Source organism: Papaver somniferum, chromosome 7 (assembly GCF_003573695.1).
Source record: "Papaver somniferum cultivar HN1 chromosome 7, ASM357369v1, whole genome shotgun sequence".
Lineage (NCBI taxonomy): Eukaryota > Viridiplantae > Streptophyta > Magnoliopsida > Ranunculales > Papaveraceae > Papaver > Papaver somniferum.
This window is the reverse complement of record NC_039364.1, coordinates 135739232-135811320: the sequence shown is the minus strand read 5'-3', so window position 1 is coordinate 135811320 and position 72089 is coordinate 135739232. Positions and strand designations below refer to the sequence as shown.

At 37.6% G+C, this 72089-nt stretch overlaps 2 protein-coding genes, 1 long non-coding RNA gene, 7 other non-coding genes and 2 pseudogenes across 10 annotated transcripts; 9 read left to right on the top strand and 3 right to left on the bottom strand.

Moving 5' to 3' along the window:
- The first annotated feature begins 19478 nt into the window (after positions 1-19478).
- Positions 19479-21421, top strand: LOC113295277. The gene is made up of 2 exons (XM_026543626.1): positions 19479-20339; positions 21305-21421. The coding sequence occupies exons 1-2, from the start codon at positions 19479-19481 to the stop codon at positions 21419-21421; spliced, it is 978 nt and encodes a 325-aa protein (XP_026399411.1).
- A 380-nt stretch (positions 21422-21801) lies between these two features.
- On the top strand, positions 21802-22708 carry LOC113292996. Its single transcript, XR_003331991.1, has 2 exons — positions 21802-22140; positions 22242-22708. It is a non-coding gene; the product is annotated as an uncharacterized LOC113292996 (long non-coding RNA).
- Positions 22709-34491: 11783 nt separating this feature from the next.
- On the top strand, positions 34492-34565 carry TRNAF-GAA. Its single transcript has one exon. It is a non-coding gene; the product is annotated as a tRNA-Phe (tRNA).
- A 6908-nt stretch (positions 34566-41473) lies between these two features.
- Positions 41474-43206, bottom strand: LOC113295276 (annotated as a pseudogene).
- Positions 43207-46762: 3556 nt separating this feature from the next.
- TRNAW-CCA lies at positions 46763-46836 on the top strand. Its single transcript has one exon. It is a non-coding gene; the product is annotated as a tRNA-Trp (tRNA).
- Positions 46837-46888: 52 nt separating this feature from the next.
- On the top strand, positions 46889-46960 carry TRNAN-AUU. The gene has a single exon. It is a non-coding gene; the product is annotated as a tRNA-Asn (tRNA).
- Positions 46961-47270: 310 nt separating this feature from the next.
- On the top strand, positions 47271-47344 carry TRNAM-CAU. Its single transcript has one exon. It is a non-coding gene; the product is annotated as a tRNA-Met (tRNA).
- A 15-nt stretch (positions 47345-47359) lies between these two features.
- Positions 47360-47432, top strand: TRNAK-UUU. The gene has a single exon. It is a non-coding gene; the product is annotated as a tRNA-Lys (tRNA).
- A 28-nt stretch (positions 47433-47460) lies between these two features.
- TRNAE-UUC lies at positions 47461-47532 on the top strand. Its single transcript has one exon. It is a non-coding gene; the product is annotated as a tRNA-Glu (tRNA).
- A 1188-nt stretch (positions 47533-48720) lies between these two features.
- TRNAE-UUC lies at positions 48721-48792 on the bottom strand. The gene has a single exon. It is a non-coding gene; the product is annotated as a tRNA-Glu (tRNA).
- A 2306-nt stretch (positions 48793-51098) lies between these two features.
- Positions 51099-51638, top strand: LOC113295275 (annotated as a pseudogene).
- A 3905-nt stretch (positions 51639-55543) lies between these two features.
- LOC113295274 (uncharacterized mitochondrial protein AtMg00810-like) lies at positions 55544-56488 on the bottom strand. The gene is made up of 2 exons (XM_026543625.1): positions 56366-56488; positions 55544-56182 (listed from the first exon to the last, which is right to left on the bottom strand). The coding sequence occupies exons 1-2, from the start codon at positions 56486-56488 to the stop codon at positions 55544-55546; spliced, it is 762 nt and encodes a 253-aa protein (XP_026399410.1).
- Between the last annotated feature and the right edge of the window lie 15601 nt (positions 56489-72089).

Here is a 72089-nt window from a genome sequence, read left to right as displayed (position 1 = left end):
ATGTGTAATCACAATAATGGCTATTCCAAACTCTAGTAATCATTCTCAAAAACAAGAATAAATTCTCATAAGAAGTTTCCTAGGCACCAAGACAAACTCGTAATGCACATATAAGATGATTTATCCTTAGAGGGTAGAATCAATATTTTTCGCCCGGATTTACACCAAGAATAGCTACCAAAAGCGTATAAAAATATTTTCTTAACAAAGAAGATCATACAAAGTCATTAACGACCATGCACCATAGTTCACATAAAATGATTGTGAACATTCAAGAATCCCATAGTAATGCGTGTTACTGCTCATTCTTGAAATTCCTTCTTTGTGATTCACCAACAACGTTCTTGTAAAAGTTACAAATGAGCTTAGAAGAGTAGTACTCCAAGAATCCTAGTGCCCAAGTCCAGGAGAAGTGGAACAAGTGCGGCGAGACGGGGAAAAACACTCAAAAACAAGAGGCAGGACAAAGACCAATCTTAACTCATCCAAATTCAAGGTTTCTCATCTCCATTTTGAAGAGAATTCAAAAAGAATGAGGTCAATCTGAGTTCGGACGAAGAAGATACGGCCAAAACAAGTTTACCGAATATCGATGTCTACAGGCAAGTATGCATACGGGTTTGCAAACGAATTTTCATGACCTGGAGCAGTATGAAAATGGGTATGCGTACTTAAACCCCTGGATTTTGATTTTAAATGATGTTATGTATACGTGGTAGGTGTACCATGAAGTCCAAACATCCCAAACTACTATTTTCAACCCCTAAACGTTTAAGAACCTTAAACACAGATCAAGTTAGGTAGAAATGAACAATAATCAAGGTACATAGATCATTATAAAAACAAAAATATTGCTCAGGTTTATAGACATACCTTTTTATAAGAATCCAGTTGAATTCTACAGCCTTACCAAACATAATCTGAGTGCCCCAATTCTCGTGCTTCCTTCACCGTGTACATAGCAGGACATTCCTTGGTGGGGATGCACTTACAACACAATCAAGTTGTGTTGGGGTGAACAATGTCTTGCTCACCACAAGTGACCTTTGGATTATCATGAAAGAGATCGCTTTTAGAACCTTTCACATCCAATTTCATTTTTCCAAAAAACTTGTTAAGTTCCATCATCATGGATACTTCCTTCTCCATGATGATCATTCCTTTTCACACTCAAAGTATCATTGACTTTCTTTGGTACCCACTTCTGAGTGTGTTTAGGAACAACCGGAACCTTCTTCCCATTACTCTCTTTTAGAATTATCGGAAGAGAATTGGATTGACTATTCTTTTGCAAGTTAGTCTTTCTCCAATTGGGAGCATCAGATCTTGTCTTCGTCTTTACGAAGTTATCCTTTTGATAGCCATTACGATTGTGAAAAGGGTTCGTATGACGTCTATAGGAAAAACTAGGATTATCACAGAACTGATTCATTTGCCTAAAGGTTGGACAGTTACAACCTGTAACGTTAAGGGGATTAGTCTTAACATACGATCTTGGTTTCACAACTTCTTGTGATGCCCAAACAAGAACATCATGAAGTTTCTCATTCCTTATACGGAAACGACATCTCCTTTCCAGGTAATCTTTATTTCCGCAATAGTGGCAAACATAAGGAATTTTCTTACCTCGATCCGTGTGTGCTGACTTTGAAGGTTAATATAGTTTGCTATTTCGAACTTTAACTTCCAGTGAGGTATTTCACTTTTGCCATCAGTGGAAACCTTTTGTTGAGAAGAATCACTAGCCTTGACAAATTTTACCTATTTGCTAATACTTGGAGCATCTATTCCCTTATAGCCCAATCCTCATGTATCATGATGATTTTTACTTGCTCCTAGCATAGAGGTTAATTTGCTTGAACTAGTATTGAAATTTTTCAAGTCATCTTCCAACATCTTGATTTTATCAAGAGCAGCAGTTAAATCAGCCTCAATGCATTTTTCTCGAGCGAGAAGCGCTTTATCTGTCGTCAAAACTTGTTTGCTGGGAGTTAATCCTTGCTTCAGATTCTGCAAGTTTCTCTTCCAACAAATAATAGTTTTTATAAAGATTATCACATTCAAGTGACTTCATCCGTAGGTTTTCCTCAGAATCCTTGAGGATCGATTCGTTAGAACGATTCGAAACATAAATACCTGCGTAATATCTTCTCAATTTCTTGTTTTCTCGACAGAGAGGAGTCAGATGAGGAGTGACATGAGAAGTTGTCATCTTCTTCTTTTCTAACGAATTCAAAACCTTCACATACTCAGAGACTTCCTCATCGACATCTCTATAAATATATGAATCACCTTCATCAGAAAGTTCATCCAGTTGTTCTTCTAGGCGTGTTTCCCATACTTAAACAGGTTTTACATTAAGAGAATGTTTAGATACTGATCTATATGTGATAGTCCTCTCTGGTGAATCCAAGTCTTGAAAATCATCTGGTCATTTATGAACATGTACGTTATTAGAGATAGACTCGTCCATAATCAGATCGCTACAAACACAGACTGATAAAGTTTTTAAACGTGTTTGCCTGCTCTGATACCAATTGAAAAAGCCGGGGTCTAACAACCACACCCAATATTTCGCTTACCAATCTGTATGTACAAACTCCACTATACTTTCTAGAGAACCAACTAGACAGTCAGACTCAATCTAGATAAAAAGTATATCAAAGAGTTTATATCTTTATCTCTCGATTTAAATCTTACTCAAGCAAACTGCGAGTCTCAATTTAAATACAAGAGAGATAAACTTGAATGGTACCAAAGACCAATATCCAAGTGTCAATCAATTTAAATCAACAACCAAAAGGTCGGATATTCTAATTGATTGATCTTCAATGCACAACCTGTGATATTTTAATTATAAAGATAAACAATATAATGCAGAATAGAAATAACACAGACACCAGAATTTTGTTAACGAGGAAACCGCAAATGCAGAAAAACCCTGGGACCTAGTCCAGATTGAACACACACTGTATTAAGCCGCTACAGACACTAGCCTACTCCAAACTAACTTCGGCCTGTACTGCAGTTGAACCCCAACCAATATCACGTTGATCCAAGGTACAGTTATGCTCCAACGCCTCTGATCCCAGCAAGATGCTACGTACTTGATTCCCTTAGCTGATCTCACCCACAACTAAGAGTTGCTACGACCCAAAGTCGAAGACTTTAATAAATAAATCTGTATCACACAGAAAAGTCTACGGTAATAGATAAATCCGTCAACCAAGAATATACCTATGAGTTTTGTTCCGTATTTTGATAAATCAAGGTGAACAGGAACCAATTGATAATCCGGACTTATATCCCCGAAGAACAGCCCAGTATTATCAATCACCTCACACTAGTCTTAGTCGACGCAGCGAAAAAAGATATTGTGGAATCACAAACGATGAGACGAAGATGTTTGTGATTGCTTTTTATCTTTCCTATCGGAGATAGAAATCTCAAGCCAATTATTACAATTGTACTCGTACGATAGGAACAAAAAGATCAGATCACACAACTACAATAAAAGTAGTATCGGTCTGGCTTCACAATCCCAATGAAGTCTTTAAGTCGTTAACCCGGTTTGAGAAAAGAAAATCAGAGGTTAAAGGAGAATCGACTCTAGCTTAGCACAACTAGTATCACACAGAATGTGTGGGGATTAGTTTTCCCAGTTGCTAGAGTTCTCCCTTATATAGTCTTTCAAATCAGGGTTTGCAATCAATGTTAGCTTAGTAACAAAGCATTCAATATTCACCGTTAGATGAAAACCTGATTATATTCAAGCTAATATTTATCAACCGTTAGATCGAAAACATAGCTTGTCATACACAAATGAAATGCACGTTCCTGGGCTTGTGTAACTGCACCCAAACTTGTACATTAGTTGGTTCAACAATAGTTAACCAAATGGTTAACCATATGATCACTTTCATATCAACCATATTCTTCTTCACCATAACTAGTTCAAATGACTCAAATGAACTAGTTAGAGAGTTGTTCAATTGCTTAGATCTTATGTAACTTCACAAGACACAATCGAAGAAAAAACGATTTGATTCACTCGAATCGGTTCATGAACTTTATAGCCACGGTTTGCAAAAGCATTCCTTAATCAATAAAGATGAGTTCAAGAACAATCGTTTTTAGATATAACCTACTCAAGTTCGCGGACTGGGTTCGCGGACTTAAGTTCCCGGATGGAGTTCACAAACTCCAGCAGAAATTCTCGGGTTTGAGAACTTCGCCAGTTCACGGACTGAGCTTGCTGAATGAGTTTTCAAACTCCAGCATATATTCTCGGATGAGAAATTCCGCCAGTTCGCGGACTGAGTTCGAAAACTGTGCAAACAATTCTGGTTCTCTCGATCAACAAAGTTCACAAACTTTGGTTCAAGAAATAGTACTTATACATATATGTGTTTCCAAAATAATGCTTATATCCATCAATGGTTATACAATCTAAACTCTCATTTCAATCATTGAAGCATTCTCAGAGGACGTTATATAGTTGTTATTCACAAACCATTTTTCGTCAGAGCAATTTTCAAAGTGATTGAAACATAGCATGACTTTCGTCACTAGGTAAATATGAACTTGGCTAAAGTGAAAGCTTTACCAACATATTTCGAGAAATAGATAGGCGAGGTAAACTCGGCTCGAAATACCAAATGTGTATAATCTAAGTATATATAGCAAAACAACTTTTGTCTCAAGATAGGAGATAGAGTAGATAGACTTTTGAGTGATAGATAAGTTCAAATCTCCACATACCTTTTAGTCGATGAAGATCCACCGATTCCTTGAGTAGTCCTTCGTCTTGTATAATGATTGCCATGGAGTTTTTGAGATCAACTACACTTTCTATCCTAGTCCGAGACCTTAGATATAGTAGACTAGAAATCAAGACTTATAGTTTTGATCACTAACATTGACAAACATGCTTGAGATAGCAACGCATGCGAGTTCGACCGAGCAATGCTCTAACACTAACCTATTACTTTTCTTGTTTAAAAGTGAAAGGTCTAAGTTATGTGGATAATTAGAACCTGATGAGAAAAATAGAGTTATCTTTATTTTGGTCTTATCGAACAAGCGATTGTATTTGTACAATCGGTTTAGCAAAGGAACTAAGGTGCTTAGTAAATTTTTGGTTTTCTAAACTATTAGGGAAAATTGCTTTGGGAAATTGTTTCCTTGGTAACATATCAAAACAAAATTACCTTGTAGTTTCGATTTTGATAGTGGTTATCAAAAATGGTGTGTGGAACCTAATGCTTAACTCTATAGGTTGCAAGTCTTGTGAGATTTGTAAGATCCTTTAGGATTGTTCTTTATTTACTCGTACCTTTGTCATTTTATGAAAAAAAGGGGGAGAAATATATGGAGTAAACAAGTGATACTAGTATTGATTTATTTTTATTGGTATCACTAAGGGAAAGGACATTGGTGCTTAAACGTTTACCTAACAAAAGAGTAAATCATAAACTATGGAGAGTAGCATATCATATGATACTTGTAGTTATATGGATTACAAAGGAATAACAAAGACGTGCGGATTGGAAAAATCTATCTATCTTACCTTTAGGGGGAGTATTAGCTTTGTTATTATAATGTCAACAACGGCATTTATGCATTGAATGTATACAGGTTATTTTGCTGTTGAATTCGGGAATTAAACGTATGTGTAATGAATTCTTGTAATTTGTTTATCCATATGATGTAAGAGTTTTGTCACTAAAATTGACAAAGGATGAGATTGTTAGAGCATAGCTCAGTTGAACCCACCAAGCGTTGGTATGTCAAGTTTGGTTGTCATATTTTAGTGAACCCAAAACTCATTTAAAGAGTCGCTTGATTATATACTAGAGTAAACTTTGTATAGGTTAGCTTGAAAGTATTATGATATGAGACATTAAAAGTATTACGAAGACTTGAAGAAGTGAAGAAGTAAGGAGCTACAACGACGGCATCATCCTTCCACTTGAGGTTAGTAATACTTGACTTGAACTGTTTCATTTCCTAACGTATCTTTAAGTCGTGCATATTGAAAACATAACTATGAAGCATGAATGGTTACACTCTAGTTAGACGTAGTATTAAGGAATACAATATGAAGTATAACGCTTATCTTTTGAACTTCGTATATAAGACATCGACATAATCTTTTGAATTCTATTGTGATTATGTATGTGTATGAGGTGAAGATTTCATCATACGAAACAATGTTTTACATTCGTATAAAGGAAGTAAATTCATGAACTTGTTTTGTGAATCGAAAGGGAAATCGCTAGGATTATTGGTATTGTTATTCATTGTATATCTTTTTGAACTACCAATATGTGTGATTAGTATAACCGATCATGACTTGTTTATGTTCTTGGTAAAACTATTCACAAGGCCTGACTTTTGTATTAATATGACTTTTATTAGTGAAACCGATCTTAAGTAATCACCTGAGATGGTATGATCGATTTAGTGTTATTGGTATGACCAACTCTAGGCAAAGGGGAACCGATCCTAGTAATAAGTGCAACCGATCAAAATAGGTGAATCGATCCTTGTAAGAGGTGCAACACGTTTTTAGACATTGGGAACCGATCCTATGAACATGTTCAACACGTTTTTAGATATTGAGAACCGATCCTATGGACATGTGCAATAAATACAAGTTAGATACCATATATATGTGGGAACCGATCCTAGTACCTAAAAGCTAGTGTGACTAAATCCAGTACTCACATGGAGGTAGAACCGAAACTTGTTTTGGTAGAACCGTGAAACCCATGTTTGGTGATTGAGTGTTCTTAATCAATCACATAGTTCTTGAAAGTCAGATGAACCAATTCTAAACTTGTTTGGAAGTGTGGCAAATTGGTTTCAAGATTGTAAGTATGAAAGAGGACTTACAAAGTAAAGATGTCGACATACTTTGAACATGTGCAGTAACGCTTATCTTTTATTGTTCGAAGATATTCCTTAATAGCTAAAGGAAAAATCCCGGATCGAAAAATAAGTTGAGAATCTTTTAATTAGGATTTCTAATTTTATTTTTGGAAAATGAAAATTAGTAATGTGCATAGACTAGTTGGAGATTTTCTAAGATATTTTCGGTCAATGTTTGGACAAAGCATTTCCAGGAATTACGAAAACCGAATTTGGAATATATTGCATATCTTGAGAATATTTTCGGTTTTTGAAATTCCTTGGTGTCCAAACTTCCTTGGTCTATAAATATCAAAGTTTGCATTTCGAGCAAAATAATCCTCAGAGCCAGCAAAACTACCTACTTGTGTTGTTACTAGTGGAGCCGCCTATTCGGAGTGCAAAGTAACCTAATTAGGCGAAATCTCTTACGGCCGCTCAGTTTAAAGACTTTTTTGGGATTGAGAAGATTTATTAGTACCGTTGGTGGGAAACTAGAAAATTGAGGTTTATTATTAGTTTTCGATTGATTTGATTGATTAACGGTTGTTGAACTTTGATTGCACCAAGTTTGTTTATACTTGAGAATCTTCTCTTCTGATATAAGATTCACTCAAACTAGATCGAAGTTTTGATGGGGATCTTTAGACTGTTTGTAGATCTAAAGACGTCTTGTGATAATCCATTGTTAACAGACTCCATTCTGTGCATGATTGATCACAAGAGATTCAAGTTGATTGTGTGCAGGTATTTATTGAAGATCTAAGAAGATTTGAAGACAAATAAGACTTTGAAGATTTCTGATTTGGGTTCATAATCTTTGGTGTGCACACTACTTGTTTCGGTTAAAGAGGACCCAACTATAGTCGGTTTATCCTTGTGGATATTGGATTGATTAGTTGAGTAGATCGGCATCAATGAAATTCTTTGTGATTCAAAGTATTGATTGAAAAATATTCATAATTACTTTGGTAGTTGTTATTAGATAGATCTAAGGACATGATAAAGGAGTTTATTGGGATAAACAGAAAAGCCTTTTGTCGAACTCACATCACTTGGTTGATAAGAGTTGTTACTAAACAGATTTGTTGTTCCTTTACTGTTTGGGATACGAACCAAAGGAATTGTTCGAAGTACGTGACTTATTACAAGTTGGAGGCGTAGGAATACAGACGGAACTAGGTGAACTATAAGTTTAGTTGCTTGGTCTCAACTATACGAAGTTGGTTTAATTTTGTACAGCGGCTTAATCTGAGAGTATTCAATTCTGGACAAGGTCCCAAGGTTTTTCTGCATTTGCGTTTTCCTCGATAACAAAATCTTGTTGTGTCTTTTACTTTTCTATTTCCGCAATTATAATTGTTTTTATAATTAAAAGTAAAATACACAAACGTTAATTCCTATTTACTTGATAGTAATCCTATTGTGTTTGGTTAAGTCCGAACCATTTATCAAGTAAACATACTTCGTTATTGTATTGTCTCGATCTTGTATCCATAGTCAATCACACAAGTTATCTTGTTGTCGTATTATCTCGATCTTGTATCCATAGAAAATCACACGATGTGGGAACCGATTAGTTGTAATGTCTCGACTCAGTCCATAGACAATCACTTTCGGAGAAAGGACTTATAGGTGGAAAAGTTTTAGATTGAGGTATATTTGGGTACCCTCGTCTTTCAAATTTTCCCTTAGTCCGATAAATCAACTAAGATAACCTAGTTCTTAACCGAACCGATTGTGTATGCACAATCGCTTATTTATTTAAGACATAAATAGAGATCAGAATTAACTCAATTTATCTTATCAGGTTCTAATTATTCATAAAATAACTCAAGCCTTCCTTTAGACATGATAAACACTAGGTAAGTTAACTAGTTTTTCTTGTCAAGGACTTCGACTAGACTTGAACAAACGAATCCTACATTTGATAAGCCTAAACTAAGATCAGAATTAACTTAGTTTTTCTCATCCAAACTCAAAATGGACTAAACAGATGATCCCTTACTTTCGTTAAGCAAAAAAAATATATAGAAATTAAATCATTGAATTGTCGTAGTTTTTCTCAACCAGAAGCAATTAAAATAAAGATAATCCAATGGAAACACAACAATTGCACCGAATTTCGTTAAGCAAAAACAATTGATACCAAATCAATAAGTCAAATAAAATTGACACAGTTTTTCTTAACCAGAAACAATTGAATCACAATAATCAATCCATACAACATAATGAAAAATATCAATTGTACCGAAATTTTGTTAAGCAAAAGAAAAATATATACAATAAAATCAAGTTTTTCTTAAATAGGAAAAACGATTAACTAACAATAAATCGTTACCTTGGTTTGTAACCGCTTCTCCCCAGAAAGATATATATCATTTAAGCACCAGTTCAATAAAAACTCTCCCCATGTTTGTTGTCATCCTTTCGCAAAAACAAAAGAACAACAACAAATACAAAACAACCTTTATCGGAGAAAGGTTGAATCGGTTTTAACCATTGCGTGCCAATACCAAAAGTTTAAACCCAAGACTCATATGTTATGCTAAATACAACTTATGTAAACATAAATTGAAATCAACATTATTGAGACTTTCACACATGAGTTTTAATCGTATCTCCTTATGATCGATCCGTTGATAAAGCCTACCTAAAAAGGCTGGAACTTAATCTCGCTAAATCACAAAGTCACATAAACCATAAGGGATAACACAATATGAGATCGGAAATTGGGTTAACAAAAACCGAAACTAACATCTCATAAACCAAAAGCAATAACATATAGTATAACCATTCAAAACAAGCTTATGGAATCAGAACTATCAAATAATGAAACAAAAACTATAAATAAAATTTCTTCATTCATAATTGATAGTTAATTCGATGTAGGATCTTGAGTTTTCATGATAAAATATTAGAACACGTCGGATTATTACAACATGCACCTGTACTATTCTGATAATTTTACGCATGTGGGTACTGTATTACGCCGTGAATACTGTTATACATATACATATATTTTGAGTTCAGCCATGCGAAGCTCATAAACATAGTGAAAAGGCGAGGGTATCCAAATATACCTCAAGCTAAAACTTTTCCTACCTATAATACCTTACTCCGAAAGTGATTGTCTATGGACTGAGTCGAAACAATACAACTAATCGGTTCACACTTCGTGTGATCGTCTACGGATACGAGATCGAGACAATACAACAACGAAGTATGTTTACTTGATAAAAAGGTTCAGACTTAACCAAACACAATAAGATTGCTTATCAAGTAAATAGGAATTAATGTTTGTGTAATTTACTTTAATTATAATAAAAAAATTGTAATGCGGAAAATAAAAGTAAATGACACAGCAAGATTTTGTTAACGAGGAAACCGCAAATGCAGAAAAACCCCGGGACCTTGTCCAGAATTGAATACTCTTAGGATAAAGCCGATACACAAAATTAAACTAACTTCGTATAGATGAGACCAAGCAACTAAACCTATAGTTCACCTAGTTCCGTCTGCATTCCCACGCCTCCAACTTATGAATAAGTTACGTACTTGGAACAATTCCTTTGGTTCGTATTCCAAACAGTAAAGGAACAACAAATTTGTTTGGTATCAACTCTCTTCAACCAAGTGATGTGAGTTCGACAAAGGCTCTTCTGTTTATCTCAAATAAACTCCTTCGTCAGGTTCTTAGATCTATCTTATTCTCAACTACCAAAGGTAATTGTTAAGATTTTGCAATAAATACTTTTAATCACAAAGAATTGTATTGATGCCGATCTACACAACTAATCAATCCAATCTACCACAAGGATAAACCGATTATAGTTGGATCCTCTTATGCCGAAACAAGTATTGTGCACACCAAAGATTATGAACCCCAAATCAAAAATCTTCAATATCTTCTTTGTCTTCAAATCTTCTTAGATCTTCAATAAACACCTGCACACAACAACTTGAATCTCTTGTGATCAATCACGCAAAAAACGGAGTCTATTAACAATGGATTATCACAAGATCTTCTTTAGCACTAACAACAGTCTAAAGATCCCTGTCAAAACTTCGATCTAGTTTGAGTGAATCTTATATCAGAAGAGAAGATTCTCAAACATAAACAAACTAGGTGCAATCAAAGTTCAACCACTCTTGGTCAATCAAATCAATCGAAAACACAAGATAAACCACAATTATCTAGTTTCCCACCAACGGTACTAATAGAGCTTCTCAATCCCAAAGAAGACTTTAAACTGAGCGGCCGTAAGAGATTTCTCCTAATTAGGTTATTCTCCTCTCTGAATAGGCGGCTTCACCAGTAACAACACAACCGAGGAAGTTTGGTGTCACGAAGGATTAGTTTGCTAGAAATGCAAACTTCAAGTATTTATAGACAAGGAAGTTTGGACACCAAGGAATTTCCAAAACCGAAAATATTCTCAAGATATGCAATATAATTCCAAATTCGGTTTGCATAATTCCTGGAAATGCTCTATCCAAAATAATGACCGAAAATCTCTTTGGAAAACTTTAACTAGTAAATGCAAATTACTAATTCTCATTTTCCAAAAATAAAATTAATACCTTAATTAAAAGATTCTTAACTTATTTATGTTTCGATCCTGGGATTTTCTTCCTTTAGCTATTAAGGAATAACTTTGAACAATTAAAGATAAAAATTAATGCCTGTGTTCAAAGTGTGTCGACATCCTTACTTTGTAAGTCCTCTTTCATACTTACAACATTAAAACATATTTGCCACACTTCCAAACAAGTTTAGAATTGGTTCATCTGACTTTCAAGAACTATGTGATTGATCAAGAACACTCAATCACAAATCATGGGTTTAACGGTTCTACCAAAACAAGTTTCAGTTCTACTAAAACAAGTTTCGGTTTTACCTCCATGTGAGTACTGTGCATAGTCACACTAGCTTTCCAAAATTCGGTTGACTAGGTATTAGGATCAGTTCCCTACATATATATGGTATTTAACTTATATGTGTTGCAGATGTCCATAGGATCGGTTCCCCTTTGCCTAAATACGTGTTGCACATGTCCATAGGATCGTTTCCCCTTTCTGCTATAAACTTGTTGCACCTCATACAAGGATCGATTCCTCTTTGTGATGTGTTTCACCTCTTACTAGGATCGGTTCCCCTTTACCCAGATTCGGACATACACAAATCACAAACTCGATCATACCATCTCAGGTAATTACTTAAGATCGGTTTCACTAATAAAAGTCATACCAATACATAAGTCACGCCTTTGTGAATAGTTTTACCAAGAACACAAACAAGTCATGAGCGGTTATACTAAATCACACATATTGGTTGTTCACAAGATATGCAATGAATAACAATACCAATAACGCCTGGCGATTTACTTTTCGATTCATAAACAAGTTTATGAACTTACTTCCTTAAAACACATGTAAAACATTGTTTCTTAGGATGAAATCCTCACCTCATACCCATACATAATCACAATAGCATTTAAACTATTATGTCGATGTCTTATCTACAAAGTTTAATGGTTAAGCAATAAACCTCGTATTGTATTCCTTAATACTATGTCTATCTAGAGTGTTCATGCTTCGCAGTTATGTTTTCAATATGCACGACTTGAAAGACACGTTAGGGAATAAAACAGTTCAAGTCAAATATAACTAACCTCAAGTGGAAGGATGATTTTTTCGTTGTAGCTTCTTACTTCTTCAGTTCGTCAAGCCTTCGCAATACTTGTAATGTCTCATATCCTAATACTTTCAAGCTAACCTATATGAAGTTGACTCTAGTGCATAATCAAGAGACTCTTAAAATGAGTTTTGATTCACTAAAATATGACAACCAAACTTGACATACCAATGCTTGGTGGGTTCAACCGAGGTATGCTCTAACAATCCCCATATTTGTCAATTTTAGTAACAAAACTCTTACAATCATATGGATAAACAAATTACAAGAATTCATTACACATACGCTTGATTCCCGAATTCAACAGCACAATAACCTGTATAGATTCAATCCTTAAATGTTGTTGTTGACATTATAATAACAAAGTTAATACTCCCCCTAGAGGTGACATAGGTAGATCGTATCAATCCGCACGTCTTTGTTATACCAATTAATATGATATGCTACTCTCCCTTAGTCTATGCTTTCACTCTTTCATTAGATAAACGTTTAAGAACAATTGTCCTTTTCTTTAGTGATACCAATCAATATAAAATCAATGTCAGTATCACTTGTTTACTCCATATATTTCTCAACCTTTTTATCACAAAATGACAAAGAAACGAAAAAATAAAGGACAAACCGAAAAGAATCTTACAAATCTCAAAATAGACTTGCAAACCTATAGAGTTAAGCACGAGGGTTCCACACACCATTTTTGATAACCAACATCAAAACCGAAATTACAAAGTAATTTGTTTTGATATGTTATCAAGGAAATAATTGCCCGAAGCAATTTTCCCAATTTAGTTTAGCAAACCAAAAATCAACTAAGCACCTTAGTCCCTTTGCTAAACCGATTGTACAAATACAATCGCTTCATTCGATAAGACCAAAATAAAGATAACTCTATTTTTCTCATCAGGTTCTAATTATCCATTTAACTTAGACCTTTAAATTTTAAACAAGACAAGTACTAGGTTAGTTAACTAGCATTTCTTGTTAAGGCATTCGATTAGACTTGAATAACCTAAATCTCCACTTTGATAAGTCTAACTAAGATAAACTTAGCTTCTCTTATCCGGAATCGAATTGGACAAAAAAATCCATCTCGTAGACTTTTTCTTTCGTTAAGCCATAAATAATTCATACAAACCAAAATAAATAAACTTGCATAATTATTCACCTCAACCGGAAGCAATTGAAACAACATAGACATTATAGCACCGCAATTGCATCGAAATTTTGTAAGCCTGAACAATTGATACCACACAATAAAACAAGATAACAATAGTTTTTCTTAACCGAAACCAATTGAATCACACACACATCCATACACACATAATGGAATAAATCATCAATTGTACCGAAATTTTGTTAAGCAAAAGAAAAATATATATGAAATAAAATCAGGCTTTTCTTAAACAGGAAAAAAATTAACTAACAACATTGTTACTTCACAACCAACCTTTACCAGAGAAAGGTTGAAAACCGGTTTTTAACTATTCCAAGCAAAAGTTGAAAAACCACCGAAACACATGTGTTTTTATGCTAAACCAAAACCGATTCAACATATTGTGACTTTTTCACATATTGTTTCTACCAGAACCCCTCATGATCCTTTGATAAAGCCTACCAACATGGACTAGAACTAAATCTTGCTAAATCAAAAAGTCACCCAAACCATAAGGGTTCACAACATTATGAGATCGAATATCAAGGTAATAAAACCGAAATCAAACATCCCATAAACATCCATAGCAATAATAAAGCATTCAAACACAGGCTATGTAAATCAAAAACCATCACAAAATAAATTATAAATCAAATAATTTTATTCATAGTAATTTTATTCATAATAGTTTTATTCATAATAGACTTAATACAATCATTGAAAGAAATCAAAAATTGATGTCTATTATTCAACAGATCTTTCAAATATCATCTTCGATTTCCTCAAATTTTTCAAGATCTTCATCAATAGCATCTCGACTGATATCACGGATTCTGCACACAGTACCTTGATTATGTTCACAGGCTAAAGCATTAACTTTTCGATTAATATTTCGAGCATACTCCCTGTTACTAATTCCAAGTTTAATCAGCTTTCTTTGGTTACGGATAACAGTTCTTAGTAGTGTTGCCTGTCTATGATGAGTTTCAATAGTACTGAGGAGGACTTGACGTAGATTGGTAATATCAATTTTAGCATCCAAAATGTTTTTTACAAGGAGATTAGTGACATCTTCCTTTTCATTTTTTATATCTTCACAACCAGATTTCTTGAAGGTATCATCAAGATGAACTGTTTCCTTAGAAGTCATTCCACTCAAGGCTTTCAGAAGTTTCGCTTGAGATCTGGTTTGAGAATACATCCTTTATCATAAGTTTTCAGACACGCTGAGTACATATATTTGAAATACCTTTAACACATACCAAACATAGATATTAGCCTTAAATAAATAATTCTGACAAGATTTGAAAGGATTTTCGCATCTAATGTGTTACACATTCACAACTTTCTTCGAAAATAAATTATCTTTCTAGATCAGTATCAAGAGATACTTTTAGCTAGGAAACTTATCTTGTTTTACACAAGTTGTTTGCAATACAACTTTTCTTCACATAAAGCCAGAAAATTGTATTTATATGAAGATTGTGTAAACTCTCTATGTAGAATAAGAGATTATTGACAGGATACAGATGGCCCAAATATGTGTGCTTCCTTACATCAGATGATTGGGTATTTTAAGGATGCACATTCGAAGTATTTCGGTGGTTTTTCAACTTTTGCTTGCAATAGTTAACAACACAACCGAGGAAGTTTGCGGTCACGAAGGATTAGTTTGCTAGAAATGAAAACTTCAAGTATTTATAGACAAGGAAGTTTGGACGCCAAGGAATTTCCAAAACTGGAAATATTCTCAAGATATGCAATATAATTCCAAATTCGGTTTCCATAATTCCTGGAAATGCTCTGTCCAAAATAATGACCGAAAATCTCTTTGGAAAATCTTTAACTAGTAAATGCACATTACTAATTCTCATTTTCCTAAAATAAAATTAAGACCTTAATTAAAAGATTCTTAACTTATTTATGTTTCGATCCTGGGATTTTCTTCCTTTAGATATTAAGGAATAACTTTGAACAATTAAAGATAAAAATTAATGCATGTGTTCAAAGTGTGTCGACATCCTTACTTTGTAAGTCCTCTTTCATACTTACAACATTAAAACATATTTTCCACACTTCCAAACAAGTTTAGAATTGGTTCATCTGACTTTCAAGAACTATGTGATTGATCAAGAACACTCAATCACAAATCATGGGTTTAACGGTTCTACCAAAACAAGTTTCAGTTCTACTAAAACAAGTTTCGGTTTTACCTCCATGTGAGTACTGTGCATAGTCACACTAGCTTTCCAAAATTCGGTTGACTAGGTATTAGGATCAGTTCCCTACATATATATGGTATTTAACTTATATGTGTTGCAGATGTCCATAGGATCGGTTCCCCTTTGCCTAAATACGTGTTGCACATGTCCATAGGATCGGTTCCCCTTTATGCTATAAACTTGTTGCACCTCATACAAGGATCGATTCCTCTTTGTGATGTGTTTCACCTCTTACTAGGATCGGTTCCCCTTTACCCAGATTCAGACATACACAAATCACAAACTCGATCATACCATCTCAGGTAATTACTTAAGATCGGTTTCACTAATAAAAGTCATACCAATACATAAGTCACGCCTTTGTGAATAGTTTTACCAAGAACACAAACAAGTCATGAGCGGTTATACTAAATCACACATATTGGTTGTTCACAAGATATGCAATGAATAACAATACCAATAACGCCTGGCGATTTACTTTTCGATTCATAAACAAGTTTATGAACTTACTTCCTTAAAACACATGTAAAACATTGTTTCTTAGGATGAAATCCTCACCTCATACCCATACATAATCACAATAGCATTTAAACTATTATGTCGATGTCTTATCTACAAAGTTTAATGGTTAAGCAATAAACCTCGTATTGTATTCCTTAATACTATGTCTATCTAGAGTGTTCATGCTTCGCAGTTATGTTTTCAATATGCACGACTTGAAAGACACGTTAGGGAATGAAACAGTTCAAGTCAAATATAACTAACCTCAAGTGGAAGGATGATTTTTTCTTTGTAGCTTCTTACTTCTTCAGTTCGTCAAGCCTTCGCAATACTTGTAATGTCTCATATCCTAATACTTTCAAGCTAACCTATATGAAGTTGACTCTAGTGCATAATCAAGAGACTCTTAAAATGAGTTTTGATTCACTAAAATATGACAACCAAACTTGACATACCAATGCTTGGTGGGTTCAACCGAGGTATGCTCTAACAATCCCCATCTTTGTCAATTTTAGTAACAAAACTCTTACAATCATATGGATAAACAAATTACAAGAATCATTACACATACGCTTGATTCCCGAATTCAACAGCACAATAACCTGTATAGATTCAATCCTTAAATGTTGTTGTTGACATTATAATAACAAAGTTAATACTCCCCCTAGAGGTGACATAGGTAGATCTTATCAATCCGCACGTCTTTGTTATACCAATTAATATGATATGCTACTCTCCCTTAGTCTATGCTTTCACTCTTTCATTAGATAAACGTTTAAGAACAATTGTCCTTTTCTTTAGTGATACCAATCAATATAAAATCAATGTCAGTATCACTTGTTTACTCCATATATTTCTCAACCTTTTTATCACAAAATGACAAAGAAACGAAAAAATAAAGGACAAACCGAAAAGAATCTTACAAATCTCAAAATAGACTTGCAAACCTATAGAGTTAAGCACGAGGGTTCCACACACCATTTTTGATAACCAACATCAAAACCGAAATTACAAAGTAATTTGTTTTGATATGTTATCAAGGAAATAATTGCCCGAAGCAATTTTCCCAATTTAGTTTAGCAAACCAAAAATCAACTAAGCAATTTTCCCAATTGAGTGCAATGGAAGAATCATATGACATGTATCAGTGAAACACTCCTAATATAAATAGTTGGATGGATATAACTTGAGTTATAATGTGAACTCTTTGTGGCCTGTCACAAATCCAGTTTTGGTGAGATAACCGTGGTTTTAAGCTATGCTTTGCTGACATTAAAAATTGCTAAATATTAGATCTTGGTGCTGCTAGATCAAATATCATCTAGCAGTGGGAGAGCAAAATAAATTTTCCGTTCTTTTTTTGGAAAATAGAGGTAATAAATATATTAATAACTTGTTGGCAATCTAGCAACTAACTGGGCATCAACACCCCTATGAAAAAGAAAAATCATGAAGATGGGAGGTCTTACAAACCGTTCTTGAGACAATTGGAAGTGGTTGCAAATTTCAACGATAGGAAAAATTGGTACAATTGCGACTTATCGAAACCTCTCCCCGGCCCTGATCGCACGTTAGGAGGCCCCTCGTTATTTATGAATATCTCCATCCAGTCGACTCATTACATTTAGTCTAGGCCGAGTCAATTAGAAGATATTCATTCATTCATTCAACTCGGCCTGACAAAGTAAAACACTGTCCAAGAAAAGAGAAACTTTCTTCATCTCGTAATTGTATTCCCTCTGTTCCATTTAACTTGATATTTTAGGGTTTTTCTTTATGTTTCAAAATAGATGACTGTTTAGATATTTTTTCCAAATTCTCACTAATTTGTCGTTGCTTTGGAATCATACCATTAATTTTCATTGTAACCAGTAAATGGATAATTAATCTAATTTTTAAATCCATTACATGGAGGATAAATACACTATCCCAAATAAATTACAACTTAATTTACACTAAATATAGAAAATAAAAATTAGGTATTTTAAATGTTTAGGAAGCTATTAATATGGGTAGATTTAGAAAAAATTTACTCTCTATGTTATTTCTTAATCTGCGTGAAAAACTCTACAACGTATAATGGAACGGAGGGAGTAGGATACTAGTACAACGTACTCCGTGTCTATTTCCTTCCTAAAATCCCCCTATTCATTTTTCAAATTACTGTATTTAAACTGTTCTCAGATAGGGGTAAATCAGGACCTTACATAAGAAAACACGTGTGCATGGTTTTCTCCGAAAATTGTAAACGTAGGGAGGATTTGGACAATATTAAAACCGTGAAGACACATGGCGGGTCCCATAAACTTGACTCCTGCATATCTGCTGACGGCGGGGCTACCCTCATGAGTCCGTGCGGTTTTAAAATCGTTTAATTCGTCGGTTTGTTTAGAAGTACTGGGTTTTATCTCCCATCAACTTCTTACGTGTACTCCACGAACACAAAGATCACAACTTCATTCAACCTCTTTTGCCACCTACTATCCCGGACCCCACCACATCAACCAAGTCTTACTTACTTACCGTCAAAGTCTCATTAACAATATTTTTGACCCAATAATAACCATTGGATTAAACTAATCTTTCTTTTTCCTGAAGCAGGATTAAACTAATCATTCTGAAGAGACTGTAGTTAGTTCGGATCTCTTTAATACCGTTGGATTCTTGAAATCTATAAGCCCAAATCTACATTGCTTACGTTAAGAACAAAAATCTCGAAATGGTGTAAGAAAAAATAATAAAAAAATTAATTGAAGTCGACAATGAAACAGAAAAAATGAAAATCCAGAGTTGCTCCAATCCATCCGTCCGTGTGAAAAGAAAAACAAAATAATCTTCCAGAATCCAAAGTAAACTCCAAGTTCTCTCAGAAGTCAAAAGGAAGAACCAGACGAAACAAAGAAACTAGTGAGGGGTTGAAGAAGAAGAAGAGAGAAGTGTCCGGGTTCTGTTTGATTGATTGAGTGAGTGAGTGAGTGAGGGGGTTGGGAGAATGAAGTTATTTCCACAACCAATAACAAGTCCAAATAGAATAGAGAAATATTCGCCAACGCTGATTAGGTCAATAAGAAGCGGTAATGGAAGGAGCAAAAGTAGAAGAAGATCATCATCATCATCAAGATTGAGTCCAATGTTTTCAATCAGAACAACAAAGAGAAATAACAACGGAAGAAATGAAACAACACTAGAACCATCTTCACCTAAAGTTAATTGTTGTGGAGAAATTAGAGTCAAAAGAAGTTCTTCAAATCAAACAACTACAAAGAAGATTGTTAAAACAAATCATACTCATAATTGGATTCAAAAGATTTTGTTCTGTAAATGTTCTTCAATTGTAAAAACCAAGAAGAAATCTAGACCAGTTTTGGGAAAATGGCTTGTTTGTCTTCAGATTGGATGTTTGCAGAAAAGGGTTGAAGAAGTTGTGGAAGATGATAATCATAATATGAAATCAGGAAAAGAAGATAAAACAGAGGAATCTCAAGATGGTCATGATGATGATAAAGGAGAAGAAACTAGTGAACCAGCTGCTAAGGTTGTCTCTGTTCCACCAAAAAATGCTTTATTACTAATGAGAAGTAGATCAGAGAGTTACTACAGACCTACTTCTTTAGCTCATCTCTTCTGGGGTTCTCCTAATGAAGAAGAAGACGAGGTTACAGAACAAAATGTAAACCCTAGATGGAGTAAAGACACAAAAATCGAAGAAAAAGATTTGGGGGTTTCTGAAGAAATTAGAAGTCCAAGAGATAAAATTGGGGATGAATTAAAGAAGACGAGGAAGGTTTTTGATCAGTTTTCACCTATAGAGCTAAGAAGAAGTAAATCTGATCCAGCAAGAATATCAGAAGAAGTAATTAATGATTCTCAAAACAGTTTATGGAGAAGGAGAAGATTAGGTATTGAATTTGAATTTGAATTTGAAGAAGAAGAAGATTCATAGATTCCATACTCTTAATAGAAATGTCAAATACTATAAAGGGGGTGTTACGATCTGTGTATTAAAACCTAATTGTTATTGTTACCCCTTTGGGCGAAAATTTTCATTTTTTTTTTTAACTGATTCTGATAGAACGATTCATTTAAGAACAAAAGAAAGGACGTCATGTTCTTCTGATGTTCAAGGGGATTTGCGTTTAAGACTAGGGACATGATTAACCTAATGTAATGATTTTTGTAATACTACTCGATGATGATTTCTAATAAGAAGATGTACGATAAAGTTTGCAACGGGCCTTCATTGATTGATACGCGAAAAGTTTGTCTTTTTCGTTTGGTTGTACGTGTAAGCCAGAGACGCACATGTCCTGGAGCACTTACCGGACTTGCAACTAAACTAGTAGTAGGTTTCACTTAATGTTGTGGTTTGGAATCACCATAGGTCAGGATCATTTCTCACTAGTAGAGGTGCTACTGTGAAAAGTAAAAAGAAGAATCTCAAATTATTATACCGAGAAGCACCGGAAGGATGGAATGAATCCATGTGATGTGTCGAGCTGCGAGACACAAGGAATATTGGCTTCTCGGGTAAAATTCAGCACAATCTAGATGAGGAAGTGATTGAGATTAGTAGGTATAAGTTGCTGTTTTGGAATTGAAAGCATGAATTAAATGCAATGCTTACCGATCGAAATTGAATGAAGGAAATACAGGAGGAGCAAAAGACAAGTTGATTGAAAAGAAAGATATATCCAGCCAAAACATAGCTGTTTGTTTCATGTTCATGAATGAATATGCAAGTTGGGACACACAACACATATGCCTGCCGCCTTGAATATGTTGTGGTCCTGCAATTATTCTTTTTTACTATATTTTCAGGTTAAAATTAAAGATGCAGAGGAAATAACTATTCATTTAGATAACGATTTGATACCAGGCATTTCACATGACTGTCCTAATCCAATTTTGATTTCAAAATCTCATTGTTTGGCATGATTAAGAAGATGTTTGTTGTGCCTGAGATTTTCACTACCAGTTGTTAAATGAAACCGTAATTTTTAAGAGTATATACCACCGATATCTGACATCTCGCAAATATATGCATGCCTGGTGGCTGGTGCATTCTTCCTTGGTCTTCCCGTAAACGATCAACAAACTCCGGCACCAGCTAGTTGTGAGGTTTTGACACTAAAACAACAACAAAAAAGAAGAAGATTTTTACTAGAAAAAGAACGAGATTGGCCGATAAATAATAATAATACTATACACATGGTATGTCCATGACAGAAAACAAAATACTTGTGAGGTTTGGTATCACCATTAATGTGGGTTCTCTTCTATTATACCCAAACCATAAATGCCTCTAAATATTTTGAACACGTCGATCTTGCTGTGCGGATCACGACTGCCGCGTTCCAAATGCCCTAAAAAAGAAGCACTACTTCTTCCGTGAGTTAAAAAGAAGAAGATTGCTCCAGCAAAAACTGGTCTACAACTTCGTACGGAATCAATAGTCAGTTCTTAGAAAATAGTATATATTTAAGGACGACAGCTCTTAGAACTACAACTTCGGTTCAGAAATCATACAACCGTTTCCCTTTTGAGCAAATAAAAAACAACTGTCACAGTTTTCTTTTCTTGTATGGGTCTAAAATTTGGAGTCGCCTTTGGGTTCATTCTAGTCTTGTTTCTATCCCGGCCGATATTATCTCAAGGTAACCTACATAGTTGAGATTTATGATAATATAACCAATTCTTGGGGTCAAATTTAAGCTTAATGTAGTTTTAGTTGTTGATGTTTCTTTTTCTTTTACAGGAATAAGATCAAATGTAGTAGAGTTGATGAAAAGTGACGAGATATATGAGATCGATTATAGAGGTCCAGAGACGCATTCCAAACGTATTCCACCTCCAGATCGATCCGGGAATGGTCATTTTAATCGTCATAAAACTACTAGTAGTACCAGTATTGTAAAGAAATCATCGGTCAATGATCACAAATTCAAAGGTCCATGAGCTCCTCCTATGTACGTACGGCCTCTTCTACTTGAAACTTCGTTCAAAAAGGTTGTGCTAGTTTGTCGGGTAACCCTTCTATTTTCGGTGTTTACTGCGCGAAGGTCTGTTCCTGTGGGTAGACAAGTACATCATATTAAGGTCATTAAAGAAGCTTCATGTGGTCCATTTATATATGTATGTATTTAAGCTTCACGTGGTCAATCTTCTCATTCAAATCATCCGTAATTTATAACTTGGAAACTGTTGTTTATATTTTTGAGTGGACCTCCATCTCTGGTAAAATTGTTCTCGCGATTAAGGAACCGACCGAAAAGAGACTAATATGCTATTTCTGCACTGCTATCTCCAGTTTTACCAACACTGCCAGATAAACGGCAACGTACATTGAGTGCGGGTATATGGAGAAGAGAATGTCTATTTGTCCAAAAATATGAGTATATAGTGTCAGATCTTCTCGTTCGTTCAGGCCATCGAACAAGACGGCAAAGAAATAATATGGTGGATAATCCAATCATGGCTAATGGTATTACAGGGTGTATTGGTTCAGGATTGCGTATGGATAAAATACTCCAATTGTTGAGTAGTTTACTCGAATCCAATTGGTTTATGGCGTTTCTTTAAATAATCTAATGGATTTTTATAGATATATAAACTAGTACAATCGTTACCATTGTGGGAGTGCCGACCGAAGAAGAATCCAAAGATGGGGTTTTTTTGTGACTATTTTCGCTCTGTTTACGGAAAAGTGATACTTTCGTTCTGTTTCGGAAAAATTGATACTTTCACCCCGTTTCAGAAAAAGTAATACTTTCGCTCTGTTTCGGGAAAAGTGAGACTCTCGCTCCGTTCCAGAAAAAGTATGATACTTTCGCCTCGTTTCAGAAAAAGTGATACTCTGGTTCCGTTCCAGAAAAAGTTCAATGAATTAATTTGTGGATCAATTGAAAATTGCCCATGCAAATGATTATATGCTTGGGAATGTTTCAAACATCATTAAGAGAGAAATATGAACTTACTGAAATTTTTATTCTAGGTAGGTTGACGAACCAATTCGCAAACCATAGATATATGAGATATAGAAATTCTGGAAGGTTGATGAACCAGTTCACAAACCGAAAGTTCAATTGGGAACAGTTCACGAACCCGGTTGGCAAACCGTGCTGAACTGAATTTTATAAGTTGGATAAATCGGCTAACAGGTGGCGAACCCGTTTCACGAACCGTACTCAGGTAGTCTAGTAGGGTTGGAGAACTCGGTTCACGAACCGTAACACCCTGACTCATGAATAAGCCCTACGGTTAACAAACCGTTGTACCAACTGTCGCGACAATGTTTAGCAGATGTTTAAAGACTTATTATTTTAATATGTTTAGCATTGCTAGAAATCTCTTAAACACTTCTAAAATTTCATTTATCACTTAAACACTTATGTGTGTGAATCATGATTAATTTCTTAGGTGTTTAAATGAACATCAAATAGCTTTAGTTCCTTGGCTAATTTGCCAAACCAGATAGTCATTGTACACGGTTCTCCAACCGACTTGTGTATAGTCTTCTATTGTAGTTTGAAGACCTAATTTGTTTGCTTGTTTCTCAAGTTATCTTAGCTTGAATTCTAAGATAACCCTGGTCTTTGAAAATTATAAATAAAGCATCTCTATCAACTGGGAAATCCAGTCCTTGACACCTTGTGTCCTAGTTGATTCTAGAGTCGTCCTCTATTCACCTTTTAGGTCTACAATTAAAAGACTTCGCGTTGGGGATTCGTGAAGCAAGGTCCGGATATCTTTACCTTGATAGTTCGTGAATCCTGATCTTGTATTTCTGTTATCAAGGTTCTTGTAATATTTTTCAGGCAAGATAGACAGTAATCGCAAAGTTCTTTTCGTCTCAGACTTTGTGATTCCTCAAGATAGATATCTAAAGAATAATCTTAATTGATCTTTCGACGATTGTTTTGAGAGGTGGTTAAGAATCTAGGCTGCTCTTCGGGAGTCGTAAGTTCTGGATTTGTGAGGTTTGCTAGCTTGTCTGTTGCAAACAGATTTCTACCCTTGATATTTGATCTAAACAGAAATCAAATAGGCTTATCTGGTAGAGGCAGTTTGGTATCAAAATTCTCACTTCGGTGAAGCAACTCTTAGGCTGTAAAGGATGCCAGCTAACGGAATCAAGTACTTAGAACATTACAAGGTTCAAGAGACATAAGGAGTGTGAATGTAACTGAATTGCTTGGAGGATGGATTCGGTCTCAACTACATTCCAGTCTGAAGTCTGATAGTATGCTAGTGTCTGTAGTGACTTAATACAGTGTGGTGTTCAATCTGGATGAGGTCCTGAGATTTTTCTGCTATTGCGGTTTCCTCGTTAACAAAATTTCAAGTGTCTTGTATTTTTCCTTTCCCGCATTATATTGTTTATCTTTAGAGTTGGATTTTCCACGGGTTTGTATGTATTCAATCTAAGTAGATACATCCGCTTAATTGTAATCGATTAGGAGACTAGGTCCTTGTAGAATTCGTATCTTGAAAGATAGATAACAAGTTTAATTACTTGGCAGAATTCCGATTGAATTATTTGGGTACAACTAGATTGATCTTGGATATTGATTCTTGAGATCATCCAAGTACTCTGCTTAACAATCAGGTTCAGGACCTTGTATCTATGTGCATACTTATTGAGTAGAGGCTGAGATATTAACTCTATATACATGTCGTCAAGGATCATTAAGTTGATATACTTGCAATTGTATTAAGTTTTGACTATATAAGTTGACGAATGAAAAAGTTGGGTGTATTTAGTATCCCCTGCGTTTTCAGTTACAATTACAATTACAAACTCATTAAAAGAAATTGGAGAAAATAAATATTAGAAGAGAAAAATTGGGGAAAACAAATGTTCAGTTAGGGTTTTGAGAGAAAAAAATTCAGAAAAACATCAATGAAATCTTTCAAAGAAACCTTCGGACAAAAAAGTAGATCTACATCAATAAAAAATAAATGAAATCAAGATACAAAAAAAGGTAAAAAAAAAAGAGTAGGAGAAAGAGTATCCGATCTAGTAGAAGAAGAAGAAAGTACAAATATAAAAAAATTACAAAAAAAATTATGATTTTGAACAAAAACATTCACCAAATTGAAAATTTCTGAAATTTTCAGCACTGATCTATGCATATTGGCTGCAAATTTTTTTTTAAGAATATAATTTATAACATGATTTGGATGAATGCATAATTTTCTCACAACCAGAATATGTGCATATTTAGTCAAACTCTCAAAATCAAACAGGATCTTACAAATTTGATGTGTAGATATTCTTTGCACAAAACGAGTGTCTGCATGATTTTCGCACATATCAAGTTTGTATATTGTTGATATTAAAAGCAAAAAGTTTATGATATGCAACTTCTATATTTGCTGCAAGAGTGCATGAATTATCCACACTTATATTTTGTGTGCAACTGGTACATACATATGGTCTTTTATTGTGGATAACTAACAAGAGAGCTCCCATAGAAAGTTAGTTAACACTGTGAATAGTAGATGCACTCAAAAATTACCATAGACAATAACTGTACTATAGAAAATATTGTGGATAGTAGGTGCACAACAAAAACATTGTTAATAATAGTTGTACTCTAAAATGAATGAAAACAAATAAAGAAAATCGTTTAAACAATTTAAGAATTCTAGAAAATGAAAATTTTATAATCGCGTTTATGCTCGTTATATATGTCTTTTAAAAAGCCGTTCGAATATATATAATTTTTCGAATTCCGATGTATAATTTTTGAGATATATTATACTTTAAGTTTTGGTCGACAATTATACCTTATGAAGGATAAAGTTCCTACACAATGACATTCCTACTATTAAATATACCTCATGAAGGATAAAGTTCCTACACAATGATATTACTGCCATTAAAATTTCTTATTGTGGAAATTGAATAAATATCTCTGTTTTTTAGGATTCTTCACCGATACTCCTAACTGGTATATTTTAAGCATTCAGGGTCTAGTTTTTGGCATATCTAAAATATACCGGTTCAGTTTCATTATTCAAAAAAATACTAGTTCATTTTCATTATCCGCTTAAAATATAATTTTTAGGGGTATTTATACAAAGGAAAAATGGGGGTATGATAGGTGTAAAATACACCTTGATTTAATATCTATTGGTTATGCTTTCTTTGCTATTTTTCTTGTAAATTATGTATTTTACGCGTGTTTTTGAGTATTAGGTACTCTGGAGTCATACGGAGAGAAAGAAGAAGAAATTGCTCAATTTGAGTTGTGCAAAAAGGTCATTTTACAGGCGACTGATATATGGAGTCGACCCAAGGTTAAGGGGCAACTCTATTTTGGAGAAGTATTAAAAGACAACCAGCAAAGGTTAAGGGACAGCCAGATGGGTAGCCCTTATCCAGAAGATAGGTGTGTTGTTAACACCCAAAGCCAACCCAACCCTAAAAGCGAGAGTTTATGTCTATCATTCATTTATTCTCTCAATCATTATTTGCATCTGAGATTGAGAAGAAAAGTTAGAGCAGCATCCGCTACTGTTGATCCGAGATTGAGAGATGAATTCAAGATTAGACAGAGCTAAGAGAAGAAAATGATGAATCAAAAATGGGGTAGTTGCTTCCATGAACATCAGATGGAGATTGGGTTCGAATCAAAGAGTAATTAGTGTTTATTGGACGATGTTGATGAATTGATGATGTTCAAATATCAAAGAAGATGTGCTGTAGAGGATGAAATTAGGGTTTGTATGCAACTGAAAAACAGATCAAAATTCAATTCAAGTCGAGGCTAGGGTTCTTGAGATGAAATGAAGATTGGGTTCTGTCAATTGAAGAGAATAATGTGTTGGTCACGAATTAAGGGTTTGTTGGTGGCTGAAATTGTAGACTGATGATACGGAAGAACAAGGATTCAAACATAGAGAGGAGAATCAAAGATGGGAGATTTTGAGCATCAGAAATGGGGTTTAATAAGATGATGTTGCTGCAGAGCAAGTCTTATGGTGGAATCCATCCATCTTCCATCTTCCACGCCACCTCAGCACTTGGAACTGTGGATGGAAGCGCAAGTGTAATGGTGGAATAGTAGAAATGTTATTCTTAATAACGCTAAAAAAACGCTATTAAGAATAGCACTGAGTGCTATATTAAGAATAGATCTGAGCTCTATTAAGAATAACGCTTTTTTCTCAGCCGTTAGATTCTCAACAACTCAGTTTAATCTACGGATAAAAAAAAGCGTTATTCTTAATAGCGTTTTTTGTCTTTTAGCGCGTTATTCTGAATAGCGCTTTACGCTATTCTGATTAGCGTTTCCATGGATTCCACGGACCTTTCCACCAAATCATGGAACCCTGCTTGGATTTTATGTGGAAGACCCCAACTTGGAAGCCATTAGACTTGACATTCCATGGATTTTCCACACTTGGAATAGGTTGGATTCCACCATAAGACTTGCTCTGATCAGAGAATGGGTTCTGTGGTGTAGAACTGAGCTGGATGAAGATGAAAGCTGGTGATGAATGAGTTGCTGCAGAAGAAAAGAATTAAACTGTGAATGTTAGATGTATGTGATAGGTTCTTAACAGGTGAAGAAAAGAAAGGCCTGAATTTGGCCGGGAAACACCAGAAAAACCGCCGAAACTCGGCCAGTTTACCATTCAAGTGAGTCAACCCGATCCAGCTCAGTGACTAAGACCTACTCAGACGACTCAGACCTGAATAAGACCAGATGAGTATCCTCCTCATTGACCATTGACTAACGAAGACTGTTAGATTGACGGTCAACCTTAATGGCGCTACGACGGAATACTCTGTTATCATAGAAGAAGATTCCAGACACCGATATCACTGTTCCGGTGCCGTTTCAGGCAAGATTCCGGTGATACCGAGAACTTTTTCGGCGAATAAAAAGTGCAGATATTTGTGAAGAATTCTCTAGACTCATGGGTTTGAAGGATTGGGCTTGGATTTGGAAGAGAAGATGAAAGGATTTTAGAAAGACAAGGACTTATAAATTGAATTACTATGGGAAAGGGAGTCTATTCCTAAGAGGATTGCAAGCAAATTGAAGCCTATAAATAGAGAAGTTCTCTACTTTTCTATACATACTTTTACACCTTTTACACACTTCTACACTTTTACACACACTACATTTTGGTTTTTGTTTGCTTTCTCTTTTCTTTATTCTTTGTGAACTTCAAAACTATGAGTAGCTAATTTTATTATTGATTGGGGATGAATTACTATTTCTTAACATATGATTTGAGTTTTATTTTAAAACCTACTTTGAAGTTTTCATATGATTATCGTTTGTTTTTACTAATAAGAATGTTTATGCTTGCATGATAGATGATCGTTTAGGCGGCCAACTAAGTTGATTTTTTATTCAATCTAAAGCTAGTAAAAGTTAGGGAATATGTAATCGTTTCTTGATTCTTTACATAAGTAGAAAACACGAGACCTTGCAAAGGAATTCCGTGGAGCAATTGTGTGTGAAAACAACGGTAGAAAGTGAACCGAGCGAACCGAGTTTAATTACTAGTATTAAACCTAAATTCATAAATGTTAATTCGTTCGAGCGAATTACATCTTGTAAGCGAACCTCAAGGTGGTTCTTTAAAATATAATCTGATAACTAAGCGGACATGTTACTCAGTGAAACGAGGAATTTTGGGGTTAGCTAAACGAACCTGCTATCCTACGGTTGGTGATAATCTGTGACTAATGGAAAAGAACATAACCTGAACCATTGTTTTGCAACGAAGAACGATTCCTTGTTCTTGTCTCTCTTATTGATTTCAACTTTATCTTTTTACTTGCTTTGTTTATTTATCTTACTTTATAAAATCTAATACCAAAACCCCTCTTTTGTGACATCATAAGACAACTAAAACCTCTTGCTCCTTGCGGGAACGAACTTGACTACACTATATTACTTGTTAATTAGGCGGAAAAATATTAATTAATTTTTTGTGGTTAAGACACGCATCAAATTTTGGCGCCACTGCTCAGCTTTAGTTGTTTTTTCTTTTTGTTTTATTTTTTAGATTTTGTTTTAGTTTCTAACTTTCTTTCTAGAATTTTTATTTTAGGTACTAGTTTTCCATGTATGGTGGACAAGAGCAAACATATTACAACAATCAATACGGTTTTCAACCTCAACACTATGGCAACTTCCGACCATCCTTAGGATATAATCAAAACCAATCTTTTGGTTATGATCAATATCCTAGATAACCTTATGAATATTCTCATACATATCAACAACCTTATGACAGGTATGTAAATTGACAATCACAAGGATGGGAGGATAATTATGCTTTTGATCAGAAATTCTCTAGTTTTGCAGATAAGATGTGTACCATGATTGGGGATCTTCAACAAAAGTTGCAAGAATCACTACAAAACCAGCTGTTTGAGGGTGAAAATAGTTTCTGCTGATTTTGGTAATTTCGAGTGTGTAGGTGAGAAACGAGTCTAAACCCTAAAAAATGTACTACAAGGGATTACTTTGATTCGAGAGATAAATATGTACAAACCCGGCCTAAACCAAGAAATGGTCGTTCCAGACTTGCTTCGGTCACAAAATGAAGGAGAAGGGTTGGTCTAGGGAGGGAAGCGAAGAGAGTGTTGAGATCAGAATAGTTGATTCGGGAAAAGTAGTTGTTTTACGACTTGTATCAGGAAGTGGAAAGCTAACATATTGGAAAGCTAATAAGTGATTTCTGAGTGTTGTATTCTCCTGACCAAAAACTTTCTTTGATGAAAATAGCTGAGACCTATTTATACAAGTCGCAACGAAACGTACCCTGGTCTCGTAAGAAGTGAAACGGTTGAGTAAATGGAAGAAAGTGGTAACGGTAACGCCTGGAATTGATGTTTCCATAATGAAGGAAACGTTTCACCATTACTTCTTGTATTTACTAACCGCCTCACTCTTATGACACTTTCCTGTAACAGGCATAGTGTACGCCGCACGCTGTAAACCGCCAGACCAATACCCTGATGAGAATCCCCCAATTTGTGACATGTTTTGATGTCTCGAGTTTTTTCGTGGAAAACGTGTAGCATGTTGCTACCTGTGGCATGGAAAAAGGATTTGGCGTTTGTAGCCAAGTTGGTGCCTGACCAGAGAGTTAGCATCGCAGCCAAGACATTGCCACGATTCGTTTGGTGACAGGTTTGTACGGATGAGATCTGCATCTCAGGAGGAATGGTAGCCGTAGATTGTTGCAACCCTTCATTTAGCAACCAGCGGCATGGTTGCAGTGGTTTCATGCTCTTGGCACGGCCAAATTAGGGTTTTGGCGTCGTGGCCAAGAGATTGCCACAAATCGTTTGGTGGCAAGTTTGTATGGCTGAGATTCGTATCTCAGGAGGAAGGGAATCCGTTGATTGTTGCAACCCTTCGTATGGCAACCAAAGATATGGTTGCAGTGCGTGAATGCTCTTGGCACGACCAAATTAGGGTTTTGGCGTCGCGGCCAAGAATTGGCACCGTGGCCAAGAGATTGCCACAAACTGTTTGGTGGCAAGTTTGTATGGCTGAGATTCGTATCTCAAGAGGATGGATGGACGTCGATTGTTGCAACCCTCCGTTTGGCAATCATCAGCATGTGGTAGGGCCGGCATGGCATTGGCATATTTTAGGCGCGGACAAAAATTAGGGTTTTGACAAACGGTGATGTTTGGCCTTGGGTCGGAAGTTGCCATGCGTTAGGTGGCGGACTTGGATGGCTGAGATCTGCATCTCATATGGACGGGTAGCCGTTGATTGTTGCAACCTTTCGTTTGGCAGCCAGCGGCATGTGGTAGGGCCGGCATGGCTTTGGCAGATTTTAGGCGCGGCAAAATTAAGGTTTTGGAAAACCGTGATGTTTGGCCTTGGGTCGGAAGTTGCCCTGCGTTAGGTGGCGGACTTGGACGGCTGAGATCTGCATCTCATATGAAGGGTAGCCGTTGATTGTTGCAACCTTTCGTTTGGAAGCCAGGGGCATGTGGTAGGGCCGGCATGGATTTTGCATATTTTAGGCGCGGCGAAAATTAGGGTTTTGGCAAACCGTGATGTTTGGCCTTGGGTTGGAAGTTGCCATGCGTTAGGTGGAGAACTTGGACGGCTGAGATCTGCATCTCAGATGGAAAGGTAGCCGTTGATTGTTGCAACCCTTCATTTGGAAGCCAGCGGCATGTGGTAGTGCCGGAATGGCTTTGGCATATTTTAGGCGCGGCCAAAATTAGGGTTTTGGAAAACCGTGATGTTTGGCCTTGGGTCGGAAGTTTCCATGCGTTAGGTGGCGAACTTGGACGACTCAGATCTGCATCTCAGATGGAAGGGTAGCCATTGATTGTTGCAACCCTTTGTTTGGAAACCAGCGGAATGTGGTAGGGCCGGCGTGGCTTTGGCATATTTTAGGCGCGACCAAAATTAGGATTTTGGCAAACCGTGATGTTTGGCCTTGGGACGTAAGTTTCCATGCGTTAGGTGGCGAACTTGGAGGGCTGAAATCTGCATCTCATATGAAAGGGTAGCCGTTAATTGTTGCAACCCTTCGTTTGGCAGCCAGCGGCATGGATGGCATGGCTTTGGTGCGGAAGTGTGGGTGGCACGGCATGCCATTGGCACTATGGTGCGGCTGGCATGGTTGGCATGCCTTTGGCGCGGAGATGTGGCTGGCACGGCATGCAATTGGCACGATGGTGAGGCTGGCATGGTTGGCATGCCTTTGGCGCGGAGATTTGGCTGGCACGGTATGCCATTAGCACGGTGGTGCGGTTGGCATGGTTGGCATGCCTTTGGCGCGGCAATGTGGCTGGAACGGCATGTCATTGGCACGGTGGTGCGGCTGGCATGGTTGGCATGCCTTCGAAGCGGATACGTGGATGACATGGTATGCCATTGGCACGGTGGTGCGGCTGGCATGGTTGGTATTCCTTCGGCGCAGAGACGTGGTTGGCATGGTATGCCATTGGCACGGTGGTGCAGTTGGCATGCCTTCGGAACAGAGATGTAGCTGGCATGGTAGGCCATCGGCACGGTGGTGCGGCTGGCAGGTTGGCATGCCTTCGGCGCAGAGACGTGGCCGGCATGGTATGCCATTGGCACGGTGGTGCGGCTGGCATGGTTGGCATTCCTTCGGCGCAGAGACGTGCCTGGCATGGTATGCCATCGGCACAGTGGTGCGGCTGGCATGGTTGGCATGCCTTTGGCGCAGAGAAGTGGCTGGCATGGTATGCCATTGGCAAGGAGGTATGGCTGGCATGGTTGGCATGCCGTCGGCACACTTGGTTAGCATGCGCGGCTGGCATGTGCGGAGACAATGCCAGTCGACACTTGAGGGTTCTGTCGTGGAACATAGTGTTTAGAAAAAAAGGTACCCCGGTAATTTTACGCAGATATGTTGAATGGTTCAATAAATGTGCTAGTGGCGACATTATTACTCAAGTGTGACGTCACTGTTTGACTAAGGTTTTACGACTTTAACCCTAAGCTAAAAACCACCATCAACACCAGCAACCCTATGATTGGGAGGAACCACATCGAGAAATTCAAAGGAATTTGGAGAAATCATACGAACAAATTACTCAACTCGATTAAAATAGGGATGAGCAACTCCAAAAACTTCAAGACGACATTGCTAAAATATGGAGAGACATGGATCAGCACAAGAAGGATAGAGATAAAAAAGAATTTTTCTATCAAAGCAATAAATATTCTAATGTGCCTATGGTGTGTAGTGAATATTTGATCGATGATTATGTTGGAAAAGGCAAATCTTTGGAGACTTTTGATGACGCTAATGTAGCTTACTCGAGCCTTGATCTTAATAATGATCAAGCACCTATTCAAAAGGTATAGCTTGAGTAAGATGCAATTAGAGCTTTTAAAAAATTCCTTAGGGGAAGATATGAGTCCGCGGTAGAATATGAGCCTTACAACAATGAGGAAGTTATTCCAACTCCGGATCATAATAATGATCCTTCGCCCGTTCAAAAGGAGGATATTGGGTGTGACTTACCTATTGTCATAACACCCTCACAAGAAGATCCTAAGATTTACACCGAAAAATATTATATGAGAGAGGAATGGCCCGATTCTAATGATGAAAATGTTGAAGATATGGTGATTGAGAATGAAACCGAAGTGAATGATATTGTCGAAGACCCAATTGAACTTGACAATGATTTTAATGATGCCAAGACTTTAGTTAAGGTAGAAAATAACGAAGAATGGTTGCAAGATTTATAGAGGTCCACGATATACAAAAGGTAAGTAATTCACATGAATTCTTTAAGGATGAAGAGGATTCCGCAAAACAAGAGATTGTGCAAGGTTTGTCTAACCCTTTGCATATTGATTCTTCTCCTTTACCTCTTATTGGTTTGAATGTATTTGCTTCGAAAGTATTTTTGAGTGATTTTGTTTCTCGATATCCGACATTGGAAATACTTGATGCTAACACCATGCAGGTTTGCCAAGAGGAACCCATAGAAATTCCCAAATTCTATGTTCTCTATACACTTCCGAGTGTGGAAAAGAATAGGTGTGGGGGAAACTTCTTTCGAGCGGTAATATCATTACTGTTTTCTTGTGCTAACATTTGTATGAAGCTATTGTTTGCAAAACAGGTACTATGGGTGGATCCCCAAATTTTTCGATTGTAAGTATATGACGTTTTTTGTCCGTGACAAGCTGTCTTTACTGGATCGCATCTGTTTTGTATCTAGTTCGTAGAGGGAATAAACTCGTATAAAAAGAAATGCTTTATCTTAAGAGCACTTGAAGTCTTGAACTGAGAGAGCAGGTAGAATTCCCTATAGTGGGTCGTTTTATCTTAAGAGTACTGAACTTGAATTGAGAGAGCAGCAAACCTGGAAATCCAATTCCGATCAACAAAACTTGGAGGGATTAACATACAAGATTATTGTATCATGGGTTCAAATCCCATTTCCTCCGGTTGAACGGAAAAATAACAACCTACTCCTTGTAAAGCGCTCGAAGAAAACTTTAGGAAAGAAAGTGGCTTGGGTAGCTCAGATGGTTAGAGAAAAGGACTGAAAATCCTTGTGTTAGTGGTTCAAATCCACTTCTAAGCAGCAGGCGAGACGGATTTACACATGTTCCTGCAGGGTGAGAGACGAGGTGTAGCGCAGTCTGGTCAGCACATCTGTTTTGGGTACAGAGGGCCATAGGTTCGAATCCTGTCACCTTGACTGTAGATCCTCTCCTTTCAGTCGAGTCACTAAACTCTCTTGTAATGTCGTAGAATAAGGATTTCCAGTGAATCCTTTGGTCAACCAAATCTATGACTGCGTACTGAGCCTGGTAAACGAGTATATTTGAGGTATCGGATAGTCCATACTATAGTCAAGTTCTTGGGAATTGTAGGAACTCTTTCGTTCAATCTCAACTCTCTGTCTGATTTTTGGTCATAGATTACACTATATCTGATGTATCTACTTATCGTATTCTTTCCCCTGCTCGGTAGTTCCGTAGCAATTTTTTTCGGGCATTTTCTAGGATTAGAAGGAACCGCTGTAATGACCACCACGTGCGTTTTGTTCTCTTCAATCCTCTCTATGACATACTTTGATGAAGTCGCACTGGGAGCTAGTGCTTTCTATCTAACAGTTGCTCCATGGATCTCATCGGAAATGTTTGATGCTTCTTGGGGATTCTTTGGCGACCGTGAAGTCACTGGATAAATTGCCGAGTATATAGATCAGATCCGGACGCTACTCTTGCTCCGCGGCGATACGGACTCGACCTGCTCCTACCCACCCCAGGGCACCATAGCATGTCAGGAATAAGGGGGGTGACATACTGAGCGTAACTACTCCCTTGGGGGCTATACTGCCCTGCCTTTCGATCGATACATAGTTGAGGAGGCCGATCATGAACGTTATAGGTGTGGGAGCGATCCTGGTCATGGAAGGCTAAGAAGGCGCATCGCATATGGGTAGCAAGAGGGTGCTTATGCCCCGACGATGGGGCCTTATGGGGAAGGGCCCAATAAGGACATCACCCCCCCCCCCCCACTTTCAAGCGCACCTCTGTATCGACTGAGAATATGTTCTAGTCGGTGGAACCGGTGAACCACGTGAGCTGGTTAGATGCGTGGGGCAGAGGGCTCGTAGTACCCCCTTTGATCCAGACTCAGAATAACCTACTCAAGGGACAGGCCTGACGGCAGGCGATTGACTCTTTCAGGGAAGAAGGGGCTTAAGAACGGCAGATGTCGTACACTTGAGTGACAAAGGAAAGAGCGAGACCTCTTTTTACGTTCAGACTGCAGAAATATCAAGTTGGTGATCCGTGTGAAGGTCAACCTTCCCGCACGGTTCGGAGAGCACTGAATTAGAATGAGAGCCACGGAACTCGCTCAATTCGCAGATTGGTCTGAATCGTAACTCACTTCTAACTCCGTGTTCGATAGCTTGACCGTCGTAATGTTAATTGTGGTTACATTCATAAGTAGATTGGTCCATCTTTATTCCATTTCATATATGTTCGAGGATCCGCATAGCCCTCAATTTATGTGTTTTTTATCCATTCCTACTTTTTTATGCCAATATTTGTGACTGGAGATAACTTTCTTCAATTATTCCTGGGATGGGAGGGAGTAGGTCTTGCTTCATATTTGTTAATTCATTTCTGGTTTACTCCAGGCAGATAAAGCAGCTACAAAAGTTATGCATGTCAATCGAGTTGGTGATTTTGGATTAGCTCCTGGGGTCGTTTTACTCTCTTTCAAACAATGGACTTTTCAACCATTTTTTTCTCATGCTAGTGCCCCTAGAAACTCTTGGACTTTTTGCAATGTGAGATTTAATGCCATCACTCTAATTTGTATTTTACTTCTTATTGGTGCTGCTGGGAAATATGCACAGATAGGATTGCATACTTGGTCACCCGATGTTATGGAGGGTCCCACTCCAGTATCCGCTTTGATTCATGCAGCTACTACGGTCACTGCTGGCGTTTTCATGATAGCAAGGTGCTTCCCTTTATTTGAATATCCACATACGGCTTTGATTGTGATTACTTCTGTAGGATCTACGACGTCATTCCTTGCGGCAACTACTGGAATATTATAGAACGACTCAAAGAGGGTCATAGATTATTCAACTTGCAGTCAATTAGGCTATATGATGCTTTGCTTGCGGCATCTCTAACTATTCGGTTAGCGTCTTTCACTTAATGAATCACGCCTTTTTCAAAGAATTAATCTTCCTGAGTGCATGTTCGGTCAGTCATGCCATGTTGGATGAGCAAGATATGCGGAAGATGGGAGGGATTGCCTCCTCCTTTCATTTGACTTATGCCATGATGCTCATGGGCAGCTTATCTCTCATTGGATTTCCTTTTCTAACTGGATTTTATTCCAAAGATGTGATCTTAGAGCTGGCTTACACTAAGTATACCATCAGTAGGAACTTTTCTTTTTAGTTGGGAAGTGTCTCTGTCCTTTTCACTTCTTATTACTCCTTTCGTTCATTTTTTCTAACATTTCTATTACCTACTAATTCATTTGGGCGATACATCAAGAGATTCCATGATGCGCCCATTCCTATGGCCATTGCTTTAATACTTCTGGATTTCGGGAGTCTCTTTGTAGGATACTTGGCCAAAGTGTGACCCGTTAGCCCATAAGTCAGTACTGTGACGAAGCATCTCTTGCTCACCCGACACGATCGTACGAGGTCACAATTCACTTAGATCATCCACGGTGAACATGAACTGGCGATCCGATGCGGGCAAAATTTACACCAATGGCTGAGATGTTCAGTCGACTCCCTCAATGTAGGACATATGATTACTTTCAGACCTTCCTTGTGGGACAAGAAAGAAAGTCAGTTCCTCCTTATGGGGTACGAGTGAGCAGAAAAGGGAGGTGGAAAGAGGCCCTGGTGAACCGTTAAGTGAACAAGTGTAAGATTTGTTTCCCGACAGTCTTAGGTACTTACCACACTGAGGGACAGGCCCTGAAGCAAAGGACGGGAACTAGCAAAATTAATGTGTTCCAATTTCTGGCCTTGCACCGACCATCCAATGGACCATGGACTAAACGGCCACTGCCTGAAAGGACTATGTCCAGCGGACCGCCGCCCCCCATAAGGTACATCTCGCGCCTATGGGACGCTATAACTATCCAAGAAGACACTTGAAACTGGAACGAAACCCACCCGATAGACTATCGAGCTAGAAGTCCTACGATAGAGGACCGGGATTCTCTTCAAATCCAAGGTCATGGGTGGCCAAGAGGGACCATTTAGAGACTTGGGATCTCAGCAGGCGAAGGTTGGCCGGAGAAAGATAATCAACTAGTTCTGATCTGAGTAGGCTCATAATAGGGAATACCTTAACCCTGGGAACCGGGGAACCCAACAAAGACTGTCTTATTTCGAAATCCTCCTAGTAGTATTTTTGGCTGAAGCTGACTAGTTGAAATGAAGAAGTAGTCGAGAGTTCCTTCGTAACCGGCTAGTTGCTTTTTTCGTAAAACCCTTCTTCTGTTTTTATAGATCGGAGCATCAGCCTCATGAGTCTAACTAGATGCTCATGGCTGAGATGCCTTATGTGGAACAAACAAAATTCATATGGTGTCCTACGATTTGGAAATACCAAGCAACTATCCGTAAGTTTCACCACTCAATATATTAACTAGTGGATGGGACATCCCTGGAACTCCCATCTAATCGTAACTAAATACAAAGCAATAGTAATTTAGACTGCGTAGAGTTGGCTCAAATGCTTCGTTCGTCAAAAGTAGAGTATAACAAAAGAATGGGATAATATATCGGCCCATGTATGCCATAGGAAAGCAAGTATCCTCTATACTAAAGGGAGCCGCACCCTACGGTGGACCTTAGCTCGGCTATAAGTCTCAAGTGATCTGCTAACGAAGTGGAATAGAAACTAGAGTCTCTCTCTTGTAGTAACTCCGTTTAACCATTTAAATAAGACCAATTTTAATGATGAAAAGATTCTCATATAAGGCGCGGTTCGATATCAAGATGGAAACATATGATTTCAAAGTGTCGGTCATCTGCAAAAAGGCTATTTGGAACAAGATAGAACGAAATTCTCCTTCAAGGCGAGATCTAAGACACATTCAATTGCACAAAAAGGAGAGTTCGAAAGGATGTCATTTGACACGAAGCAAAGCTTGGATATGTTGTCTTTCAAGATCTAGGGCCAAGAGCAATGGTATTTGGTTTGTCTTCCGTAGCTGCTGCAGAAGCAGCATGCCTGACCCCTTTTTTAATTCCTTCATTGCATACAAGACTGGAGAAGACGACAATCCCAACAAGCAACGTCCCCTACCTATAAAGACGTTGTGCGTTAGCACACGCATCCGTTTTCTTGGACCACAGAAATTGCTTGCTTACTTTTACTTATCATCGCAGGTCTGGCATAATCAGAAGATCAAAGAATCCAAAGATTTACTCTTCATCTGACCTCTAGCCCTATTATTATTAAGAAACTATGTACTCATCCCCTATCTATACACATAAAATAGACACTAATAGGGAATCACTCCCGAAGGGTAATAAACTTGAGTTTCCGCCTTCAGAAGTCTATAGAAAATCTTGATGCTTAAGAGTCATCCGCCGACTTTATTTCGACGCATTAGGTTCGAGGCTTACTAGAGGACTCAGATAGGCTAGTTTGTTTGACTGATGCATGAATTGTGGGAACCTATTCTAGAGTCTGGAAAGTACCTTGACCCCTTTATTAGCTGAATGTGACTGATTGATTAGTATTTTTCTCGTCAGAAACCGGGATGTTCTTGATTGAAACGGGAAATCATCTGTGAAATCCTACTGCCCCTTTTTGAAACCTGGGATCATGTGACCTAACTGTGAAGATTTTAATGACTGAAGCGGGCGAGGGTGCTCAGCCTGACAGGGAGTTTGGGGAAGGTCAATAAGCAATAAGTGACTAGTGAAGATTACTAGGTTTCTTAAGTAAATTGCTTCATACACATGATAGAGGAGGAATAGATTACAGTTGTTGGTCCGTGTCCAATATTAAAAAAGGCTCTTCAATCTTTTAAACAAATCGAGACCAAAATGGGAAAAAGAGAGATGAAGAGAAAGGAATAACCGATCGATGAAGGAACAATGAAACCATTATGTTTCAATAGAGGTACTGGAAACATTTAGGGGTAATGAAGTAGGTGAAGTCGTTGAATTTTGCGAGATGTTCCAACCACTGCTAGATGTAATCCAAGAGCCGAACGAGAATGAATACCACATAGAAGATTCAAGACCTGGCTTCCTAATAGAATGTTTAGCGATCCATTCCGGATCGATCGAATTGGTACAGAAGTTGCAACATAGGAAAACCACAGAAAACACGCCTTATTTGAATAACCCGACGACCTACCAATTGTAGAAATAGGATTTTTGACAAACAATAAGCACTTAAGTAATACAATTCCAGTGTACCATCCTCTTTCTCATTTCGAGGAAAAGGTTCGATAGGAGAAGGAAACAACATAAGGATCTGAATCGAACCTAAATGGGAATGACATGAAAAGTATTTTTTCAAAACCTATCATAAGGGCGTGATGACGATATACGAGAGGAATAGAGAAAAATTCGTGATTGGCGTAGAGGGGAAGATCTGTTTATGGAATAGTTCAAGAAAGATTCGTCTCAATTTCTTACTTATTCCTTCTAAATCATTCACTTCTAGACTGAATGTCGCGTAACATCGACTCCGTTTACGCAATTATTAACTAAACTTTCTCGATTCCAATGCAACTTCTCCTTTTTGAGGAGAACTCTCAAACTACGCGAGCCTCCCGACGAAGCCAACAAAAATCCTATCTGAATACAAAAGATAAAAGGAAGTTTCATTAGAGTCGTATACCAGCCGCCTATTCTGGAACTTCTTATTCTAATCGAAGCATATAGATCCGTAAATAGATTTGTATGTATAGCCACTTAAGTCGTGCTCATCGTTTCTCGAATAGAAAAGAAATATCTTTTTTCTGGGAACATGGTCAACCAGAAATTCTTCCGTTCGCTATTTTTCATCCACCGATGCAGAAATTGCTCCAGTTTTCCATTCTCATATGAGGCTATTGGCAAGCTTGTTAGGGCGGCACGAAGTGATGAATCATGCTCAAAGATGAGCCGATCCTTCGTTAGGGACGGTTTATAAATCATCAAATTCCCACAAATTCCACGAAAAGTGGGTCCATGTAAATGATCGAGACCTCGCAATGTACAACATTCCTTGACCGTATTGAGTTCGGAACCCAAAGGCAATCGTTGAGTGAACTGTATCTTCTTTTTGTTATACAGAAGAACACCCAACATAAAGATTCACACTCCTCCATGTGAAAGATGAATCTTCATTCTCCAACGCCCGCTCACGCTTCGCTGACCTATCGCATGGTAAAGAGAAGAGAGTACAAAAGAATGGTAAACAGAGCACACCGCAGAAAGATTATAAATATGACAAGTCACCCTTGGATTCGAGAAGAAGGAAATAAATAAGAGGAACGAAAGGAAATAAAGCGTTTCTAGCTCTATTTTTGGATGAGCTTTTCCTAATTATGTATGGTAATAGAATAGGACGGCTTGCTCTGACCAAGACTCCACTTTTGGCTCCATCGATGGAGCGTATGAATTTCCTGGAATGTAGATAGACCAAAAGAGGGAATACAGAGATAGAAATAAGAATTATAGTACCATTTAAAGAAGGGGCTCCTGTGGAAACATCTCTACTGACAAAAAATTTCAATAAGACGGGTGCTGCCGTGCCACAAAGGACGACCATGGAAGTAATGAAAAAGAAAAAGTTCTGCAGTTGGACCATCTGCTCTATCTGAGAACAAAGCTTCTCTAGAGAATACTCTCAAAGTAAACGCGGATAGTTCACTGAAATTTTTTACTCATCTTGCAGTGATAGGGAATGCATGTAGTCTCGAGCCAAATAACAGAAAAGGGATCAAGAAAGCTACGAATAACATATCGATACAACTAGACCTGAAGATCTCAGGATGATTATCTACCGCCTCGTGCTCGCGCCACAACCATCTCTTTTTGATAGGTTCTATGAAACGATGCCCGCTGCTTCATATGGGAGAAAAGAATAATAGATATGCCGGTCATTAGAAGGAAGAAGCACCAGAGAAAGAGTCCTCGTGTATTATTTGTCGCAAAACTATGAAAGGAATCTAGCAACCCGGACCGTATTGAAGAGGTTACTAAAACACAAGATATAAGAGTGAAAATATTCAGAAGCAAGGTCTAAGAATTCAGAAGTGGTAGAATGACTGAATGAATACAAGTTGTGGCTAATACCCGAGGCATAAAAGAAGCATTTTCTACGGGATCCCGAAACCACCAGCCACCCCAACCTAATTCATGATGAGCCCACCAACTTCCTGGAAAGATGCATATGGTTAAAAAGCACCAACATATCAAGATCCAAATTCGAATAGGTTCCTGTTCCTGGTCAGAAACCATTGTGCTCGCGCCGGCGGTCCAAAAAAGAGAGAAGTAGTGGTGCCTACATCTTTGAATTTCATGAGTGGGGATCCGACGTATCCAGCAGAGCGAAGCAAGGTTCCATTCTTTTCGACGGCATCATTCCGCATTGGCGGCGAGTGACGTGCCACAATCCCATTCAAAATTTTGGATCTACATAGTCCAAAGCCCATAGCACTGGCGATGTCTCCGGCATATATACAAGGAGGATGTATAGCTAATATAGGATCTTGTAATACAGGGTTTGATTCTGCAAGCGGTTCGGTACGAACGAAGAAATTGAGAACAAAAGGATCGGAACTCGCTAATAGGAAAGGAGAGAAAAACAATTGCCAACAACAGCTACATCATTCCGCCGTTCATCGATAGACGAAACTCTCTCTTTGTCATCTCGTGCCATATGCAAGAAAGAACTCATTCTTTTTTCCTTGGCCAGTTGTGAGTTCCTCACGAAGTTCGAGACAAAGGAAAAGAAAAGAGTTTCTCTAGGGCCTCCTCGCTTTGAGACATTATGGCTCTTGGGGCGACCCCGGTAACAAAGAAGGAATCCATACAAACTTGAGATCCAACACCATGATAAAATACCACCTTCATGATTAGACCATGTCCCTGAGATTTGATAAATGAAAGGTGCATTAGCGGTTAATACGTTGTAATTGGATAGGTTATTAGGATTATGACAGAACGAAAGACCAAGGAAAGGAAAAAGAATACACAAAAATGCAGGTGATGCTCCAAATGCTGGTATTTGTTTCTTTTTGTAAGTGAATGCAATGAAAAGACCCGGAAATAACGAATAATGAGAGAATTCGTTTATTGAAATTACGTGCTCATTTCCTTCTGCTTTGTTAATCATCCCGCAGGAGTCCCGGAGGTCTGAAAGAACTCATATGTCCTACATGTGAGGGATAAAGTGACTCACTTGCTTAGAGTGAGGGACTCGAGTGTATGAGAGAGGCTCTTTAGAGACTCGGCCGAAAGGAGAGGAACTGACTAGTGACTCGACCGAACATGAACTTTCTATGTCAATTCGAGAAATTGTCTATCTATGTCATTTCAAGATTTGAGTTTTGGTTCTAGAGACTCGGATACCCATGAAGGGGAAAACTGGCTTTCTTCTTTCTTATGATATTTCTCGGTATCACTCACGGCATATCATTCCATGTCTCACTGACTCTATCTACTTACTGGCCTCTGCTTTTTCTGACGAATTCCATTGACCTGCCATGGCTAGTATAGAACCCTCGTATTGGAGAGAGACGAATTTGGTAGTTAATTTAAGTTTGCCTTCTCTTATGAGAAAAGTGAGTGTACTTTCGTTCTTTTCTCTATCACGGGACTTGGTATATTTAATGGAAATCTCACATCTTAGCCTAATTTAAAGGGCATTCACAAGCCCTATTGTTAATAATCCCCTAAACAACTTATTTATAAGAGAAGGTTCTTGCTAATGGGAACATGGGACCTGTACCAAAGCTAGGATTGGACACCAATTTAGGAAGAATGACCGCAATGCTGAGCATGTCAGATAATGTACTTAGTGTCAAGCAAGGTAACTCCAATCCCCAATAACGAATACCCGTCTTCGTCAAACAATCTTCGTTTAGGAACGAAAGCTACAGACGAAATAAAAACAACATTAGCTCAACAGCGAAAGGAAACTCTGTTAGGAGATGAGCTACTGTTGAGCAGCTTAGGGATGTCTCTTCTTCCACGACCTATCCCTCAGATTCATATCTAAAGATGAAAGCCGTGTCGTCTCATGTAGAATTGAGTTTTTTTATTCAAAGTGCAATTGGATCTATAAAACCCAAAAGAATAATCCTCTTCAACTGCAATATTGGATGGAGAAATCTCTTTCGGATAAGCAAATACAGTAATGAAAGAAATCCATACAAGCAGGGCGAGGGAAGAAGTGTTAGCCGTCAAACGTCGTTCTTCCTCTATAAGGGTCCACTCAGTCGGGATCATAACTCCACAAATACGACTCCTCATGCTACGAAAGAGGGTTCACATATCTTGGAATCTATTCTTCCAAAGGTATTCGTTTACCGAACTCATGCTTTCGCGAATAAAGGGAATTGTATTCTTTATCTCAACTTGAGTCAGAGGGTTTTACATCCTTTCTAATAGACCTACTTCCAGAGGAGGTTCACTTGCTTCTACAACTAACGGGTTTAGGAGGCCCAGTCATTATAACCTATTCTGACAAAACAAGTTACCTTATTATATGACATTACTCGATCACTAAAGAAAAGCTACTGGAATGGGTCCCCTAACTCCAACCTAGAGGGGTTACGTTACATGTAGTGAAATTTAGTCTTTCTTACAAACGAACGAACTAATGAAAAACACCAATACTTGAGATGGAGGGTTACTTAATGAGACTTATAGAGTTCTTGTTTACCATGCTATCCACTTTTGAGAGGGATTATCCGGTGCCTTTGACTCACTTCTTAACAAATGAGATTCACTAAGGGTTGAGGGGCATACTATTTGCCACTTGCCACTCTTGCTTAGACCTTTAAAAACAAATTTCTTCGATATATGAGTTTACTTACGATTCTATCCTTACTCATTCCTTGCCTTTACTCTTGCCTTCAGGGCAATCAAATCGAAGTGAATACTAGAGGAAGATTTGCGTAAGTTAGAAGAAGAGGATATTACAGAAAAGAAAGGTCAGTTGGAGCATATCATCAATCAAATCCCTTCTAAATATGTTTTCCCTTCCGTAACATTTTATTCAGGTTAGCCAGCGAAAGAAAGGAGGGGAGCCGCAGCTGTTCGGATCACCACCTAGCATTTGGCGTAGAATGAGAGAGGGAATTCGGAGATCCTGGCGATCAGGGGCATACAAAGCCTTCTATGAAAGATTAGATTGACAAAGCAAGTTCCAGCAGGCTTCACCACTATTGGGCTGACCCAGCTAATCAATGTAATATTTGTAGGGTCCACTTCGAAAGCTTCGCTTTACTCAATTTTGTGTAGGGAATTAAAGTCTGAAAGTTACAAGATCTCCTTTTTTTGGAACCTTTTGAAAGCATTTACTGGGTCTTTACTGGCTGACTTATAAAACCGCTCAAAGAGGGCATATCCCATTTAGGGACTGAAAGAGGTTTTATAATTACACGCCAGAGCCTAGAAATCTCAATAATCTGTAGGATCCATCTGTTCCATCAGCTTCTCTTCTGGCTTCTTCCATAGTTTACGTGTCAATTCAGTATGAAACGCTTCAGTCTTTTTAACTAAATTCAAGACAGGGTCTAGTCAACGAAAATAAGTCCTAACATTGAAAATTTACTTCATAGGGTGGAAAAAGCAAGTAGCTGATGAGCTATCCTTGTATTGATTTCGTTTGTAGATGTTCTTCCTCCTACTTGACGAAGATTGACCAACAGATTGGACTTGGGCCTCTCACCTTAGTTTGGCTATTGATGAATGACTTGTTCAACTGATATCTAAAGTTCCTAGTTTTTGAGGCTTCAAGCTTGACTGATAATCCAACTTTTATATTAAGAGAAGAAGTCTTCTTTTGTACGCTCGGTTCACTAGGTTAGAAAGTCAGTCCCTTAGTTCCGAGTTCGTGAATTGATTGATGAGAGAAGTTCTTCTTTTGCAGTTTCACTAATGAGTTGAAAAATTCCCCTCGTTAAGGTCTTCGTCGCTCTATAGTTCCACTTTATCGACTGATGAATACTCTAAATTTCGATTTGAAGAGATAGATCGCACATTGGATCCAAAAGTGTCTCGTCTATATTGACTTATATAATGATGGATCTGGTTTTCTAGGGATCAGCAGGATTCTCAAACTGAGGAATGACCCGTTTTCGAGAGAAAATTCGTTGCAATGAATCGACTAGAGAAAATGGATCTCTAGCAAAGGTTTGAGCACCGGTCCAAGAGTCTGATATTTCCATCATGTCTGAAAAACTGTCTCAACTGGATCTCTAAAGTGCCTAGTTTTCTGAGGCTTTTAGCTTTGAATCAAGTTTCATCATATGAGAAGAACGAATCGTTTAATGTAGCTGAAATGGTCTCTTATGAAGTCTCTATATGGGTCCGATTTCTACTATGTTAATATGAGGTGAGTCATGGCGCAAAAGTAGCTCTCTTTGGTTATACCCTTCTTCTCCCAGGTTTCCTTTGTTGCATCCATCCATTGCCAGGTTCATCTCTAATGTGATGAAAGTGGGTCTCAAAAAGGGATATAGTATGTTCAAATCGTCTTTCTTAGGGAGTTTACTGACTCATATTTTCTATCTTTATCACAGAACAATCTAATGGAAGCAGATGTCATGTCAAATTTATTTACAGAGTAGGATTTCTCTTACAAAATGAGGATATCCAGACTTTGAAGATAAGGTTTTTCGTAGTTCAAGATCGGATTGACCATGAATTTCGTTTAATAAGTGAGCAGAACCAGGTTGTCAGATAGAGCACTTTGTAATGACTATAAGTCTTCTTAGGACGGAGATTCATTACCAAGTCTAATTAGTGGAGTTCTTTCTTTCGTTAGTTGGATTGAGTTCGTTCGGACAAATACAGTTGTTTTCTCTTAGTATAAGAATTAAAAGTTCTTTCATTTTGATATAAGTTTATTTCTTAGCTCGTGCAATTCACTTCTTCTTTGAACTCCAGGTTCATTCAATTGGTGCATTCATAAATAGGAACAAGACCAGAGATAGGGACTTGAGTATTGGACAGGTCTAATGAATACAAGAAAGACATCGGAATACTGGTACAGAACCCTGGATTGCAAGAGGTCAGCTTTCTTATTTAAGAAAACGCTCTTAGTTCAGTTCGGTAGAACGTGGGTCTCCAAAACCCGATGTCGTGGGTTCAAATCCTACAGAGCGTGTTGAAAAGAATGACTTAAAAGAAAGATAATCATAAGAGTTGTCGTCCGTTGTTCCTCAGTAGCTCAGTGGTAGAGCGGTCGGCTATTAACTGATTGGTCATGGGTTCAATTCCTACTTGAGGAGAGTTCAATTTAGGGAGAGTGGCCGAGCGGTCAAAAGCTGGATATTGTAAATCTGTTGGAGTTTTTCCTACATAGGTTCGAACCCTACCTCTCCCAGTTAACTTAATATAATAGAAAAAGATTTTATGAGACGCAATGAGTTGGCTAGGTAACATAATGGAAATGTATTGGACTGCAAATCCTGGAATGACGGTTCGATCCCGTCCTTGGCCTCTCCCCCCAGTTCATAGATCCCCTGCTATGAGAACTTTCGGCATCAAAGGACAATGATTGAGACTTTTCATTCCTCTCGAGCGATTTGTTTATTGTAGAGGCTTATAGTTTAATTGGTTAAAACGCACCGCTCATAACGGTAATATTGTAGGTTCAAGCCCTACTAAGTCTATACCGATCCTTTACCGGGTGTATAGCTCAGTTGGTAGAGTATTGGGCTTTTAACCTAATGGTCGCAGGTTCAAGTCCCACTATACCCAAACTTAAACACGAGCTGAAGCATTTTTTGTCCCTTTCGTCCAGTGGTTAGGACATCGTCTTTTCATGTCGAAGACACGGGTTCGATTCCCGTAAGGGATAAGTACTCATCCCCGGCCGGCGGTTTCATTGCTGAGTGTTCTCTCTCTATCTGGAGTAATTTCATAGATATGTACTCATTAGATTTTGGAGATTGATATGGGAACTCAATGCCACGAGCAGAGAGACTAACAACTCTGAAAGAGAGAAAGGCCCATCCTGGGATTGTAGTTTAATTGGTCAGAGCACCGCACTGTCAAGGCGGAAGTTGCTGGTTTGAGCCCCGTCAGTCCCGGCCTAAGATCCAATTTAATCGAATAATGAATTTCTCCTCCTCCACTGACGCGCTAAAGTTTAGGAGTTACGAGGCGGATGTAGACAATTGGTTCAAGGCAGTGGATTGTGAATCCATGATCCGCGGGTTCAATCCTCGTCATTCGCCCATCAAGAAAAGGGACAGGAAGATCCCAACTATAAAGATTTATCTACAAGAGTCAATTCATTGGATGGATGTCTGAGCGGTTGAAAGAGTCGGTATTGAAAATCGAAGTCTTGCATAGTAAGACCGGGGCTTCGAATCCCTCTCTATCTGGAGCTTTAGCGGGGTAGAGGAATTGGTCAACTCATCAGGCTCATGACCTGAAGGCTACAGGTTCGAATCAGGTCCCCGCCTTAATGAAAGCAATTAAGGTAGTATTTTACACTGACTTACTTGCTAGAGTAATGTCATTTACCCACTTTCTTTATTGTTCTACAAGGGTCCAAGAAAACGGATGCGCGCGCTAACGCGCAACAGCTTTATAGGTAGGAGCCGTCGCTTGTTGACTCCATATTTTTCCTTTGAATTTCTCTTAGATTCCACGTACCCGAAATGGATCCGATCATATATTTTACTTTTCCATGATCATCTCTATTTCAGGTATCCGGGGCATCCTCCTTAATAGACGAAATATTCCTATGATGTCAATTCCAATTGAATCAATGTTACTAGCAGTGAATGCGAACTTTTTGATATTCTCCGTTTCTTCAGATGATATGATGGGTCAATCATTTGCTTCATTGGTTCCAACGGTGGCATCAAAGGTAACTTCATCTGGTATGTATGGCTCTCTTTCAGAGCCGTTAGTCTTTCTGCTCGTGGCATTGAGTTCCCATCTCGATCTCCGAAAGCTAATGATTACATGTCTATGAAACTACTCCAGATAGCGAGTGATCAATCAGCAATGAAACCGCCGTCCGGGGATGAGTACCTATCCCTTACGGGAATCGAACCCGTGTCTTCGATATGAAAAGACAATGTCCTAACCACTGGACGAAAGGGACAAAAAATTCTTCAGCTGGTGTCTAAGTTTGGGTATAGCGGGACTTGAACCTACGACCATTAGGTTAAAAGCCTAATGTTCTACCAACTGAGTTATACAACCGGTAAAATATCGGTATAGGCTTAGTAGACCTTGAACCTACAATATTACCGTTATGAGCGGTACATTTCAACCAATTAAACTATAAGCCTCTACAATAAACCGATCTGATGGAACTGATGGGCCAGACAAAACAGATGCACCTGATCCAGGATCACTAACTAAGTTAGAAAAACCAAGAGTTTCAACATACTAATAAGGTCTAGCATTCCCAGGAATAGTACACAATAAAGCAACTTTTCCACGAGGACCTGCCTATTCTGCCCTTTAACGACCACAACCTTGTCCACTAAGCAAACCAGACCTAAGAAATTTTTCCCTTGGACCAGGACTATTTCCACTTGCACTTCCGATAATGCTATCAAAAAATCCTGCATCAACCGATCCATCTGACCTAAGAAACAGAATTTCACCATGAAATGTTGCATAAACAAGGTCACTCACTAAGTTATCAAAAGCCAGAGTTTCCACATTGAAATAAGGTCCAGCATATCGCGGAATAACAAACAATGAACCTCTTTCTCCACCTGAAGATCCAGACTTAACTAACCCAACCGACATAACCCTACTTTCTCCACCTTTCCCAACTAAAGGACCTGATCGATTTGATTCCTCACTAATGGAGTTTACCCACTACCCCATATGATCCAATTTTAACCCCGTTTAACCACCGGATGTCGAGGAACTAGTTAACCCATGAACATCAATATGATCCCTTTTTGAACTAGTCTCGCTAACTAACTCCATTATGTCAAGCCCAGCATCTTCTGCTCAATCCACAAACCTAGGTCCCTCTCGCTTTAAACCAAGACCATTTGCACTAACGAATCCCACATCTACAGATCCATCTAACCGACAAGATTCATCTAAAGATACTGCTGCGACACACTTCTCTCTATCAGCATCTAACCCAAGTCTTAGAGTTTTAGGCGCAGTAACTGGTCCATCCGAAGTAACACATAACGTTGAAAGCATGAGGCTTGCCACTGATCGAGTCTAACTTTTCCTATCTGATTTACTTTTCCCTAGCGTCATTAGGAACTTCATATTCCCCACCAGCAGATTCAAGATCACCAATATTTACAGTAGTTTCTGGAATATGAATCCTAATCTTACAAAGAACTTCATCCCTTGAGACACTTTATCCGCTTCTACTTATGGATCCATCTCCCCTAATATCACCGCCTCTTATTTCAGGATCTCCAAACCCATCAGCTGAATCTCCACTTTCTCTATTAGCAAATCCAATAGAATGTCAAAGTAATCAATCTAGGAACAAGAACTTACACGAGTAACATTAACTAACACCCTATGCCTTTCGGTAGTAATTGGGATTGACATGCACTCTAACTTCCGCTTAAAAACACAAATAACTAACTAGCTGTGCCATCTGCTGGATTTGTAGAGTAGTCATTATCCTTTGAGGTATGAATGTCGTTATTGATTATTCCCTCAAAGGTTGTTAATATTCCTAAGCGTATTTAATGCTAAAGAGTCCGGTGCTTTTATTGACGGCGTAATAAGAGTTGGAAGTCACGAATATATGTAAGCGTAATAGAAAGATTTTAAGAATATGCTTCACGTGGAATCATTCAAATGGGTTCTTTTTCCACCTACTCCGTCTCTAGCACCTGCATCAAGTGCACCGCCTCTCTAACTCGACTATCTTGTTGAGTTCCGGCCGGGCCTTCTCGGTCGCGATAATATTTCTAGCTTGAGGCTACCCCGGGCAATGACTGATGTTAGCTATAACCAAAGGATTCAATCACTCAAGACCCCCTATATACAACTAATATCATATACAATAAAAAAAGCGATACAACATCCCTCAACCCAAAGATTAGCTACTGGTAAAACTACAAACTTTACCCTTAGCTATGTGCTACTTTTATGAAGGACTCAGGGGCCACCTGCAATACATTCTCTTACTCCTTACCGACCCCTATAATGACTACATTCCAATCCCTAACTTACTTAGGATCATGTGCCATTACCCGCCTTGCGAAAGAAACAACTAGGAAGACTTCCTCTCTTAAACTCGTGTGAAGTGAAATAAGCGCCCCCACAGTTAAAGGCCATTCAATTGTTATTAGAGAATTATTAAATTGGTTGAAGAAGCTATAGTTTATTGAATTGTAAGTCAATGGAGTCAGACTATTTCCAAGACCTATCTTAAGCACCTTCAACACCAATGGTACTCATTTTCTCATGTTTCCACTCTCTTTTCATTACGAATATGTATCACGCTAGGATTTGTTGCTCAAACTGAATCATGCCAACGTTATGGAAGTTCCTGGATCGTGTGAAATCAGAGTCGTACCAACACCCTCTGATTTCAGAATACAAAATGGAAAACTGGCTATGGAGATTTTGCGTGGTCAAAGATTCATACAAAGGGAACCTCGACATCAAGTCTCCAGGTCCAATCCGTTCGAGAAAGATGGAGGATCTGTTAGTGACCTATCACATCATAGCAGTCTACGAGGGCAAGGAATGTATCATTTTTCGGTCTGAATATCGACAGCCATGTCTCTCTTAGATTCTCTGGTCAAAATAAAAGAGAACTCCATTCAATTATCCATGGAAACGGAGTTTTGCGAATTCTCCATGGAACTGGAGGATCATTTCGAGATCTTCGAACATATTCGAGGGTTCAATTTGACTATTTTCACTTCGGCCAACACACAAGATGAGACTTTATCATCAAAGAACGGCTTCTTTCAACAAGATAGGGCTCAGGAAGATTAAGAGAAGCGAGAGACAGGGATCGGATGGAAAGGAAAAAGGTTGAGGTAGGGTTTAACTTTACGGAAGAGGAAAGGTACTGAAAAGGGATGAAAAAACTCATATGTCTACATGAGGGACCCGTAGGGGGCTCATATGTCCTACATGTGAGGGGAGAGTGGACTCGCTGGAAAGAGGGCGAGGCTTGCGGTAAGGGGTGGGTCCCGCAAAAAAGGACATGGGACTAGCAAGGGCGTCTTCCATGGGAATCAGAGTCCACCAGATGTTTTTTGCCCGTGACTTTTCAAGAGCACTAACATTAAGAAGAAAGTTGGTCCGTAGACGTTAAACCAAGCGTTAAATGGGAGGCAACCTATAGGTTTTGTATTTCTTATCTTTTTGATTTTTATTTATTTTTTATTTATTTTTCTTTTTCCATATCATGTTAGGATTTCCCACCTTGACTTTACTAGGACGATTCAATTATATTGAGGACAATGTAAGGTTTAAGTGTGGGGGAGTGGTTAAGCATATTTTTTTAAAAAATTTGCATAAGACCTCCAACTTGATTTTAGAGCCACTAGCATACTTGTAGGTATGTTTACATAGAGAATTCTGACCGTCATAACTGAACTTGGAAGTGTTAGGGAACTATGTTCGGATTTCTTACTTGTTAGAGTGTTAAATAATGGATTTAATCATGCCGGTGGAAAATGAGGTGCAGAGGGAAATGCATTATTAGAGTTGCTGATCAATCATTAGTAGAGACTTCCCTATTTATATCATATGAGGCACCGACCATAAATTTTTTGTAGCTGACTAAAAAGCTTTTTTTTTAGTGTGTGTCACCGTATGTTAATTCCGGGTAGAATGGTGAGCTACCCAACTTCACACCAATTTTCAGCACTATTTTTGATCTCTTGAGTGCTAATTTTGTCAATCATGAGGGTGACGTCTATGGATGAAAGCCTCCTTCTTGTAGTTCGATTTGCAGTTAGCACCATTCTCTGGAAAACAACGGGTCCATAGAAACACCATCATCATCAACAAGGAGCGACATCAAAATCTACAAGGAAAGTTGAAGACGTTCAAGGTTTATAAGCAATGGAACAAGAAAAGAAAAAAAATTCATATTCAAGTAAAGAAACATACAATGAACAGAATTATATATACATGTTGAAGACTTATTTTCAAGAGAAAATAAAAGCTAAAGGTGAGGATTATTGAAGTTTATGATTTCGAAACAATACAAGTTGTGAAGAATCAAGCGGTAAAGTACTTTTCCCATGGACATGATTTCTTTTATTTCACTTTGGTTTGTATTATTTCTCTTGTCTTTAAAAAAAATGAAAATTGAATAAAAATATATATACAAGAGAAAAAATTATCATTGTTTTTATTTTTAATAAGCCGTGGGGAAGGAACATATATAAGGAAGTTTCAAGCGACAAGGATTTTAAGTAAAAAGGTTACGAATTGTCAAGGATCTACGAAATTCAAGAGTTTATCATCAATAGTTAAAGCCGACGCCGAAGAAAAAAAAGATGAAGACGAGGAGCGGAAGACGTTTCTATTAGATGTTGTGAGAGTGGTGTTATCATCGTTGCAATCGGATGTGAAGGTGAGTAAGTAATCTCATCCTCAATAATAGTGGTTGATTTTTTTTCTTAGAGATCGTCAGAAAAATGGTTTTTCAAAATGTTAAAAGATGTGAGTTTTTAAAATATTTCGGAAGTTTTCCTTCCCACCATTCAACGTGTTGCAGGTATTCTCTCTTCATTCCTACCTGCACACATGTGAGAACCATAAAAAGTACGTCTTTTGAGTGCAATTTCATAAAACCTTTTTGGTGAGGCAGAAGTCGAGGAGAAATGCTTATTGATTGCTCTCGAACACGCGTTCTCTCATTATGGTGTGGTTATTTCTCACTCAACATTTAAGAATAAGAATATGTTCTTTAGTATTTCTAACTTCTTATTATTAGCATGCAGAAACTCTATGTCCTCATAGCTCTTAGGATGCTTGGGACGCTGGAACGCTTTGACGTTGGAGTAGGATTTGTGGGTATATCTCTCGTAAACCCTCACGAGACTATAACTCGTCCACTAGGGACACCTAGGGGTTTAAAGGCTTGTTATACATGCTAAGTTTAACAGTATTCTCGACGAAAGAGAGTTGTATGTTTTTAATTTGATTTGCTCGAGGAATTTGATAGGTGTAAAATACACCTTGATTTAATATCTATTGGTTATGCTTTCTTTGCAATTTTTCTTGTAAATTACGTATTTTACGCGTGTTTTTGAGTATTAGGTACTCTGGAGTCATACGGAGAAAAAGAAGAAGAAGTTGCTCAATTTGAGTTGGAAGTGCAAAAAGGTCATTTTATAGGCGATTGATATATGGAGTCGACCCAAGGTTAAGGGGAAACTCTATTTTGGAGAAGTATTAAAAGACAGTCATCAAAGGTTAAGGGACAACCAGATGGGTAGCCCTTATCCAGAAGATAGGTGCGATGTTGGAACCCAAAGCCAACCCAACCCTAAAAGCGAGAGTTTATGAGCCAACCCAACCCTAAAAGCGAGAGTTTATGTCTCTCATTCATCGGACGACGACCGAAGGGAGGAGTCCCTAAGTGATGAAAAATTGTGAGTTTGTCAGTCACATTTTTTGTGTAAAAATATTAAAAGAAAATTCAATTTCTGGAATTTGAGCAACAAATCGACACAATTCATAAAATTGACCGTGGATTTCGATCGAACACAATAAAGTGAACAAATTACATCTTCAAAGCACATCAAAAAATCCATCCGTTTGATCAGAATCGATCATATCAGTATCATCTTCGTTGAATATACAAAAAAAATCAATTTTCATTCAAAAATCTCTCTAAAATAGTGAATAAAAGCAATTTTTAATTCAATTTCATTCGATAAGAACAATATGGGTCTCTGTTTCAATGATTTAATCCTTCAATTGATTCTATTTCAACGAAATTCGCAGTTCAAAAGGTTTCCAGCAAAAACAGAGCAAAAGTTTGGTAAAAAAATGTCAACTCAACCCAACATACTCACAACACAGTGAGTCAAATCCATTTACTTCACTTACCTGAGTTATCTTCCTGTCATCCCACTTGCTCTGATAAAACGGAAGAGAAAAAAAATCGAGATAGAGAGGAAAGTGACCGTCGGAGTTGAAGGAAATTCTATTTTGATTAGGTTTCTTATGTTTTGTTAATTTGTAACCTAAATTACCATATTATCCTTGACTTAATTTACAATATTGGGAAGGAAAAAATTCACAAAAAATAACGGTGTGACACACAAAGTAAAATGAGCTTTGATACACACACTGTGGTTAAACACCGAGAAATCAACCGAGAGGGGAATCAACGGATGAGGGAAGCGTGTGAGATAATCAGAGTAAAGGTGAAAGAAATTGTATTATTCAATTGAATTAGATACAAGAGGAGACAGTGGAAGGTAGTACTTATAGTACTGACCAAGGACAAGTCTACACGTGTAAAGCAAATACAAGACTCTAACAGACCACTCATTATAGAGTTATAACTACACATACTAACATGATAAGGGAAGACACTGTGATACACAAGATAAACTCTAATACTCCCCCTCAAGCTCAGTATGCTTGAAATACATGAGCTTGGAAACCAATGTGTAGAACAAATCTGAACCCAAACCTTTTGTGAAGAGATCAACTAGTTGACTCAGGGATGGAACAAACTTGATGACCAGACACTTGGAGACAATAAGATCTCTAATAAAATGATAATCAATTTCCACATGCTTTGTTCTAGCATGGAAAATAGGATTGCAGGCCAGACTAGAAGCACTTTTATTATCACAGTACAAAGAAAATGGTTGATGCAGAGAAACACCCAATTCTTGCAGAACATATGAAACCCAAAGTAGTTATGCTGCTGCATTAGACAAGGCTTTGTATTCTGCCTCTGCTGAACTTCTGGAGACTGTTGATTGCTTCTTAAATGTCCATGATATCAATGAAGATACCAAAAAAACACAATAACCAAATATACTTCTTCTTGTGTCAGGGCATCCTGCCCAGTCAGAATATGAATAAGCTGATAATGTAGACAAATCAGAAGAGCCAATTATAATTCCAGAGCCTGGACTGCCTTTAAGAAATCTTAAGATCCTCTTTACTAATTGTATATGCTCAACAGTAGGTTGGTGCATAAATTGAGATACATAGCTAACAGCATAAGCTATGTCAGGTCTTGTCATAGTCAAATACTGAAGTCCACCCACCAGACTTCTATAAATCAGAGGATTATGTAATAACTCTCCATCATATAAAGAACATCTTGCACCTTTAGCAACAGGAGTAGAGCAATGCTTGCAATCAACTATATCAGCCTTTTTAAGTAAATCCAAGGTGTATTTGGTCTGAGTAAGTAACATGGTGGAATTCTTTGAATTTCTAGAAACCTCAATGCCCAAAAAATAGTGCAAGTCACCGAAATCCTTCATCTTGAATGCAAAACCAAGGTAAGAAGTAAGATCTGTAAGTAACTTAGCTGAACTCCCTGTCTAAATGATATCATCTACATATAGGATAAGAAACATCATATTAGTTTAAGAATTAAATATGAATAAAGAATGATCACACTTTGACTGTTTAAATCCATAAGATAGTAGACTGCTGCTGAATTTCTGAGACCAGGCCCTTGGTGCCTATTTCAAGCCATATAATGATTTCTTTAAGTGACAAACATAATTCTCTTTACCAGGAAATTTGAACCCTTCAGGTTGTTCCATGAAAACACACTCATTTAATGTTCCATTCAAAAAAGCATTGGATACATCAAGCTGCTTGACTGGCCAATTTCTTGACATTGCAATTGTAAGAAAAGTTTTGATTATAGGAGCTTTAACCACATGACTATAAGTCTCTGAATAATCCACACCATCTAACTGATCATACCCTTTAGTTACTAACCTAGCTTTACATCTTTAAACTGTTCCATCTGCTTTTAACTTCACTTTATATACCCATTTGCAATCTAAAACATTCATACCAGAATGATAAGGAACATAATCCCAAGTATCATTGTCCTGTAAGGCAGTGTGTTCTTCCTTCATGGATGTAGCCCAAACTGGTATTTTTATAGCACTTTTAAAGGACTTTGGCTTAGTAATATTAAGCATATAAGTAAAAGCCATATCAATTGGATGTGTAATAGTATGGTTAGTAACAAAATTAGGAAATTGTTTTTTCTTAGAGGTTCCAACTTTTGATCTTGTGACAATTGAAGAAGGAGCATAAGAAGAATTATTTGTAAAGGAAGATAAGAACTCATAAGAAGAGGTGACTGAATTGTCATGAGTAACAGATATAGAATTTTTGGAAAAGGGAAAAGTAGTTTCATCAAAGACAACATGTCTTGAGATATGGATTTTCCCAGTAGCATTCTCATAACATTTATATCCCTTATGTAAAGGGCTATAACCTATAAAGGTACATAGGCGAACTTAGGACTCAATTTGTCATTTCTTGAAGCACCTAAGTAAGGAAAACAACAAGAACCAAAAACTTTAAGCAAAGAATATTCAGGTGTTTTGGAAAATAAAACTTCATATGGAGAGGAGAAATCAAGAACTTTGGTAGGCAATCTGTTGATAAGAAAGGATGCAGTATGAAAGGCATCATACCAAAAGAATTTTGGCATGTGTGCTTGAAAGAGAGAAGGGTAAGGCCAACCTCAGTAATATGCATGTGTTTTCTCTCAGCAATGCCATTTTGCTGATAGGTATGTGGACAAGAGAGTCTTAATGAAATGCCACATTGGTCAAGAAACAGTTTAAAAGAACCTTTAGATAACTCAAAAGCATTATCAGTTTGAAATGAAAGAATCTTGGTGGCCAACAAATTTTCATTGATATTTTTAAAATGCTGAAAAGCTACAAGACAATCAGTTTTTTCCTTCATTGGGTAAATCTAATGAAAACGACTGTAATCATCAATGAATACAATGTAGTATTTAAAACATGAAAGAGAAGAGACAGGGGAAGGGCCCCATACATCACAATGAATAAGCTCCAAAGGAGCAGAACTGACTCTACTAGAAAAATGAAAAGGCAATCTTTTAATCTTTCCTAACTGACAAGAACTACATAGAGACTCTACAACTTTTGAAGTAAGCTTTATTGACTCAGTTCAGAGGTTTGTAATCTTTGAATGACAGCACCAGCAGGATGACCAAGCCTGTTGTGCCAAATTTTTGAGGGAGTAGCAGTTGAAGCATGAAATCAAACTGGATAAGCAACTTGAAGAGACTGGATAAGATAAAGATTTGACTTATGGAACTTCTAGCAAGAACCTGATTTGTCACCACATCCTTTATATAATATACCCAGTCACACAATTCAAAAAATAAATTATTGTCTTTAGTAAACTTTGCTATAGACAGTAAGTTGGATTTTAATCTAGGAATATATAAAACTCTAGATAGTTTGAAATTCTTGTGTTGGGTAGATAGAATAGAATCACCAATATGAGTAATAGATAAGAGCTTACCATTGCCAATCATGACCTGAGAAGATCCATTGTATCCAGAAGTATTAGTGAGAAGAGTGGAGTCACTTGTCATATGATTGGTTGCTATAGAGTCTGGAATACAGTTTGCTGAAGTTGGTAAAGAAGCGGGAGATTCAACATGATCAGCTTGTAATTCAATACCAGCAAAAGCTTTCTGCAGTGAGTTGATGAATTTTTGTCAGGTGTATATCTGTAGTAGCATGTACTTGCAGAATGCCCCATTTTGCAACAAATTTGACATTCCACCTGTGACCAGTCTATGGTACCACTACTAGAACCACCAGAATAACCTCGAGATCCTCCACTTGAGCCAAAACTAGAAGAACCCTGTGTATAGGTACGATTTTTGAAATTAGAAGAATGAGGCTTCTAATTCTTGTTATTGTGTTGTTTCTTATTTCCATTTCCTCCACCAGAATTGGTATTACGACCATACATAGCTGTGGAATTTTGACTATCAAAGAATCATTGGACTTCCGATTCTTGATCTTTAAGCCATTGTTGGTGATTAATCAAGCGTGCTTTAATCTCAGCAAATGTAAAGGGTACTTCTCGTGTTTGATCATAGATGACAAAATTATTGTAATCACGACCAAGACCATTCAATACGTGCATAATGATGTCAGAATTACTTACACGTTCATTGATCGCTGCAAGATTAACAGTAATAGTCTTGATTTCATGAAGATAGTCTTCAACAGATTTGTTACCATGTTTGATAGAGTGAAGTTGATTGTGAAGCATAGACTTTCTAGCAGCAAACCGAGTAGTAAAGGTAGTCTCGAGAAAGGGCCAGATCTCATGAGCAGTGGCTAATCCAAGAACATCACCGGAAATCAATTGAGTAAATGTAGCTTTAAGACATCTAGAAACAAAGAGATCAACTTTCCTCCAATACAGCCATGCCGGATTTGTAGTTTGAACACCGTCAATCATCAAGAATCGAGAAGGTTTTTGAACCGTACCATCAACATAATCAAATAGATCGATGGAAATCAACACAGACTCGAATTGATTTTTCCGGAGTAAGAAATTTGTATGATAGAGCTTCAGAGAAATAAAGTTCGCAATGTTGGTAAAAGGAAGACAAAAATCATACCTCTCTGCATTATTAGGTTGCTTATCTTGAGATGCTTCATCATTAGCAGCGGAAGAAACTGTTGTACGAGTAACATGAGGCATTGTTGAATCAAGAAAATGATAAATTGTATGAAATAATCTTCAGAAAGTGATCAATCAAAAGATAATCGACCAGAAATGAAGTGAATCTTGAAATTAAGCTTCAAGAAAACAGATCTGAATAGATGAAATAGATCAAAGATGCTACACAAGAAATCGTAGTTGTGAAATAATTTGATCAAAGATCAAATTTGCAATGTGAAATGATGAAAGATTGTAAAATATTTCAAGATTTCTTAATAATGAAGAGATGAATATTTTGTTGTGTTTGAGAATATATCTAACCTAATCTGATACCATGTGAGATAATCAGAGTAAAGGTGAAAGAAATTGTATTATTCAATTGAATTAGATAAGAGGAGACAGTGGCAGGTAGTACTTATAGTACTGACCAAGGACAAGTCTACACGTGTAAAGCAAATACAGGACTCTTACAGACCACTCATTATAGAGTTATAACTACACATATTAACTTGATAAGGGCAGACACTGTGATACACAAGATAAACTCCAATACCCCCCCTCAAGCTCAGTATGCTTGAAATACATGATCTTGGAAACCAATGTGTAGAACAAATCTGAACCCAAACCTTTTGTGAAGAGATCAACTAGTTGACTCAGGGATGGAACAAACTTGATGACCAGACACTTGGAGACAATAAGATCTCTAATAAAATGATAATCAATTTCCACATGCTTTGTTCTAGCATTGAAAATAGGATTGCAGGCCAGACTAGAAGCACTTTTATTATCACAGTACAAAGAAAATGGTTGATGCAGAGAAACACCCAATTCTTGCAGAAGATATGAAAGCCAAAGTAGTTCTGCTGCTGCATTAGCCAAGGCTTTGTATTCTGCCTCTGCTGAACTTCTGGAGACTGTTGGTTGCTTCTTAGATGTCCATGATATCAATTAAGATCCCAAGAAAACACAATAACCATATGTACATCTTCTTGTATCATGGCATCCTGCCCAGTCATAATCTGAATAAGCTGATAATGTAGACAAATCAGAAGAGCCAGTTGTAATTCCAGAGCCTAGACTGCCTTTCAGAAATCTTATGATCCTCTTTACTAATTGTAGATGCTCAATAGTAGGTTGGTGCATAAATTGAGATACATAGCTAACAACATAAGCTATGTCAGGTCTTGTCATAGTCAAATACTGAAGTCCACCCAGCAGACTCCAGTAAATCAGAGGATTATGTAATAACTCTCCATCATATAAAGAACATATTGCACCTTTAGAAACAGGAATAGAGAAAGGCTTGCGATCAACCATATCAGTCTTTTTAAGTAAATCCAAGGTGTATTTGGTCTGATTAAGTAACATGGTGTAATTCTTTGAATTTCTAGAAACCTCAATGCCCAAAAAATAGTGTAAGACACCTAAATCCTTCATCTTGAATGCATAACCAAGGTAAGAAGTAAGATCTGTAAGTAACTTAGCTGAACTCCCTGTCAAAATGATATCATCTATATATAGGATAAGAAACATCATATCAGTTGAAGAAGTAAAGATGAATAAAGAATGATCACACTTTCACTGTTTAAATCCATAAGATAGTAGACTGCTGCTGAATTTCTGAAACCAGGCCCTTGGTGCCTATTTCAATCCATATAATGATTTCTTTAAGTGATAAACATAATTCTCTTTACCACGCAATTTGAACCCTTCAGGTTTTTCCATGAAAACACACTCATTTAATGTTCCATTCAAAAAAGCATTGGATACATCAAGTTGCTTGACTGGACAATTTCTTGACATTGCAATTGTAAGAACAGTTTTGATTGTAGGAGCATTAACCACATGACTATAAGTCTCTGAATAATCCACACCATCTAACTGATCATACCCTTTTGCTACTAACCTAGCTTTACATCTTTCAACTGTTCCATCTGCTTTTAACTTCACTTTATATACCCATTTGAAACCCAAAACATTCATACCAGAATGATAAGGAACATAATCCCAAGTATCATTGTCCTGTAAGGCAGTGTGTTCTTCCTTCATGGCTGTAGCCCAAACTGGTATTTTTATAGCACTTTTAAAGGACTTTGGCTCAGTAATATTAAGCATATAAGTAAAAGCCATATCAGTTGGATGTGTAACAGTATGGTTAGTAAAAAAATCAGTAAATTGCTTTTTCTTAGAGGTTCCAACTTTTGATCTTGTGACAATTGAACAAGGAGCAGAAGAAGAATTATTTGTAAAGGAAGATAAGAACTCAGAAGAAGAGGTGACTGAATTGTCATGAGTAACAGATATAGAATTTTTGGAAAAGGGAAAAGTAGTTTCATCAAAGACAACATGTCTTGAGATATGGATTTTCCCAGTAGCATTCTCATAACATTTATATCCCTTATGTAAAGGGATATAACCTATAAAGGTACATAATGCATACTTGGGACTCAATTTGTCATTTCTTGAAGCACCTAAGTAAGGAAAACAACACGAACCAAAAAATTTAAGCAAAGAATATTTAGGTGTTTTGGAAAATAAAACTTCATATGGAGAGGAGAAATTAAGAACTTTAGTAGGCAATCTGTTGATAAGAAAGGATGCAGTATGAAAGGCATCATACCAAAAGAATTTTGGCATGTGTGCTTGAAAGATAAGGGCAGGGCCAACCTCAGTAATATGCCTGTGTTTTCTCTCAGCAATGTCATTTTGCTGAGAGGTATGTGGACAAGAGAGTCTTAATGAAATGCCACATTGGTCAAGAAACAGTTTAAAAGAACCTTTAGATAACTCAAAAGCATTATCAGTTTGAAATGAAAGAATCTTGGTGGCCAAAAAATTTTCATTGATATTTTTAAAATGCTGAAAAGCTACAAGACAATCAGTTTTTGCCTTCATTGGGTAAATCCATTGAAAACGATTGTAATCATCAATGAATACAATGTAGTATTTAAAACATGAAAGAGAAGAGACAGGGGCATGGACCATACATCACAATGAATAAGCTCCAAAGGAGCAGAACTGACTCTACTAGATAAATGAAAAGGAAATCTTTTAATCTTTCCTAACTGACAAGAACTACATAGAGACTCTACAACTTTTGAAGTAAGCTTTATTAACTCAGAGGTTTGTAATCTTTGAATGACAGCACCAGCAGGATGACCAAGCCTGTTGTGCTAAATTTCTGAGGGAGTAGTAGTTGAAGCATGAAAGCAAACTGGAGAAGCAACTTGAAGAGACTGGATAGGATCAAGATTTTGACTTATGGAACCTCTAGCAAGAACCTGATTTGTCACCACATCCTTTATCAAATATCCCCAGTCATGCAATTCAAAAAAGCAATTATTGTCTTTAATAAACTTGGCTATAGACAGTAAGTTGGCTTTTAATCTAGGAATATATAAAACTCTAGATAGTTTGAAATTCTTGTGTTGGGTAGATAGAATAGAATCACCAATATAAGTAATAGATAAGAGCTTACCATTGCCAATCATAACCTGAGAAGATCCATTGTAGCCAGAAGTATTAGTGAGAAGAGTGGAGTCACTTGTCATATGATTGGTGATTAATCAAGCGTGCTTTAATCTCAGCAAATGTAAAGGGTACTTCTCGTGTTTGATCAGAGATGACCAAATTATTGTAATCACGACCAAGACCATTCAATACGTGCATAATGATGTCAGAATTACTTACATGTTCATTGATCGCTGCAAGATTAACAGTAATAGTCTTGATTTCATGAAGATAGTCTTCAACATATTTGTTACCACGTTTGATAGAGTGAAGTTGATTGCGGAGCATAGACTTCCTAGCAGCAAACTGAGTAGTAAAGGTAGTCTCGAGAAAGGACCAGATATCATGAGCAGTGGCTAATCCAAGAACATCACCGGAAATCGATTGAGTAAATGTAGCTTTAAGACAGCTAGAAACAAAGCGATCAACTTTGCTTCAATACAGTCATGCTGGATTTGTAGTTTGAAAACCGTCAATCATCAAGAATCGAGAAGGTTCTTGAACCGTACCATCAACATAATCAAATAGATCGATGGAAATCAACACAGACTCGAATTGATTTTTCCGGAGTAAGAAATTTGTATGATAGAGCTTCAGAGAAATAAAGTTCGCAATGTTGGCAAAAGGAAGACAAAAATCATACCTCTCTGCATTATTAGGTTGCTTATCTTGAGATGCTTCATCATTAGCAGCGGAAGAAACTGTTGTACGAGTAACATGAGGCATTGTTGAATCAAGAAAATGATAAATTGTATGAAATAATCTTCAGAAAGCGATCAATCAAAAGATAATCGACTAGAAATGAAGTGAATCTTGAAAATAAGCTTCAAGAAAACAGATCTGAGTTGATGAAATAGATCGAAGATGCTACACCAGAAATCGAAGTTGTGAAATAATTTAATCAAAGATCAAATTTGCAATGTGAAATGATGAAAGATTGTAAAAGATTTCAAAATTTCTTAATGATGAAGAGATGAAGATTTTGTTGTGTTTGAGAATAGATCTAACCTAATCTGATACCAAGTGAGATAATCAGAGTAAAGGTGAAAGAAATTGTATTATTCAATTGAATTAGATACAAGAGGAGACAGTGGCAGGTAGTACTTATAGTACTGACGAAGGACAAGTCTACACGTGTAAAACAAATACAGGACTCTTACAGACGACTCATTATAGAGTTATAACTACACATACTAACATAATAAGGGCAGACACTATGATACACAAGATAGATTCTAATATAGCGTTCTTAGCATCTGGATCATAAATGGGAAGAAGTGGGCCCCTTGCTCTGTCTCACACGTTGTGTGTTGCGGGAGAAAGCTTCGGTCGATCTACACTTTTCGAAGTAAAATAAGTGTGTTGATAACAAAAAAAAAGTAATCTTGCATTACGAAAATGTTGTCGGCCATCACTATACAAGAGGTCGTCATCGAAGGCGGTCGCTCTTGCTTATCAATTTTTCTTTTTTTACTAAAATCAATATACAGATGTAGATGGGGCAAAATGATTTGCTGGTTTTTACGGAATTGAGGAGACGACCGTACATAGGAGACTGCAAAAAGGGAGTGCTTTGAATTCGAGAGATCAATCTGTAGTACTCCGGCATAAACCAAGACAATGGTCGTTCCATAGTAAATTTGGTCACAAGAGAGAATGGGTCGATCTGTAGGAGGGAAGCTGAGAAATGTGTGGAATCAATGGTAATCAAGAATTGTAGGTGCGTTGTGTATTCTGAATAAGATAAGTTCTGAATGATTGAATCTCTGTTGAGAGTAATTGCTCAGGTGTTGAGTTGTTAATCTCGTGTTGTCTGTTTGACGTGAGATTATTGTATGTTCAATCATGATTCAGATACTTATTTATATTGTTGGAATTATAAACACCATGATCCTATAAAGTGTGACAGTTGATGGAATCAAAGAGTGGGGAAATGAAAATCTTGTTTGAAACCAGTTGCTCATCATGCGGAGACTTGGTCGATTTTCCATCCACTACTTTGTTAACTCCTTCAACTGATTGCACGACTTGTTCACATTCTCATCATGTGTATGTACACACGTGCTGTAGGCCGCCAGACCAAAATCCTAGATAATATCCCCTCATGTGACACGATTGATGTCTCGTGGAGTCTGCAAGGCAGACGTGTATTTAGTTAGTCAGTTGCTGACTTCATGACTTCATGGGACGATGAGTCCATGTATTTGCTGAGTTGAACATGATTTTGCAAAATGTTCTGAGACTCATGAATTGAACGTGTCTGTTGAGACAGAGGTATAATTATCGAATAAATGTTGGTAGTTAAGATGAAAAAATGTTGTTCACTTGATGAATTGTTGAATATTGATAGTCGAACCAATATTCCTTGGTTTGAGCAAATACTGCTCATCTGAGCAAGTGTTGCTCGTCTGATGAATTATTGGCAGCGTGACCAAAATAAAACATTAATTAGAATACTGGTAGTTGAACCAAGCATAATAAAATGATGATCATGAAATCGTCGTAAAATTATTAGTGTTCGAATATGGAATTATGCTATTTGGACTCGGAAACCCTAATTTGATCAATTGATGACCAATTGAAATTTTAACCATGGAATGAAGGAGGGACCGGCTACATGGGATCATGGGTCGACCATGTAGCGCTCATATGCTCGAGTGAGCAAATACCAAGATCTCTTGAAGAGTTGGTGAAAGGATGATCGAATGCTGGTTCAATCATTTCTCATATAATGCTAGTCCGAGCCTTAGGTGATAAAACCTAATTAATTTATGAAGAGGTGAGAGACCGACCAAGGGGTCATGAAACCGGCCCTGGATGGTCACGGGATCGAATGACGATCACTTTATGAAAATTCCAAAATTATTCGGAAAAGTTTTGGACCTAATACGCGCGTAAATTAGGTCAAATCATGAAAATATGTGGGACCGGCTCCTTGCGAGCCAAAGAGCCAACCTTGGTCGGTCAAGGTAACATGCTCACGTCGTCAAAACGTCAGTGTTTCAGTCCTGAGAATTTTGATATTTTCTGGAGTGCGTTTGAGCAACCATTTGAGAAAATATGACAAAATCTGGGTTTTGCTGAAACTGAGGAAACTTCATGAGATGAAGGAAAATAATTATAAAATGAAGGAATGATGAATCATGGGACCGCTGAGGCCAAGGTATGGCCGGCCGGCCAGTGACCACGGTCCCATGGTGCCTTTTCCTAATTTTATATTATTTTTCATGATTTTATGAAAATATCATGAAATCAAGGAGTTTGTTGAAATTAAGGAGTTTCCTTGAAGTGAAGGAGTTTTCATGGGATCAAGGAAACAAATAATATTAAAATAATAAAATAAGGGCGTGTGGGACCGCCTTTGAGCATGGTCGGCCGGCTGGGGACCGGTCCCGTGCGTTTCTCTAACTTTATGTAATTTTTGTGTACTATTTCCATGATTTGAAGGAATTTTCATAATTTGCGAGAAATACCAAGAAATCAAGGAATTTCATGGGATTAAGAAAACTTAAAATAATAATAAAATAAAGGGATGTGTGAGACCGGCTAGGGCATGGCCGGCCGGCTGGGGCCCGGTCCCACGAGTTTCCCTAATTTTATATTATTTTTCATGGTTTTAAGGAAATACCATGAGATTAAGGAGTTTTCATGAGATTAGGGAGACATTAATAAAATAATGAGGAACCATGAGGTGTGGGGCCGGCCGGGATCAAGGCATGGCCGGTTGGCCAATAAACCCGGCCCCATGACATTTTTCCCAATTTTATATTATTTCCTTGGTGTGAAGGAAACACCATGAAACTGAGGAGTTTCCTCAAAACGAAGGATATTTGTTCAAATGAAAGGATTTTCATAAGATCAAGGGAAATAACAAAATATGATAAATATAAAACTGGGCGTGGGACTGGCCACGGCACGGCCGGCCAGCCGGTGAGCCCATTCCCCCAGCGCCTTGGTCAATATTTTATTATTTATTATTTTCTTTCCTATTTTGCATAGTTCATCGTCTCGTCGTATTTTGAAATACTCGTTCGTGCAGGTGATTCTTAGTGCATCCTCGTCGAGTACACTTGCACCTTTTGAGTCGGGGCTTACTCGAAGTTAACTCAGATGCCCGTGTGTTGAATATTTATTACTAACCCATGGAATTCAGTTGGGAAGAACCATAGATTGAAGTAACGAAATATTACGAAAATATTTGAATATTTTCCAGAGATTCAGTGGATGAATCTAATAATTTAAGAATAATTAATTGATGGCTCTATACTAGCACGATTGTCTAGGAGCATTAATTATTTTGAGCGATACGATCTTATTGAAGCGTCATATCCTTTATATAGTCAGGGAAAACTGTTGTTTGTATCCTGAAGACGTTATTGCTCTATACTAGCAGGCAAGCTGTCTAGGAGCCGTCCAATCTCGTGATTCTATATAGAAGTAATTACTGAAGTGTTCAGTATTCATGAGATATGTCTTTGCCTAGCCAAGAGACTACATATCTGCATGTACTCTAAGAGACAGTATTCTCAGTCAGAGATTTGATGAGAGACACGTGTCTCAATACTCACGTCTGATTGCTGGATTAGGAGTTCGTATAATTATGGGTTTACGATTTTATCCTTTGTCAAAAATCCACCATCTACATTAAATCCCCTGCTTAGTGAGGAACAGTCGTGTTCCTCAGTCAGCATTGAATGGTGATTTTCCGGTTATAAACAATATAAGTAATTGAACTTAGTCGTAAGTTAAGACGTTACCGGATTTTGATAGTACGAGAAAATCATGACTTGAATGAAGATCCTAGTGGAATGATAGAGCATCGTCTAATGAGCATAAATTGGTGTTGAACCGCTTATTTGGACGATGGGAACTTGGTCGTTTAGGATTCGCGGGACGGGTCCAATAAGGAAATCCTTGTAGAATTAGGTTTTCGAAATAAAATTTGATATAAAAGGGAATTAACCCCTTTTCTTTTATTATTTTTTCCACGACCGATCAGTACCTTCATCACCTCTTCATCCTCCTCATGTCAACAGTAGCAGGGGAAAATTCGCCGGAGTCGTTACTGCCACCGATCGCCGGCGCTGTCCGGCCGAATTTCGGCCACCACCGACCACGTAAGTTTTTTTTTTTTTTTTGCTGATGTTTATGAGTTCTATGAGTTGTTCATGTCTTGATCATGATAAAATTATATACATGTGCATATATGAGTGTGAGTTTTGTTGAAAACCCTCGTTTTTGAAAACGTATGTTCGTTTGATCGTTAGTTTTGAGGAACTAATAATAATCCCTGATTTAGGAGAGATATTTTTTTATTATGCATAGACCTAGGTACAGTGATAAAGCTTTGTTTATGAGATTTCATGAGAACCAAGGTTTTATCATAAAAGGAATGAATTTTCACGAAACCGAAATAAACCCTCATTTTAAAGAATGACGATAGTACGAAGGAAAAAGTTTTTTTTTATGTGGACTTGTATCCAGTGATAAAATTTTGTTTATGAGCTTTCATGGAAATCAAAACTTTATCTCAAAAGGTGTGAACTTTCACAAAATTAAAATAAACCTTCGTTTTAAAGACGGACGGTGTTACGAAGGAAAAGAGATTTTTTTTTATATATATAAAATCGTGATTTCCACGAAAATATCTTGTATGTAAAACCGTGACATGTTCAAGGGATTTTTTTTTATTTTTTTTTTGCGTGAGTTATCACTCACAAAAATAAAAACGTGAGTTATCATTTCACGCTTTTGTAAACATATATTTTCAAAACCCAAGTTTGATTTTGAGTAATGTTTCAAAGCAAAAAATTATTTATGATGAAGTATTGTTTTAGTTTTCATAATTCCATGGTGAATGTTCATACAGTAAAAATGTTCATGATTTTATGAAAATCTGAGTTTCGTTCGTCCTTTATAGGTTTCGAAGAAACAAACGAGTTTTGAGGTGTTAACTCTTGCATTACCATCACTACTGTTAGTGGAATTGTAAAGAGGTAAGAGTTAAGAATTACCATTTTGTAGATGCTAGCATTTCCATTTGCATGATTCCATCATCTTATTGAAGTTCATATCGGGATTATGGACTAAAGTAGAATGCAATATGAATTTTATAGCTACTTCGCGAAGATGTCCAACTCCCAGGCTAATGACGCTTAGAGGGATGAAATGTATGTTGATGATGATACCTCCAGAGATGAAACATGTATGGATGAGACTTCTATTGGTGAAGAAGAAGATGAAACCCCTGGAATTAAGAATGTCCCGAATATAAATGATGCGTTTCTCGAAAAGGTTCAGCAGGGAACTGAAAAACGTCTCAAATCTCCAGCGTATCGTCTTCTGATAAATCCCGAAAATGTTACTCAGAAGAAATTGGTGACTCCTAAGACAATGATCCGGTTTTGTCTTGAACGAGGGATTTTCTTTGCATCAATCATAGATTTTAAGCTTTCTCGACGACCTTTGGAAAAATTCTCTGGATGGGCAAGACATATGATGGGTTTCCCTCATGTCAGGGCTATGCTCGCTCAGGTGCAAGTGACAAGAGTTATTCAAGCTTCTGGAGACTTATTCATTTTTCATGATGCGAGAGGTATTGTGGCTCTATTTGCTCGTTGGTGCATTCCCATTCACACCTTCATATGTAGATGGGGAGAGTTTACCATTACCTTAGAGGATGTGGCTGCTTTGATGCATCTCCAAGTCACGGGAAATCTCCCTGGGTATCTTTCGACTGAGGAGACCGCAGTTTCTAACATCCTGACAGCTGTAATGGAGGAAGTGAATAAGGCGTCTGGAAGTAAAGGTTGATATGCTCACTGGTTGACACGCTGGTGGACAAAAGATGAGGTTTCTGATAGTCCCATCGATGGTATGTTACCCATTGTTGCTTACTTATGTTTATGGCTATCCAGAGACATTTTTGAAGACAGTGGAAACTTTTTGAAACCCTTCGTGATCCCCTTTGCTATCAAGATGGATCAAGGTGAGTAACTTCCGATAGGTAGCCTGTTCCTGGGTTCTTTGTATTCTAACTTAGATTCCTTGGTTATAGACTCTAGTATATCGAATGGCTTTATGAAGATTGAGTGTTATGCCAACACGATGTTTCTTCAAGCTTTGATGTGGGAGCATTTCAAGAATTATGCGCCTATTCCACGTAATATCTTGCAAGGACCGAATGTTGATGCTCGTCACATCTTTTCTGAGAAAGATACTACCAGGATCATGCGCTGGTCTATAAAGCAGGCTCGATCTAAAGCACGCCTCATTGATGTATTAGATGATGAATCTCAGTTCGACTTCCGCCCGTGGGTGTCAGTTCCTTCTTATGTTTCTCAGCCGACGACCTTCAATACTGGAGAGAGTATGGTTTTGACGTCTGGTGCGAATTTGAATGATGGTGAGAGATCTTTCATGTTGAGTTGCACCCCTGGTCATTTTCTATCAGCTATGTACGGAGATCTTTCAGTGGAGGAATATAATATTGACAGAGCAGCTCGATAAATGGATATGGATCAATGTGTTCCAACTTTTCGGAGGAGGAAGCCATCAGTTGAGCAGCTCAGAACTTGTTTAGACCATACTCATATGGAAGGAAGTAATTACTGGTTTCCTTGCTCTGAGAGATTTGCATATGTAACTCCAGGTTATGTAAACTTTTGGGATCAACAACTTGAGCGGTTGCATGAATTCGTGATGGTTGGTCAGCTTCCAGTGAAGGATCCTCCTTCTACTGAGATGATTTCTGATCGACCAAGATTGAAGTATCTCTCTGGTGATAAACGAAAATCGTCTCTAGGATATTCTCATGTATGTTTCTTCATAAAATTATGAGAACTGTATTCTAATTATGTTACTGGATTTTACCACAAGACGGTCGTACTGTAAGACCTCGAATCCGTGTAGATTTCTCAGAAACTGAAGCGATTGTTCATGGTGGAGAAGGAAGGAACAAAAGTTATAAGTTGTTACCTAATACTGTAAAGTCCCCAGTTGGTTCTTTGGTGAGTTCTCAGTATTTCCCTTGTTGTGACTTTTTCTCGCCCGCATTATTAGGATCATGAAACCAATGTTGTTATTCCGTTGCAGAATTTTACTCCATCAAGTATCGATGGTCTTCGGTTCTCTGCTAATGAGCAAATAATTCCTGATTTGAGCGATGAAGAAGGAGCCGTAAGTATTTCTTCGCATTTTCAATTATGATACTTTATAGATAAAATGTTAATTGTTGAGGGGGTGTCCAGGAGGATGTCATTATGGGGATGGAGAGTGTTGATGCTCGACCATCCTCTGGGAATAGAGACGAAGGCAATTCCAAGGATTCGGAGCCGAATGAAAGTAATGAGCCTCTTGTCGTTAACACGGACAATCCCAATTCCTCGAACGCTTCAGAGACTCCACAAGTAAGCACATGTCTTGTATCCTCTTCATAGAAGTATGAAAGTGCTGATTTATGAATGAATGAATGAGAATCCATGTGCATATACGAAAAACTTGGTCGAATTTCGCTGTCAGAAAATTCAGAACTCAGTTTTTTAGCGAAAACGCTGTAAAACCTTCATCTGGAGTCGGATTTTCATGATATGCATATGCATATTCAAGCCCGGAAAATTTCCAAGCTTTTTCAAAGAATATTTTTAAGTTTTGAGCACGTTTAGGGCCTGAAAAATGCGAAACAGTAAACTTCTAGGAGACTTTCAGAACTTTTTCAAATGGTATGTTGCTCAATGCTTTGACCGCATATCCTTGCTCGTTCATCGGATTGTCATGAAATTTTGACATGTGGTAGATGAAATCCATACAAACAGAATGGTATATAACCCATCCTAATATTCCTTGTAGATTTCTCCCAGTTCTTCTTTTAGTACAAAGCAGAGCACAGTTTCTTCAGACGAGCATATCGTGAAACGTATTTTCATCATGCCATTTGCTCGTGCCTTGAGTGTATAATGATGAAATTTGATGATTTTTTATTTCTTGTATGTTGTATTTTATAATCTCACTTGGTTTCATGCTTGAATGACTCTAACCTCATGTAATCTTCGTATTAGGTGTCAAATACCGAAGTTGATGATACTGAAACCAATGAGGATAACTCGAACTGCCCTGGAGTTGTTGATGAAGAGACAAACATCCCTTCACTTCAAGGCCATGATAAGGTTGTCACTGAAGTTGTGGAAACCCAGATTATTGCTGCTTCAGTGATATAAGAAACCAAAACACCATTAGAGAATACTGAAG

What these genes read in the sequence shown, in the direction of transcription:
- LOC113295277 (XM_026543626.1), top strand. Translation starts at nt 19,479, where the DNA reads ATGAAGTTATTTCCACAACCAATAACAAGTCCAAATAGAATAGAGAAA. An exon ending in CAGCAAGAATATCAGAAGAA is followed by an intron (nt 20,340 to 21,304) that starts GTAATTAATGAT and finishes CTATATTTTCAG; the next exon opens with GTTAAAATTAAAGATGCAGA.
- LOC113295274 (XM_026543625.1), bottom strand. Translation starts at nt 56,488, where the DNA reads ATGTCAAGAAATTGGCCAGTCAAGCAGCTTGATGTATCCAATGCTTTT. An exon ending in TTCCTGGTAAAGAGAATTAT is followed by an intron (nt 56,183 to 56,365) that starts GTTTGTCACTTA and finishes GATATCATTTAG; the next exon opens with ACAGGGAGTTCAGCTAAGTT.